At 37.1% G+C, this 62,901-nt stretch overlaps 1 protein-coding gene across 1 annotated transcript; it reads left to right on the forward strand.

Moving 5' to 3' along the window:
* Window positions 1-5,667: 5,667 nt before the first annotated feature.
* Window positions 5,668-60,677, forward strand: ZDHHC13 (zinc finger DHHC-type containing 13). The gene is made up of 17 exons (XM_003781169.2): window positions 5,668-5,805; window positions 19,864-20,009; window positions 24,023-24,145; window positions 25,232-25,309; window positions 26,390-26,534; window positions 28,291-28,355; window positions 29,741-29,903; window positions 30,148-30,273; window positions 33,395-33,528; window positions 37,624-37,724; window positions 47,424-47,548; window positions 48,463-48,525; window positions 49,213-49,306; window positions 50,178-50,261; window positions 54,182-54,339; window positions 57,473-57,570; window positions 60,291-60,677. Exons 1-17 carry the CDS (start codon window positions 5,779-5,781, stop codon window positions 60,427-60,429), a joined length of 1,869 nt encoding a protein of 622 aa, XP_003781217.1. The 5' UTR covers window positions 5,668-5,778; the 3' UTR covers window positions 60,430-60,677.
* Window positions 60,678-62,901: the final 2,224 nt, after the last annotated feature.

A 62,901-nucleotide genomic window follows, 5' to 3' on the forward strand; every position in this document is an offset into this window, starting at 1 on the left:
AGGTGAAGCTTTTTCATGGCTAGAAGACAAAAGATTGAGCATGACTCCTCAGCAATTCCTTCCCTGGCTCCTAAGCTCCCCAGCTACGAGAGTCTATGAGTTTGGTGATAGTTAGAAAGCCAACACTGCCCAAGGCTGGTGAGGTATCCATAGATGGGTAGAGCAAGTCTTCCTAACCATGTCTTTACCACTTCTTTGCAAGGGGCTTTGGTCAAGGCATCTTCCTCCCTAAGACTCAGTTTCCCCTTTTGTGAATAGAAGTTAGTGCAGTCCTTTTGAGCTTGTTTTATGACTTTCTGAAGAGGACTCCCTACCCCCGCCATCCCCAGATGCTAAAGGGATACCTATGTTTATATTCTAGGCACTTTTCCTTTTTTTTTTTTTTTCTTTGCAGTTTTTGGCCAAAGCCAGGCTTGAATCCACCAACCCTGGTATATGCGGCCAGCGCCCTACTCCTTGATCCACAGGCACTGCCCCACTTTTCCTTTTTAATGCTTATCATCACCTTGACTCCTTTTTATCTATTTCTCCATATCCATCAATATTTGCCTCCCTCACACTGAACTCCAGAACAGCAGAGGCTGTGTTGTCCACCAGTTTACTAGTATGTTTAGCCTGGACCTGGCACCATGTTAGGTGTTCAACAAACACTGGCTTGATGGACAGCAAGCACTCACCCCATCCAGCCCCTCTGGCTTGGTACTCCAGAGGATCAGGATGGGATTTGTGACAAGCCTTCTGCTGACAGATGTGTGGGGTTTTCTTTGACATTCCAAAGGATTATTTTGGTGTCACTATCTTTTTTTTTTTTGAGACAGAGTCTCAATTTGTCACCCTTGGTAGAGTGCCGTGGCATCATAACTCACAGCAACCTCAACTCTTGGGCTCAAGTGATTCTCTTGCCTTAGCCTTCCAAGTAGTGGGGCTATAGGCGTCTGCCACAATGCCCAGCTATTTTTTTTTAGAGACAAGTTCTCATTCTGGCTCAGACAGGTCTCGAACTTGTAAGCTCAGGCAATCCACCTACCTCGGCCTCCCAGAGTGCTAGGATTACAGGCGTGAGCCACTGCGCCCAGCTGGTGTCACTATTGAAATTATTACAATGACATGCCCCTTAAAAAACACACCAGTCTTTTCCAAGGGGGTAGAAGAAAAGAAACCAGAATCGAAAGTTCAGTCAGAACAAAGTCAGTTGCCACCTATATTGTGACAGCGGAGACTAGCAAACCCAACATGGAATTTTTTATTTTTATTTTATTTTATTAATTAAATCATAGCTGTGTACATTAATGCAGTCATGGGGTACAGTGTGCTGGTTCTATATACAATCTGAAATATTTTCATCCAACTGGTTAACATAGCATCATGTCATTTTCTTAGTTATTGTGTTAAGACATTTATATTCTACATTTAGAAAGATTCACATGTACCCTTGTAAGATGAACCATAGATGTGGTCCCACCAATCACCCTCCCTCCACACTTCCTCCCCCCCTCCTCCTCTCCCTCTCCCCTTTCCCCATATTCTTGGGCAAGAATTGGGTTATAGCTTTCCTATGAAAGCTATAAATTAGTTTCATAGTAGGGCTGAGTACATTGGATACTTTTTCTTCCATTTTTGAGATACTTTGCTAAGAAGAATATGTTCCAGCTCCATCCATGTAAACATGAAGGAGGTAAAGTCTCCATCTTTCTTTAAGGCTGCTTAATATTCCATGGTGTACATATACCACAATTTATTGATCCATTCATGGGTCCATGGGCACTATGACCTAGCAATTATGAATTGGGCTGCAATGAACATTCTAGTACAAATATCTTTGTTGTAGTGTGATTTTTGGTCTTCTGGATATATACCTAGTAGAGGTATTGTAGGATCAAATGGCTGGTCTATTTTTAGTTCTCTAAGTGTTCTCCAGACGTCTTTCCAAAAGGAATGTATTAGTTTACATTCCCACCAGCAGTGTAGAAGTGTTCCCTTTTCTCCACATCCATGCCAACATCTACAGTTTGGGGATTTTGTGATGTGGGCTAATCTTGCTGGAGTTAGATGATATCTCAAAGTAGTTTTGATTTGTATTTCTCTGATGATTAAACATGGAATTTTTTAATCCAAGAATTGTTAAACATTGTGAAATCAGCACGTCTTAGAGTGATTTATGGAATTGAGCTGTTTTTGATGTCATCTTACAAACCAGTTTTCTAGTTGTACACATTTATTTGTTCATTTGTTTCAACAACAATTCTTTTTCAGCTTCATCATGCCTGTATCAGACCTCGTACAAAGTATGATGAGGACACAAGTTGGATGTACACAAGTAGCTAATGACCAAGTGGAAGAAAGAGGATCTACAACAAGGCTGATGATGAGAGGTTTTTGTGAGCCTGTTTAATCAAAATCTGTCTCTTGCTGCTACACAGGAAGCCTTATAAAGCAGGAAAGAGGTTTACCTGGCTTGCTCAATCCTGAATCTTCAGTGCTGAACAGTGCCTGGTACACAGCAGGAGCTCATTACATGTTTGTAGAATGAAGGGAACAGTGCCACCTAAAATAAATCTAAAAGTGTTGGGGGGACTAGAAAGATAGAGTATGGTCCCAGCTTGGGAAATTATATGATCAAAGCTGAGAGGGACCACAGATGTCAGTGATTCCAGCCTCTGCTCTCATGTCTATTGTACAAATGAAGGCACTGTCATGGAGAAGGGAAGTGATTTTCCCAGGGTCACATAGCATTATGGGCTAAATTTTGTCCCCCTGAAATTCATATATTGAAGTCTTAGCCCTGAGTACCTCAAAATGTGACTATATTTGGGGATAGTCTTTAAAGAGGTAACAGTGTTAAAATGAGGTCATTCAGGTGGGCCATTAACAAATATAACTAATGTTTTTTTTTGTTTGTTTGTTTTTAGAGACAGAGTCTCAAGCTGTCACCCTGGGTAGAGTGCCATGGCATCATAGCTCACAGCAACCTCCAACTCAGGCTCTAGTGATCCTCTTGCCTCAGGTTTTCTATATTTAGTAGAGACAGGGGTCTCACTTTTTGCTCAGACCGGTTTCGAACTCATGAGCTCATGCTATCCACCCACTTCGACCTCCCAGAGTGCTAGGATTACAGGAGTGAGCCACCACGCCCGGCAACTAATGTTTTTATAAGAAGAAATTAAGACACAGGTACATACAAAGAGGGAGACCATGTGAAGATGCAGGGAGAAGACAGTCATCTATAAGCCAAAGAGAGAGGCCTCAAAGAAACCAAGCTTGCCAACACCTTGACTTCCAGTCTCTTGGACTGTGAGATAAATTTCTGTTGTTTAAGCCACCCAATCTGAGGTACTTTGTTATGACAGGTCTAGTAGACGAATATACACAGAAAGTGAAGGCAAGGCTTGAGCTAGAAGCCAAGCCTGCTGAATTTCTATCCTTGGCTTTTGGATGATAGCACCAGTTGATGCACTCAAGTGCTCTCCCCAACACCCCTTCTTAGGAGGACAATGATAATGCTAAAAGCTAACTCATTTATAGTGTCCAGTATTTACCAAGCACTCTTCCAACTATTGATGCTTTACATACATTAGTTCATTTCATTTTCTCAATAGCACTGTGTAGTAAGAACTGTTCTGTTATCTCATTTTTACAGGGAAGGAAACTGAAGCACAAAGACATTTAGCAACTTGCCCAAGGGCACACAGATTCCAGGTGCAGGAGCTGGGATGCAAGCTCAGGCAGTCAGCTCCAGGAATATGCTTCTACCATCAGGCTCCTTTATTGGTTATTGGGGTTTCTCTACAAGCCAAAGACATTTTCAAAGGTGAGAGATAATGGCACTGAGAGGCATCACTGGGTTGGCCTTCATATAGCCATTAGATATGGATACACTTATCCCAGTCTGAACTAGCTCATTGGAGGTACAAAACAAATGAGTGGAGGGGAACAGCCTGGCTAAAGAGTGGGGTGTTAGCATTTATTTCCTCCAGAATCTTTTGTTTGTTAGCTATCAGTGCAGACCCACTGAAGTAGCAGATTTCAAGCTTCCCTTAGGTTCAACATTTTCTAAACCAGTCTTTGAAAATGTAAGAGCTAACCTGCTTTGGGCAAAGCACTTTTCAGTAAGAGACATGGGTTTGAATCCTCCTTCCCCCACTTACCAATTGGTGAGTTGGGGTTTATGAAACCAGTCTGAACTTCAGTTTCTTCTTCCGGAAGATGGAGAAAATAACAACCACCTCATGGATTAAACATAATGTATGCAAAACACCAGCATAGGTGCCAACACATAGTGAGTGATCAATAGCAAGAACTCTGATTAGTTAAGAAAAACGACCACAGCCAAAATTTCTCTCCTCTGGAAGGCTTCATGCTAACCTGTCTGAATTAATTTCTTTTTCTTCCAGCTTTTGATGGAAATTGCTTGCCCTTATGCTTGTCATGCCATTTGTCCTTCTTTGTATCATAGAAGGGCCAGGGAAGCGGGAGCTTACCAACACTGAGAATGATGATGGGGATTCTTTCCCAGGTGGCAACCTGTATATCCATTCATCCATTCAATGAAGTTGTGATGAGCACTTACCATGTCCCAGTGCTATGTTGGGCACTGGAAGTTCCAAGATGAATACTACATGGTTCCTGCCCTCGAAGGGCTTGGACTCTCGGGGTAACCTAGGGTTGGTATGCCCAATAGGCAGAGACACTACACTAATATTAATAACGAATCTACAATTTTGTCGTATCATGGTAGTACTTTTCATGGCAAAACTCAGCACTTTGGATTTCTAGACTCTTTAAGGGAGTCAGTGTTGTCGCTTCTTTTACAAATTAGCTTCCGAAGCTCAATGCTCTGGTTCAGCTTAGCAACAGATACATTACAAAGAATAATTGCAAAGAACTGTCTTAAATACTGGACTAGAAAAGCCCCAGAATTTCCTGGGGGCTGCAGTAGGAGAGCCCACTGCCCCACTGGAGTGCCCCAAGGGCAGGAACCACACTCATCTTTGCTTAGTAGACCTTCAAGCTGGACAGGGCTTAAATGCCAGCTTCTCTAGTATGGTCCTCAAAAGGGCATGCGGGAGTGTGTGTATGTGGGGGGATGTCTTGCCCAGTCTTCCTCTAAGCTGCGCGTTATCTGTTTCGTGTGAGGAATCAGAACTCCAAATGGTAGAAGTAACTTGCCCAAGATAACACGAATGCAGAGTGGCAAATATTTTAACAGCCAGCATCTACTGATTCCTTTGTATTAAGTATAAGCAGTGACTGAGGGGATTTACATGCTTTTTCTAATTTCAGCCTTCTGGCAATTCTATGAAGTAGGTACCCTTATCTTCCCAATTTCACATATAAGGAAATGGAGATAAAAGATTTTTACAAAGTCATCTAGCCATTAAGTAGCCAAGTCCTTATTTGCTCTCAGTAGATGGTGGTTTATGTTGGAATAACAGCCTGAACATACCTGTGTGAACGTAGGGCAGGTGGACACCAGGTGGAGGGTGGGATCTGCGGCTAGGGCCTGGGGAGCGCAAACTGAGGGGCGGGCCAGGGGCGGAGCCTCCCCCGGGTCTTTCACAACTGGCCTCAGGGCTGTTGGAAAGTCCCGCCTCCAGCAGACGCTAGACGGGGATTGGTTCTCGTGGTTGATTGACAACAGAGGGCGCGAGCGCCTACCTCCGCGGCAGAGGCGGGAGCGCCAGCAGGAAGTGTGAGAAGAGGTGGCCCAGGGCGGGCTGGCAAGCGGGCTACCGACGGCTCTTTGCTACTTTTCCGCCGCCGCTGTGGGTGCCTGAGGAGATGGAGGGGCCGGGGCTGGGCTCGCAGGTGAGTGCTCCTGGGCAGTGACTGTCAGTGGGGACCGGAGAGCGGGTGCGGCTGTGGAAAGAAAGAGGGTTATGCATGTGAAGCAGCTCGATGAGGGGATTTCGGGGGCGGCGAGGCCTGGGCTGGGGAAGCGGGAGCCTGAATACACCAAGAATGAAGCTGGGGATTCTTTCCCAAGCGACCGAGGACGGATGGGTGAGGGCCCTAGCCAGCCTCTTCAGTCTCCATCCCGGGACCAGGGCGCCCCCTAGGGCCGGCGCTCCGAGCCGGGCTGGGACCGCTGTGGGGCCTAGAGAGGACAGGGTGGCGGTTCCCGGGAGAGGTGTCAGGTGACACACCTGAGTTGGACCGGCCCTGCTTGACCTTGGCCGGGAGTCTGAGCGGTTCTATTGATTTCTTTTTCATCCCAAGCGCCCTGGCACCCGCCTTCGCCCCACCCAACCCTGTCCTTAGCTCCTGTTACTTTATTTCTTGCTTACTCCTTGAAAGAATTAAGGCTGCTTGTTATGATGGAGGAAAGGGCATGGCTCCGTGATAGCGACCTGCAAAATCCCAAAGGACTATATTCTGTGGAGAAGGTATATAAAAGTCATATGTAGTTCTAGAGACCAGGAGCGGCCCAGTTGTAGGTAAATGTTGGCTCCAAGAGAACAAGGTTTTTGTCCTTTCTGCTTATAGCCCTTTCCCGGTGCCTAGATACTGACTGACATATTGTAGACGTTCATTTATTTGTTGAAGAAAGGAAGAATTTCCAGATTCATCCACTTTTAATGAGTGCTTTGCCATTAGTTGTATATTTCTCAGTTGCTTTTATATGCATTATTTTATTTTATAATTGAAGCATATATTATCCCCATTTACAGATGAGAAAACTGAAGAACGAGTTAGGTGGTAGATTTTCAAGCCACTTGAGATCATCAGATTATTTGATCCCTGAAAAGGCCTTTCTAATCCTGAAAATTCCTTATGCTCCCACCTTTCCTTTCTTTCAACAGTCCCGTGTAGGTTTAACTGAGGAACCAGACATCTGGAGAAGTGTCAGGGTGTTCTTATTGGGTAGTCTCGCATTTTGACAGGAAAAAAATGGCTTGCAGACATACCTAATTTTACAAAAGGGTGTTGAATCCTCACGTGGAAACTATGCCTCATTCTTTTTCTCAGAGGGTCTGAAAGAAAAGTTGGTAGGAATAGCTATCCTGTCTTAATCACTGACACTTATTTAGCAAAACCTTCAAGTGCTTAAAGTTCACTCTCTTATGCTGAAGATCAGACAGCCCTGCCTTGGTTTCCTGACTTATGGATGGAGAGAATAATTCAGAGATAGAAATTAGTGAAGCAAGGCAGAGAGATCATTGATGTTGTTAATCATTAATATATGAGTAATAATTAAAGAAGTTGTTCACTTTTTCGATAATAATGTTAAGACTTTACCTGTCTATGTTGCTTTACAGTTTGCAAAATACTTCTATGATCCTGTGATGTGGGGGAAAATGATTATTCTAGTTTTAGATTTGAGAACTGACGATCAAAAAGTTGGAGTAATTTAGTACAAGCCAACTAGCTGCTAAGTGATACAGCTAAGACCAAGACTTTATTTGTTCATTCAGCAATATGTTGTGAAAGTCTATTAGGTATTAGACACTGTTCTAGGTGCTGGTGTTAAATTATCAAACAAAATAGATAAAAATATTACTGCTGTCATTGAGCTCGGTTCTCTCTCTCTCTTTTTTTTTTTTTTTTTTTGAGACAGAGCCTCAAGCTGAGCCTCTGGGTAGAGTACTATGGCTTCACTGCTCATAGCAACCTCCAACTCCGGGCTCAAGCGAGTCTCCTGCCTCAGCCTCCCAAGTAGCTGGGACCACAGGCGCCCGCCACAACACCCGGCCATTTTTTGGTTGCAGCCATTATTGTTTGGCGGGCCCGGGCTGGATTCGAACCTGCCATCTTAGGTGTATGTGGCTGGCGCCTTAGCTGCTTGAGCCACAGGGGCCAAGCCAAGCTTGGTTCTCTTGGTTCCAAGTTCAGAGCTAATGAGTTCATGCCAGAATTTGCCTATATGATCTGGTGCTGGGTTTCCTTTTGACCTCATCTTTTACTATCTTGGTTACTCAGTCAACTCCAGCCACATAGGCCTCAGGGCCTTCATATTTGCTCTGCCTGGAATACTCTTATGTTGTGTAGCCATTTAGCTTATTCTACCTCTTTAAAATCTTGACACAGTGTCACCTCAGTATGGCATTCTGTTACCCTCATATTTGAAATTGCCATCATCAGTCCTGTCAGCAACACTCCTTAGCTTCCTTCCTTGCTTTACATTTCTTCTCAGTGTCTAATACCATTTAGCATATTTATTAGTCCTATTTATTGTTTCTTTACCTTCCACTGAATATAAGTGCTATAAGGGCAGTGATTTTTATCTGTTATGTTCACTGTATAGGCCTGGCATCTAGAATAGTACCTGGTACTAGTGAGTACTCTGTAAATACTTGTCCAATGGATGAACTTGGAAATTTAACTCTGATTCCATTAACATAAGGGGTTTTTTTTTTTTTTTTGAGATGGAGCCTCAAGCTATCCCCCTGGGTAGAGTGCCATGGCATCACGCTCACAGCAACCTCCAACTTTTGGGCTCAAGTGAGTCTCCTGCCTCTGCCTCCCAAGTAGCTGGGACTACAGGCGCCCGCCACAACGCCTGGCCATTTTTTGGTTGCAGCCATCATTGTTGTTTGGCGGGCCCGGGCTGAGGATTCGAACCTGCCACCTTAGGTGTATGTGGCTGGCGCCTTAGCCGCTTGAGCCACAGGCGCCGAGCAACATAAGGGGTTTTAATAACTGTCAGATCTCTCTTCCTCTCTCTCTCTCTCTTTCTTTCTTTTTGCTTATATATCTGTCAGGATAGTGACCCTCATCAGAGTTTTGAGTTTGATTTTCTAGATCTTGGTTTTCTCTTAAACTAATGCCCACTGTAGCATCAACAATACTTAAATACTATTTAGATAAATAATTGGATTCATGATATCTTTGTGTGAGAAATACTATATGATCCCCCTTATAGCTTAAAGATGCCCCAGTTATCTATTGTGGTATAAATTGCCCCAGATTATGGGAGTATAAAACAGTCACTATCATGCCCTTGAGTTCTTTGTGTCAAGAATTTGGACAGGCTTGCAGGAGAGTAGGTTATACAAGGGTAAATGGGCATTAAAGAACATCTTGAAATTATATTCAGAAGTTAGGTTTATATGTGTAGTTGTATATTTCTCTGAGACTTAAAGATTGACATTATCTTGGTAACGGTTTCCAAAAGAGTCATGACATTAGGAATATCTGAGAACCATTGGTCTAACCTTTTTACTTCTCCCACTGAGACTTAGAAATAATAACTTATTTTCCAAAGATCTACAGCAAGTGAGGGGCAGACCCCAGATCTTGGGGCTCCTGAAGCAGTGCCTTTTCATTGCCATTTTAGTAATCTAGTCATGATGGTGATTTTGATTGATTATTTGCTGTCACCTGGAGTCTACCCATTCTTCTGTTCAAGGCTTGAGGAGTCTGTTTTACTACACTCTGAGGATGGGGAAGAGAATATCTTCCTAACTAGGATGTAAGCTCCTTAAAAATCAGGGATCTTGTCTGTTTTGTTTATTGCCATATCCCTGAATGAATGATTGATGAAGACTCTTGTGACTTTACTGGCGTGGTAAGAATTTGCTTAGTCTATTCTGTTATCTTAACATTGTACACAATCATGTAACAGTCAAGCTTCCACATCCATAAATAGTGTTTGTTCATGAGTGAAAGCTTAACCAGTGCACAAGTCAATAATGATATTACTATTAGGACCATACATCATGGGAGTTAAAAGAACTTTATAGCTATATTTATCTACCCAAAGCTGAAGATAGGGTAAATGATTAGCCACCATCATACAACCAACATGAGAGTAATAGGAATCTGGTTACTTCATTCCTATTATGATCAGGAGAGATTAGGCTGAGCAAATATTGCAGAAGCAGAGACTCAATCCTTTCTTCTGTACTTATGAGACTGAGAGTTGCTTTTCTACTTCTCTGTATGTCTTTACCCTCCTTTTCCTGACAATCCTTCAACTTTACAAACTAGATATTTCAGATCCCCTCTGTTCGAACAGGGAGACAGGAACAGGTTTCAAAGTTTATATTATCATGAGTTGTAACTCCATGGGTTATAATGTGGGTCATATTATAATAAGAATTGACAATATATTTCTAAATTATATTTGTTAATAGCTCAATATATACTAATGGCAAGATTTGAATTAATAGTTGTATCCCAAAGGGAAGGGTCAGGGACCCATTGTTGTTCTACATCAACACATACACAAAATAAAACATTGGTGGGGTCAGTCCCTGAATACCCCTTCCCCTAGAGATATAACTGTTTTAAAAATAGCAGGATATAAATCTGCCTTAAGTTAGCCTTTTTGATAATTTTGAATTTTTTTGGAGAGTGGCTGACTTGTCAAACTGGATTAGATTGTCTTTGTTTATACTTCCTGTTACTGATGAAGAGCTGCTATGAATAGAATTGTCTGCGCTGCCATTTTCTTTTTTGCCTATACTATACTGTCTGTTACCTCAATTCATGGCTTCTTTGTAGAAATGGTTTAAGCCATTTGCTCATTTGGGGAGTGGTAAGTTAGTTAAAATTCAGTAATATAATTTGAAAATTACTTAACCTGATCTATATGTGTACAGTAATTTCCTGAGGGTCTTGCTGTCAACCCCTCTGTTTGTGGAACCTTTACTCTGCCTTCAGCTATCTTATAAGCTGAGTAGGAATGACCTGCTTGATATACACATCAGTGAAATTGCCAATGTTAAAATTAGGAAAGCTTAAAAAACTCAAATTTGTAAATGTTGTTATTTTTCCTTTTTTAGAAAAAGAAAAAGGACTTATAGAATTATATGTGAGTATCTGCACATATGGCCTTAAATATACTTTCCTCACACTGGAGACCATTGACTTCATTGACTTTTTTTTCATTGACTTGTTTTTATGTTATAAAAACATAGGAAGATGTTTTATCTTACAAAAACAAGGAAGATGTAGGCTTTGAATTTATATACTCGTTTTAGGTTTTACTTTGATCTGGATTTAGGTAAAAATTGATTACATGAAGAGAAGTTATCCTCTGTTCTCTTTTCTCTTACTGTTCTCTTCTCTTACTGATATTTAGTCCTATAGAATCATATATTGCCTTTTATCATCATTTTACTTTGATTGCCTCTACTGTATCTTTGCTATTAGACTTAAGCTCCTGGAGGACAGATACCCATGTCTTCTTTGTGCCCCTAGCATAATGCTTTGAATGTCATAAACACACTGTAATTAATTGCTGAATAAATAAATGCTCTGAATTGTGGATATTCTTTACTTTGAAATGTATGATCCTTCTCAACTTCATACATTAAAAATAAAGATGAGACCCTTAACTTCTTAAGACTTTATAAGAAGCAATAAATTTGTATTTGTAGAGTGAGTCAATTTTCCTATTATGAAAAATCTGCATATAAGCAAAGGATTAATCTTCCTAACATATAAATAGGAACAGATGCACATAATTCACTAGAAAAACAAGTGAATTGTGAAAAGGTACTCCACAAAAAAAGAAAATGCTGGAAGGCCAATATATATAATAACAGAAACAAAACACTGACTCATTAGCAACTAGGGAAGTGCAAATGAAAAACAGGATGCCATCTTTTAGCCATTATATGGGCCAGTTTGCAAAAAGATTGACACTATCCAGTTCTGGGAAAGTTTGCAGGGAAAAAGAATACTTATGTACATAGCTGTTGGGATTGAATTGAAAAGGGTATTTGGTCAGTATCTATATTTATGTGTAAGATGCATTTATTTTTTGACCCAACAGTCCTCCTTTGGGGTAATCAATCCTATAGAACTAAAATGTACAGTATATTAATTGTAGGATTGCTTATAGAATTGAAAGGCTTAAATCAGCCTGTACCACTAACAATAGAGGAATGGTTGAATAAATTATGCTCAATTTATACCATGGAATAGTATCCAACTATTACTGACCTGCAGGGCTATAGGCGATACATTGTTAGGTGAGAAAACCAAGTTGAATAATGCGTATAACATGATCTCATTCTTTGTTAAATTATTTAAAATTATGTATATTCAGTATGATACTTATGTTAAAATATAACATAAAAACAAGGAAGGATACAAGGATACACCAAACTGTTACTAATGGTTATTTCTGGCAGTATGGTATTAGAGGTGAAGGTGTCAAGATTGTTAGCACTGTATTGACTTCTGTATTGCTACATCTTTAAAATTAATATATATCATTTTATAATTTTAAAATTTTTGTCTGCGTACAGTGGTTCATGCCTGTAATCCTGGTACTCTGGTAGGCCAAGGCATATGGATTGCCTGAGCTCAGAAGTTGAAGACCAGCAAGAGCAAGACCTCATCTCTAAAAATAAATAAATAAATAAATAAATAATAGCCTGGCATTGTAGCGAGTGCCTGTAGTCCCAGGTACCAGGGAGGCGGAGGCAAGAGAATCGCTTTGAGCCCAAGAGTTTGAGGTTGCTGCGAGCTACGTATGATGCCATGCCACTCAACTGACAAAGTAAAACTGTCTCCAAAAAAAAATTAAGTTAAAAAATTAAGTTTAATAGGCCAGGAGTGGCGGTTCAAGCCTCCAATCCTAGCATTCTGGTAGGCCAAGGCAGGAGGATTGCTTGAGGCTAGAAATTCAACACCAGCTTGGGCAACATAGGGAGATGCCATCTTTTTTAAAAAAAAAAAAAAAAAATTAGGTGCAATGGTACATGTCTGTAGTCCTAGCTTCTCCAGAGGCTAAGTCAAGCGGATCACTTAAGTCCAGGAGTTTGAGGCTGCAGTGAGCTATGATGATACACTTCAGCCTGGGCAACAGGGTGAGACCTTATCTCTAGTTAAAAGAAATAATAATAACTTTCATTTTAAAAATAGACTAATTTCTCCATCAGTATTAGCTATACTTTTTTTATATCTGTTACTAATTGACAAAATTCTTGAGTATAGTACATCTCTTACTCAACTCTTTGTTTTGTAATTGAATATGATAATTACTGTGATATCATGAAAAGAATCCTAAAGTAATGTTCTTATTTACATTTTAATCTAACTGCCTACATATTTATTTTTAGCTATGTGTCACTGTGTATGTGTGTGTGTGTTTATTTACCAAATAAAGCAGAACTTACCTATTAAGAACAGGTAGATTGGAAAAGGAAAACACCAGAATTCAAAAAACCACTGAACCAGTACCACTTTTCTCTCTGGGTTGCCCTCAGCTTAAACTTAAGTCCTGGAAGAAAGCATCAGTGGAGACAGAGAGAGCTCCATGAAAAGCCATCTAGTTCAAGGTCAAGGAGAAGGAAAGTGGTGGTTTGCTGTCAGCATAGACACCAGAAATTCTGGAGGGAGAACTTTCTGAGGAATAGTGATTCCAAGACACTTAGAAGTGACACCACAAGTATAATCCATAAAAGAACAGATTGATAAGTTGGGTTTATTCAAAATTTAAACTTATGCTCATGAAAAGAGGCTTTGAAGAAATGGAAAAGCTACCAAGCAAGAGAAAATATGTACAAATCACATATCCGACAAAGGACTTGTATCTAGAATATACAATATAAACATTTCTCAAAACTTAAAACAAATACTCCAGTTAAAAATTGGACAAAAACACTTGAGCAGTCACTTCATAAAAAGATATACAGTGGCATATAAACACCTGAGAAGATTGTCACTTCCTTAGCCTTAGGCTATTTAAGACCATCATGTAATACCCTTATACAAGTATTAGACTGATGGTACCAAGTGCCAGTGAACATGCAGAGCCATTGGAACTTTTGTGCTTGTTAATGTCAGATGGTACAGCCCTTCTGGAAAAGCTTCTCACAGAGTTAAATATTCCTATCATGGGCAAACAATCTCACTCTTAGAGAAATGAAAACATAGTCATACAAAAGCTTGTACATGAATATCTATAGCAGTTCTATTCATAATTCCAATGTATACCAAAAAGTCGATTTTATATAAATTAACTTGAAAACAAAACAAAACCCTTTGTCCCTGTACAGAACTTGAATGGGCATGAGCTTATTTCAGTAAAATTATCATTTCTTAAACCTTTTTTTTTTGAACTCTTAGTGAATAAACTTTGGCAAAGTATTTCAAATGTCTTCAATTTTTTATTTTTAATGGCATATTTATCCATTAAGATTGATTTTTTAAAAAAATACTGAAAAATTATTCAGAAAGATCTGGTGAATAAGGTAGGTGAAAACTGGGCAATTTTATTTATGATAAATAATAAACTGGGATTAAAAAAATAATAAGCCAGGTTGATTTCTAGGAATGCTTTGCTAGGTATAGTCATGTATTGTGTAATGAGATTTCAGATAATGTTAGATGGCATATGAGATAGCAGTTGGAGTAGTAGACTATACTGTATAGCCTAGGTTTGTAGTAGGCTGTACCATCTAAGTATGTGAAAGTATACTCTATGATGTTCATACAATGACAAAATTGCCTAATGACATATTTCTCAGAATGTATTCCTGTTAAGTGACATGTGACTGTATTTAATATGACCCTCCAATTGAACACACCAAAGGATGCTAAATATAGTCTCAAAGCATTGTATTTTATATTTTTTATGCTATTGTAAAAATTTTTTAAATATTATTTAGGATTTTCTATGTATACGATCATGTTGTCTGCAAATAAAGGTGTTATTTATTTATTTTCTAATCTGTGTATGTTTTTTGTTGTTGTTGTTGTATTTCTTAAAGTAGCCTTTTTTTTGTTTTTATTTATTGTTGGGGATTCATTGATGGTACAAGAAACCAGATTACACTGATTGCATTTGTTAGGTAAAGTCCCTCTTACAGTCGTGTCTCTCTGTATGTTTTTTAATTCTTTTTCTTACTCTATTGTACTGTACTATGTAGAATTTTAATACAGTGTTGATTAGAAGTGGTGATAATAGGCATCCTTGCATTGTTTCCAGTTTTAGAGTAAAAGCAGCTAGTTGTTTGCCATTAAGTTGATGGTAGCTGTAAGTTACTTATAAATCTATTTATCAGATTGGGGAGGTTCCCTTCTTTTCCTTCTGTTGAGAGTTTTTACCATCAGTGGGTATTGAATTTTGTTAAATGTTTTATTCTACTGTGATGAGTTTGTACTTGTTCCTTTATTCTGTTAATATGATGAATTACATTGATTTATTTTGAGATGTTGAAACTTTATGTTCCTGGATTCATTTTGCTGATATTTTGCCAGATCTTTCTTAGCATCTGTTGGTGTGTTCAATTGGAAGGTCATATTAAATGCAGTCACATGTCACTTAACAGGATTTTTGCATCTAGGTTCACAAGGGATATTGGGTCTATAGTTTTCTTTATTTGAAATGTCTTTGTTGGTTTTGGAATGGTATAATGTTACCTCATAAAATGAGCTGGAAAGTTCTGTTTTCTGAAGGAATGTTACTATTTTTTCCTTAAATATTTGATAGAATTTATCAGTTAAGTTATATGCAGCATGCAAAAATATGTAACCAAAAAAAACTTTTATGGGAAAGTTTTTAATTTATGAATCCAGTTTCTTTAATACATATAATGTTATGTATTTGTTTTTAATTTATTTTGATACTGTGTGTCTTTGAAGGTATTTATACATTACATTTAAGTTGCTAATTTAATGACATAAAGTTGTTTAGAATGGTCCCTTATTCTTTCAATACTTATAGGATATTATAATGATATCCCTTTTTAGAAACCTTATAATTGATATTTATAATTGATACCTTCTCATTTTTCTTGATAAATCTGATTAGAAGTATATCAATGTTATGGGTTTATTGTTTGCAAAGAACCAGCTTTCCAAAGAAAATACAATGATTTTCTGTTTTATAATTCATAGATTTCCTTTCTTTTTATTATTTTCTTCATTCTATCTACTTTGAATTTAACTTTCTCTATATTAAGGTAGAAGCATAGATAAATTATTATGCACTCTTCTTAATGTAAGTGCTTAAAGGAATACATTCCCTTTAAATACTGCTCAGGCTGCATCCTACATAATCTGATATGTTTTCATTTTGATTCTGTTCAGAATATTTTCTAATTTTTCTTTGTTTTTTTCTTTGGCTATGGATTATTTAGAATTATGCTTTTTAATTCCTAAATATTTGCTTAGTGTTTTTACATGGCATATCTTTTTCCATTCTGTTACTTTAAACCATGTATATTTTTATATATAAAGTAGGTTTCTTGTAGATAGCATGTAGTTTACTTTTTTTAATCCAGTCTAACGGTCTTTGTCTTCAGGATTTTTAAGACCATTTGCATTTGATGTGATTATCATTATAGTTGGGATAAATATGAGGTCTGACAATTAAGTTTGTCAGTGTATCTTAGAGAAAGTGCTACAACCTTATTGCTGAAGGGTCACTTTGGAAGTATTCTCTTTTGGAAGCTATGTGCTGATAGCAGTGCCTAGTTCACCCTTCAGAGCAATTTTGGAACTCTTTCTGGAATAACCATCAGAGGTGTCATCTTACAGCACGCAAAAATATGTAACCAAAAAAACCCAAAAAAACAAAAAAAACCTTAGCTTTAAAAGAAAAAAAGGGCCATACAACCACACAAAAAATGGTTGATCTTCACAACCAAAATGAACATCACTCAGCAAGACATTGACACAAACACAGCTGCTGATATACTAAGGTTATGAAACCTTACTGAGTTGTTTATACAGTGCTGCCAAGGTAAAGCACACAGTGGCAAGTTCGTGAATTTAACTGTCAGACCTCATATGCTTCTTTGAAAATAACATATCCTTTTTCTTAAGCTTGTTTTTAAAATTATCTTTTTATCTTTATCATTGGTATTTTAGTGATTTGATTATGGTATTTCCTAGTGTAGGATTTTGGAGTTTGTCCTGCTTGGCATTCTTTGAGCTTCTAGTTGCTGTGAGTCTATAATTTTTACCAAATTTGGAAGGTTTTTGGCCAGTAGTTGTTTAGATATTTTTAAAAAGTTCTTCCTCCTCTTCTCCAACTCCAATTGCATATATTCAGCCTTTTCCTTTCTGTGTTTCATTTTGGATACTTTTCATTGTTGTGTCTTCAAATTCAGTGGTCTTCCATACTACTAATCTGTTATTAATCTCATCTAGTATAATTTTTATTTTAGAGATAGTTTTTTATCTGTAGATAATACCTAACTTTTCATCATATCTTCAATTTCTTTGCTCATTTTGTTCATATTTCCCTTTATTTAAATTTTTCTCCATAGTTATATTAGCTGTTTTAATGTCTTTACTGCTAATTTTGTCATCCTTATTTCAAAGTCTGATTGTTCTGGTTATGAGTCACATTTTTACTGCTTTTCTGGTATGTTTAGTGAGTTTTGAATTGATTGTGGACTTTGTAAGTGCATGGTGTTGAGTATCTGGTATTTATTGCCTTCTTAAAAAGAATTGCGTATTGTTTTGGCTGATGGTAAAGTTAATGTTGCTCAGTTTGAGTCATTTGAAGCATGGTTTTAAGACTTATTTAGAGTGGTTCTGGAGTAGCCTTTATATAAAGATTTAAAAATGTAAAACTGAAATGTACTTTTTAGGGTTGATGCATAATGGATAAAATTATAAAGAAAAGCAAAAGATAATTATTACTGAAGTCAGGAAATGGTCCTTTTATTGTGAGAATGTGTTTGAGTATAGCACTTGTCAGGGCAATCTTCTAGGGTGCTGCAAACAGTTTCATTTCTTAACCCAGGTGATGCTCTCATAGAGATTTTTTTCTGTTCTTTACACTTTAAGAAAAAAAAATTCATATGTGTATATAAAAAATGTAATATTTTAAGAGTTTAAAAATGTAATCAGTCTCATTTTTTATATGGCTTTGAGGATCTATGTGTATTTGACTTAATAAAATTTTAAAAAATCATTTCAATGTAAAGTCATTGGAATAATTAATAATATCCCAAGGAGACTGTTTTGAAGATGTAAATTCTGGTGTAATTGTTTTTAAAAAAATAGTTTTTTCAATTTTGGATAGGCACCCATTAATTTGCTTAATAAGTACCATTAAGGAAGGTTGTACTTTAAGGTGTCATTTCTTTAGAGAAAGCAATATAATATGTTTTATTAAAGTTGAATACTTCCACTTGAATCTGTTCTTGCTTGGGATTCTCAGTAGTTTGAGATTAGATTGATTATCATGTAAATGAAAGGTAAGATGTCTCACCATTATTAGGGTCACACTGTAGATCTGGCTTTTTTTTTTTTTGAGACTATTTATTTAAAATATATGTAAACAGTATATACACTTCATATATTTGTGCTTTCGGGAAACTTTGAGAAACGTTCAGCATTCTATCTTTAGCTGAAATAGTCTTCCCAGTAAAAGTAGGTCTTTGTTTTGAAGTGTTTCTGTGAGCCTCATTTATGCTAAATACTTTAACCCCCTCCTTTTGCCTGCTTATCCACCAAATATTTTAGCAAAGTTGTTGACAAGTGTCAAAAATTGCTGATCTAAATTTATTTTCTCTCCAAGAAGTGATAATGAATCCAAAAGGCCGTGGTAGTACAAAGAAGAAACAAAATACATCTTCAGAATGGATACTTGATCTTAACTACTTTGGGGGGATTTTTTCCCCCCTTTTTAATAATGTTAGAGAGTCCTGTATTGGGTTTCTGCTAAGGTCTGAGCTCAGTGTTTGAGATTAGAAATGCTCAATCAGTTCAAATAGCCAATCTAAGATAGATTGTTGAAAGAGAAATGTTTTAGGTTGTCATTGGCTGCTACTTCTAATGGGTTGTCTGAATGTAACATTTGTGGATTAAGTTGATAGGACTGTCTTGGCAGTAATTCCTTTTACCCTCACCAAACCCTGCAGTCACTTCTGCATTAGTTTTCCATTAACTACATAACAAATTACCCCACAATTAGAACACCTGTTTATTAGCACTATCTTCTAATCAACTGAGTTAGTGGCCTCATATCACACCTATTTATTACCTCAGAGTTTCTGTTTGGCTTAGTCCAGGTGTGGCTTAGCTGGGTCCTCTGGTTAGGGTCTCACAAGGATGATGTGAAGACTGAACTGTGTTCCATTCTGGAGCTCAGAGCCCCCTTTCACGCTCATGTGGTTATTGGCAGAATTTGTTGTCACGGTCTCGATTTTCTTTCTGGCTATCAGCCAGAAACTGCTTTCACTTCTAGAAGCTGCCCACAGTTTCTTGCCATGTGACCTATCAGTGCATCTTACTTTTCTGAGGCAAGCAAAAGAATCTCTTTCCTCGTTCGGCTAAGACAGTCTTATATATGTAATATAATCATCGGAGTGATTGTCCTATCACTTTTGTCATATTCCATTACCTAGAAGCAAGTCACAGGTTCTGCCCATACTCAAAGGGAAAGGATTATACAAAAACTTGATTCACTGGATGGGTCTCCTTATGGTGTATTCACCACAACCCCACAAAACAGGGGCTTGGTGGCCTTCCTAGTGTTTCATGAGCCTCTATCCCAGGCATCCTCAAACTACGGCCTGCGGGTCACATGCAGCCTGCCTAGGACATTTATCCTACCCACTGGGTGTTTTTGCTGCTGCTGCCTGTCCTGCCTAGCAGCCGACTCATCCCGGGGCCCACTGTCCAGCCCTCCCAACCATCCGAGGGACAGTGAACTGGCCCCCTATTTAAAAAGTTTGAGGACCCCTGCTCTATCTACTATAAGTAAGAAGGTCCATTTGTGCCTTTTCAGATGACCTTAGTTTCATGGCAAAATGTGTAATTTGGATTTTTCTAATATTAAATATTTTCCCTAGTGAACAGAATTAAGATAATTTTCTCTAGGATATACTTCTAAGACTCAAAAAAAATTCAAATTTATAGGGAGTTTTGACAGTAGCAAATGCTTCATTATGTAACTGAATATGACATTCTTTTCTATGCTTTTGTCAAATTGCTCTTGTTCTTCAGTGCAGGAATCACAGCCATGGCCCCCACCCTCCAGGATTTGGTCGATGTGGCAACTGTACACATGAAAACAAGGAACTTGCCAAGGCAAGAGAAGCTCTTCCTCTTATAGAGGACTCTAGTAACTGTGACATTGTAAAAGCTACTCAGTAAGTCTTCCAAATGCTTTGTTGTATCCTTATGCATATATTAATAATAATGTATGTGCAGTTTATGATACCCCATATGCTTACCTTCCTCACTTGATCATGGTGTTCATTAACACCACCACTAAGTGTGTTTGTCATACCAGCATCAGAGTACTTAGTATAGAGTCCCTTACCTGTTTACATACTAGGCTCTTGCACTAAGATTATGGGCAAACTTGTTAATAAATGCATATTTTCATCTTTGTCTTATATTAGGGATCCAACAAATGTTTGTTGAACGAATAAATGACTTAAATGATGCTAAAACTAGACTCTTAATTTGAAACACAAATCTGAGTCTTTAAAATACACTACAAGCTAAGTATCTGGATATGATGAAAATAACAGCTAACACATTTATAGATATTTTTAAATAGTCATTTGTTTATTGAGTACTTTCTATATGCTTATACTGGGTATGCTAGAAGAAAGATAGTAAGGTAAGGTGGAAATATATGTTCTCTGACCACTTGAAACATACAGTGTGTTGTTTTGCTTACACTAAAAATGGAAGTACATTTTGAAAGTTTTCCCTCAAGATCTCCCTATGTGGGGGTTAACCTTAAGTCAGTTATTTCCAGCATATTCACCCTTATGGATTATCAACATCCACCCTAGCTCTTGCCATTGAACATATTTTGAAATATTTTCTTCATCAAACTACATTAATTAGTAATCTATTTTCTTAGTAATCAAACATAATCTGCTCTTGGGTTGCTCATCATATATATTATAAATCATACCCATCAAAATTAGCATGAAAAGGCCACGCACAATGGTTCATACCTGTAATCCCAGCACTCTGACAGGCTGCGGCCGGTGGATTGCTTGACCTCAGGAGTTTGAGACCAGCCTGAGCAAGAGGCAAGAGTGAGACCCCGTCTGTAAAAAAAAAAATAGCCAGGCTTTGTGGCGGGCACCTGTAGTCCCAGGTACTGGGAAGACTGAGGCAACAGAATCACTTGAGTCCAAGACTTTGAGGTTGCTGTGAGTTATGATCCCATGGCACTCAACCCCAGGGCAACTGAGACTCTGTCTCAAAAAAACTTAGGGTGAAAGGAACTAATGTTACCACACTAATGTGGTATGCTTTCTCTTTGCTAATTAAGAACATATATGAACTCTAGGAGCCCTGGGAACCACTACTATGAAGTGATATTATTTCTACTCATACAAATGAAAGTGTTCTCTCTCATTCTTGAGTAAGAATGGAAACATTCAAATCTTTTTTTTTTTTTTTGGCTACTTCTGATCATATTATGTGAGAAATTAGGCATATTCACAGGAAATCTGTGTTAAAAACTCACGTTTTGTATCTCTCCTTAAATGTTCTTTGGGTCTTGGACTTTCCCAAGTAGTTGTGGGGGGATCTGGAACGTAGTGTTTGGAAAGGACAAAAGAGAGCTGGGATGTGTGTGTGTTTTTGTATATGTTTGTGTGTTTTCTAAACTGCTAAAATCCTAATTAATGCTTATTCTTACTATGCTTCTCAAATAAAGGGATTATTTCTATTCCACTAAAAAGTTAAAGATGACATTTAAAAGATGGAGAGTGAGGCAGCGCCTGTGGCTGAAAGGAGTAGGATGCCAGTCCCATATGCCAGAGGTAGCCGGTTCAAACCCAGCCCCGGCCAAAAACTACAAAATAAATAAATAAATAAAAATAAAAGATGGAGAGTATAAATATATGTATGTGTCATTATCAAAAATTTACTTATTAATAGTTTCCCTTGGTACTGTCAAACAGATGTCTCTGCCTTGTAAAAATGCCAAAAAGACAAACACATACACACACGCACCCCCAGTTTAGTAAGGCTGAAATTATTTTTAATTCAATTAACAGTGTGGGAAACAGGAAATTCTGCCATTTGTTTTGGCTTTTGACTCTTGAAACATTTAAGTCCTTCTAAATAGAAATAAATTTTAGGCTCGGCGCCTATAGCTCAACCGGCTAAGGCGCTAGCCATGTACACCTAAGGTGGCGGGTTCGAATCCCCAGCCCGGACCCGCCAAACAACAATGACGGCTGCAACCAAAAAATAGCCGGGCGTTGTGGCGGGCGCCTGTGGTCCCAGCTACTTGGGAGGCGGAGGCAGGAGACTCGCTTGAGCCCAGGAGTTGGAGGTTGCTGTGAGCGTAATGCCATAGCACTCTACCCAGGGGGACAGCTTGAGGCTCTGTCTCAAAAAAAAAAAAAAAAAAAAAAAAGAAATAAATTTTAAAGCAAGTACTTAATAGTTTGGACTTCACAGTTTTTGTTGAAAAGAAATATTGCTAATGAATGATTTTTTTTTAATTGTATTATTACATAGAGGTATTTGTGGGACTACAAACTAGTACTACCTCTTTGGAAAGTAGTATGACAATACCTCAGAGAACTAAAAATAGTTCTAACCATTTGACCCATCAATCCCACCATGGGGAATTTACTCAAAGAAGAAATGTCATTCTGTAAAAAGGACGCTTGGATTTGAATGTTCATAGCAGCAAAATTTACAATTGCTAAGATGTTGAAACGACTCAGTGTGCCCATCAATATGTGAGTGGATTAATAAAGTATGGTATATTTATACCATGGAGTATTACTCAGCTATTTAAAAAAATGGTGAACTAATACCTTTTGTAACAACCCAGATGGAACTAGATACCACCTAAGTGAAGTATCACAAGAATGGAAAAACAAACACCACACATGCTCACTTCTAAAATGGAACTAAATGTATGTGTACATATGGTAGTAAAATTCAATGAAAATAAAGCAGGTGGAAGTGGAGAAGAGGGCATAGGTAAATTCACACCAACAGACCAAATGACTACTATCAGGGGGATAGACATAATATAACCTTGACTCAAACTATACAAAAGTAATGCATGTAGCCAAAACATTTGTACCCCTATAACATTCTGAAATGCAAATTTATTAATTAAAATGTTTAAAGGAAGTGTTTCTCACCCTAACAGTCAATGTCTCTCAAGTCCATCCTTGCTTTTACATTTCCATTGCCTCTCTTACTTTAGGCTCTCACTGGTATTTATTATTGTAGCCTCTAAAGTGGTCTCTCAGTCTCTGTCCTCACCCTATTTATTCTAAGCCGCTTTCATACTGCCACTAATGTGATCTTTCTTAGAATACAACATCTGAGTGCTTTCCTCTTATAAACCCTTTCTTGGTTTCCCTTTGAACCATAGGTAAAGACAAAACTTCATAGCATGGCATAGAAGACGTATGTGGTCTTTACTGCTTCTAGTGTCATCTCTTACCATTCTCTCTCTTATGCTTTATGCTTCAGCAATGCTAAATTGTGTTTATTTTTCTGAATATCCATGTTGTATCACATCTCTAATTTTTGTGCATGCTATTTCCTCTGCCTGAAATGCCCTCCCCTTCCATCAGCCTATAGGCCAGTAGTGCTCAACCTGTGGGTCGCGACCCCTTTTTATCAATGAAAATACATTGCATTAGGAAGGTTGAGAACCACTGCTATAAACTATATCTTAGTTTATCTCATTCAAGAAGGGCTAATCATTCCTATTTCTGCTATACTTATTTTATATCTATATTTTGTTGAATTTATCCCACTCTGAGTTTCCTTTCAGTCTTTCTTCCTTATTGTGAGTTTATTGCATGGGCTTGGTTTGATTCAGGGATAAAACTACAGTGAGGAATCAGCACTATGTGTTTTGGCACATGCTGGGGGATCAAATAAAACTTACTGGAGGAAGACAATGTGACTGTTAAAGTTTACTTAAGAAGATTAAGTTCAACTCCAAATATATTAATCTGATTAGTAAGTAAACCATGTTATTTGGCTTTGCACCATGTCCTGTTTGTGATCATCTTTGTTGTTAATTATTGCTTTTGTTGGCCAAAAGACAGTTTGACTAAAGTGAAAGCTTTGGTAAAAGGAAGAAATTTTAATATTTGAAATTATTTTAACAATATCAATTATACCTTTTTTTTTTTTCTTATTTGAGATACGGGATTTTTGAACGATGTAAAGAGCTGGTAGAAGCAGGATATGATGTCCGACAACCAGACAAAGAAAATGTGTCACTTCTTCATTGGGCTGCTATTAACAACAGGCTGGAACTTGTAAAGTAAGATGGGATATATGTGTGTTAATTGTGTATTTTTATAATTTTAGACCACTCCTTCATTTATCTTTTTCTTTGAGTGCAAGTATGAGTATTGAGCCATCTATAATCCTTTATTATAAATGAAGTCCTTTCTGCCACATACATCAGTTAATGTTTTTTAAAACTAAATGTGGGATACAGTTATAAGTGGACATGTATTAGATTGTATAAAGTATTTACCTTTTATAAAGCATGACTACTTACTCATTTCTTTCTGTTTTATGCCTTAGCATGTAAAATATATATGTTCATGTGACTATGTGTTTTTGTATTATAGAATTAAATACAGGATGACCATAAAGGCCATAACTTTGAGGCTACCCTCTATTAAAAATATACAAGTTTTAAGAAAATGAAAGTTTATAAAGTTTAAAATATTCTAACACAAATTACACTCACAGGCAAACTTCTTTTCTGTGGAAATAAACTGGTATAATGTTTAGATAATACAATGTATGAAATACAACTTTGAGGTAATGAGACTTTTGTAAACCATAGAAGAAAATCAGTCTGATTAACTTACACATTTACTGTATATAATGTATCACATGCCCCCAGGGAAAGAGCAAAACATTCAAATGTCCAACTTTTCTGAAAGGATTTTAAATTAACTTTTTACTATTTGTAGAATTCATACCCTATTAGTAATTCTAATTTCGAACTGTTGAAAGTGACATAATTTTGCCTTTCTCCTCTCAAGTTAAATAAGAATGTCTGATCCTAAGCCTTTTGCGTATAAACTATTTCAAGAGTGCTGTGGTAGTTAGACTATGCAGAAAGTAGTGGTTATGTGTTTGGTATATAAGTTATAATAGAATGCTAATTACAACAAGAGTTATTACCTATATGCTAAGAATGTTTCACCACGGATATGCCTGATATTGCCAAGTGAATCTTTCAGACTTCTCTAAATCTGGGTGTTTTGGGGAGGGTTATTTTCATAATTTTAATTATCTAACATTTATTACTAAGAAAAATTTAGTGTTTTTTTGTAAATATGTATTTTAAGTTTCAAATCTTATTTTTATTTATGTTTGCTTTTCACAGGTTTTATATTTCAAAAGGTGCTGTTGTAGATCAGTTGGGTGGAGATTTAAATTCAACTCCTCTTCACTGGGCTGTCCGGTAAGGTTTCTATAAAGACTGAAATTAAATAGGGGCATGTAGCTAGTGGTCACCATATTGGAAAACACAGTTTTAGACAATTCAAAGGACTTTGTTTTCTTTTTTTTGTTGTTTTTTTCCTTGTTTATTTAAAAATAAATGACTGCTTTAAAAAGTTTTCAGAAAGAGTGCTTTTGGTATTTGGTCTAGGGTTCCATTGTGATTATTAAACACAAATATGTGTATTGTACTTTTTTATAATTAGAATAAATATTTTTTTCTATTTGTTCACATCAATAAAAGCAGTAGTTCAGCCTATTTGGAAACTTACAGTGGTAATTTTATTTTAAAGAGCTGAATTTTTCTCTCAGGTGAATGTAAAGTATATATCTTTAGGGTCAAATGAGTCAGCTCTTTTGAAAGTTGCTTCAGGATTAATAAGAAATTTTGAGTATGTCGACTTAGACATTTATATTCTTTGGTCACTGTCCTCTTTACTCTGATATGCATTGGCCATCTGAAGCTGAAGTTAATAAGGCTTGATACTTAACAGCTTTTTCTTTTATTTAAACTCTACTTTCTGTGGTTGGTGGGGTTGACATAAACCTGAAACTCAAGTCAATAATTGTTCAGGTAAAGCGAAGAGTTGAATCTTTTCTTCATAGCCAAGAGATTTGTAGAATAATCTATGGGTAACTCAACCTCTTTAAGCTACTGAGGTACAGTGATTTACATGACAAATGAAACATGTTCAAGTATAAGAATATATAGTTCTTAAGAATATCACAGTGTAGCCATAGTTTGTGAATATTATACTTCTGTCTATATATCTGACTCATGATTACATTTTGTTTTTAAAATAGCAACAGTAAAGTCTAAGTGATTTTAAAGTCTTATAAGCATGTTATATAAGATTATTACATAAGGTTTAAGGTAGATAGTGAAGATACCAAGTTTATAATTTACACTAAAGAATGACTATCCATATAGTTCTAAGTTAGGAGTATCTAAGTAGATGTTTGGCTTAGGAATCTGAGTTTCTCACTGAATTTTTTTCTTTTTCTGCATGCTACAGAATAATTTTTTGTCTTTTAATTATAGACAAGGACATTTACCTATGGTCATATTATTACTCCAGCATGGTGCAGACCCCACTCTCATCGATGGAGAGGGATTCAGCAGTATCCACCTGGCAGTATTATTTCAACACATGCCTATTATAGCATATCTCATCTCAAAAGGACAGGTATATTTTAAAATGTGTATTATACTCCCCCTATTATAATTTGAAGAGACTGGGGAGATTATTAGTAATTTGTCCTCATTTTAAAAGTAAAGGCTAATGGCTGTCTAGGTATTCAAATATTAGCCTCAGTAAGGCTAGCTATTGAATACTGCTTTTTCTGCTTCATTGGTATGAAAAGGACAGGTCATTTAGCTCAGTAACATAAAATTGATGTTTCTGAAACTTATAAGCCTATAATAGTTTTTCTCATAAAACCCAGTAATTTGCAGTGTTTTTAAAAAATTTGAGTGGATGCTTCTTATTATTCTCCAAAGTAATTCTATAAAAAATGACTTGCCTTAGAGCAGGCGTTCTCAAACTATGGCCAGTGGGCCACATGCAGCCCGCTGAGAACATTTATCTGGCCCGACAGGTGTTTTTGCCGCTGATGCCTGTCCTGCTTAGCAGCCTACTCGTCCCAGGTCCTGCAGTCTGGCCCTCCAACTGTCTGAGGGACAGTGAACTGGCCCCCTGTTTAAAAAGTTTGAGGACCCCTGCGAGGCACGGGTTAAACTTGAGGTTATTGGCAGCAGGAGTTTTACTGTCAACTCTACTTGCCTGAAGTGTGCTTTCTGGTAGCAAAGTAGTTTACATACTAACAGACTTGTGAAAACATGTTTGCACAAATGGTATTAGAATGATTGTACTCTCTCTAAATAAGCACTTTTTCTCAGACTTAGCCAATTGAAGTAGAATGATTGTAACTCTTGGGCTTCATTTTGGAAAGATGTAAGAGGAGGTGTCTTTCCTGCTTCTCTTGGGACTCCTTCCTAAGTTCTGTTTCTCCAAAGCCTGTAAGAATCTCCTTTTTTATTTGGCTTGGTTGGAACCATTATTGTACACATTTAGCCTGGACTTGTTTTATTAAAAGGAATATATCTTCATGGAAATATGATTTCCTTTTTTTCTCTATTCCAAAAAATAAAAAATATTTTTTTGTGTTTTACTCTTCAAAACTTAATATTTAATTTCAAAAATACAAGTTGCCTTAGAAGACGGAGAGATCACTATTACTGGAAGTATTTGAGTAGAGGCTGGATAGCTTTGTACTATGTATAAGAAATGGTAGCATGAATTAATGTGTCAACTGAGGTCTAAACTAGATGACTTTTAAGGTTTGTATTGTCTTTTATATTTGATGCTGGCTATCAACATCCTACTCTTTTCCTTAGCTGTCCTCTGTTTGCATCATACAATGTTTTACATCATATATCCAAATTTTTCCCTTTAAAAATATTTTATCAAGGCCAGGTGCAGTGGCTCATGCCTATAATCCTAGCACTCTGGGAGGATGAAGTGGGTAGATAGCTTGAGCTCAGAAGTTCCAGACCAGCCTGAGCAACAGCTAAACCCTGTCTCTATTACACATAAAAAAACAAGCTGGTGTATTGGTGGGTGCCTGTAGTCCCAGCTACTTGGGAGGCTGAGGCAAGAGGCTTGCTCAAGCCCAAGAGTTTGAGGTTGCTGTGAGCTATGATGCCACAGCACCTTACCAAGGGCAACAAAGTGAGAATGTCACAAAAAGCATGTATTTTATGGAAATCCATGGATTTTTTTTTTTAACCCTATGGAAGTGAAACAGAACTTTCAAATGATATTTGAACCTTTCATGGAGACACAATAGTAGGGCTAAATGTATTGAAAAGATATTTCTAATGAGAAGAAACAAAATTTTGAGTATGTTTATATTTATGCAAGTTGGTTTCTTTTTGACTAGAGTGTGAATATGACAGATGTAAATGGGCAGACACCTCTCATGTTATCAGCTTATAAAGTAATTGGGTAAGTGAGTTCAAGTGATTGTCTCAATCTGATTCTTGGTTTCAACAATTTCTTTCCTGTATATACAATTTTAAGTATCTCAGTTTATGTGAGATGATAGTACATTCTAAAGTATTAAATTCAAATTCTCTAAAGAATATGAGATTTTCTACACTGTGACAGTAATATGGAATTTTAGGGTAGTTATAATTGGAAAAGTACCATATTTTCTCTTTTCTGGTAGTTTTGGTGAAAAGTTTGAAAGCTACTAACAAGAGAAAAATGTCTTTGTAGAACACGTAGAGTTTCCTTAGCATATACTTGTTAACATGGCTTATATTTCTTCTTTCGCATTTAAAAAAATGGCTACAAGTTTGAACATTCTGATAATTTGAAATCTAGGTTATAAATCTGTTTTTTGGTAAATAATAAATTTTGACATTCTTTGACATTGTTGACTGCTCTAAAAATATTAATTATAACTGATTTATGAAAAGAATGTTTGTATGTTTAGATTTTTGTATTCATTTTTATAAACACATGTGAGTTATGACCACTATCTAGTCCACCTTCTGGTATTCACTGTGCAAATACATGCCAGTTGTCCTTTATCAGTTTGTGTCTATGTTGTACTAAATCTCTGATTCTGCTTTTAACTAGGACTTCTCTTCTGGGAATTGAGTTAACTTTAATACCATTTCCTTTTTGTTCATGGAATGGTGGGATTAGGGGTAGAATTTTCTTAAAAAGTATTTTCTGTTTTTCATTGATAACTCTGAAGTCAGGTATGGTCTCTAAAGAACCTGATGGAATAATTAATTTAGAATATTGTTTTATTAATAAAATCTCCTGGAGTCATGAAGGAAGGGAAGGCATTGATGATAAAGTAAAAGTATTTTATGAATTCTATCTTCTAGTCTATAACTTTCTCAGATATAAAATACTTTATGCCATAATTTATACTTCTTTTATTTAATAATTGATTAGAGAGTATGAAGCTAACTCTTGGTTTATCTCCTCAAATATAACATACATTTAGCCTTTAATTGGATAAATAACATAGTATTTAATATTAGCCAACGTTAAATCCACAATTTTAAAAAATGTTAACCAGTAGAACAATAACATGAAAGTAAACATTTGAAAAATAAAAGCAGTATTCTACAGTATTGATGTTAAACTTATCTAGATAGCAGGCTGTCACTTAATAGATGTCTTTTATGGAGGTGGAAGGATATCTTTTATTAGTACCTAGAATAGAATTTGGCACAAAGAGCCTCCTCAGTTGTTCAGAATATTTACTGATTGGTTAATTGATAATTAGCTTAACAAATTCATTATTTGCATTTATTCCTGAAATCATCATGTCTGTTACTAAACCTTGGTATTTTACTGTTTTGAAACAGGCCAGAACCAACTGGATTTCTTTTAAAGTTTAATCCTTCTCTTAATGTGGTTGATAAAATACATCAAAACACTCCACTTCATTGGGCAGTTGCAGCAGGAAATGTTAATGCAGTTGATAAACTTTTGGAAGCTGGTTGTAGCCTGGATATCCAAAATGTTAAGGTATGACCAGGTATTTATCTCTTTTAAAAGTTTTTTACATCTTCAGGTGGAAGATTGATAAATTAACACAAAGATAAGCTATATTTTCAGTTATCACTATACAACTAGATAATAATAGCTGGCTACGCTTGAAATAAATGTGTTGAATATGATTCTGGTTAGTTTTTTAAAAATTATTTAGCACCCACAGTATATCAAAAATGTCACTAAACTTCTACTCCCTCTTTTTTTTTTTTTTTTTAAGGGAGAAACACCTCTTGATATGGCAGTGCAAAACAAAAATCAGCTCATTATTCACATGCTGAAAACAGAAGCCAAAATGAGAGCTAACCAAAAGTTCAGACTTTGGAGGTGGCTACAGAAATGTGAGGTATTTTCAAATGGGGCCTGTTCTGTGTGATGTAAGAACCTTTTGTTCATTTGTTTTGTTTCCTTTGTTTCTTAAGGCATCAGAGGAAACCAGAGAATTGCATTTTTGCTGCATTATATAGGCTGATTATATCTTTTCCATGTATCCCATGACCCAAAGTTAGAAATTTGGCATTTCCATTGGCTTTTTATTGTTCCTCAGCTAGATGGCTCCAAAACTATAGGTTACCTTGTGAATATTATGGCATACTTCCATATTTATTTAATGAATGAATTGAAATGTAAATAGCTTGATTCTTAGAGAAGCAAAGGAAGCACACCTTTTGACAAGGAATTTTATAGAAGTTTATCTTAAGGAGTTTATTTCTTATTAAATTTTTTTCTCAAAATGAGAGTAATAACATTCAAAAAATTTTATTAGAATCCTAAAGACTGGAAAAATGACAATATTACAAACTTTAAGCATGTGAAGTCACTTTATAAAATAAAACATCTAGAATTTTGAAAGTTGAAACCCAAATTTTATTTATTCTCTTTACTTAGCAATTCTGACTGGTATTCTTTTAAAACTTAAAGTGAATTGAATAATAGAAAAAGTTAGAAAATTCAGCTTGCTCTCATGAATGGCTAGTAAAATCAAAGTCATATTAGTGAATATATGAAGTCTGACCATTAAGTTTGCTAACTCATCCTAGAAAAAGTGCTTCATGTCTCATTGCTGAATATTCCTATGACCTTCAAAGTACTCTCCTTGGCCATCTGGTGACCATAGTGATATTCAGCAATGATATATGTAGCACTTTTTCTAGGATGAGTTCACAAATTTAATGGTTAGACCTCATACCATGATAGCTCTGGTGGCCATTCTAGAAAAAGAGTTGCAAAATTACTGTGAAGTGTGGACAAGAGGCTGGCATCAGTGCATAGCTTTCAAGGGGAATACCTTGAAGGTGACTGTAGTAATACATAACAAGCAATGAGATATGTAGCTCTTTTTCTAGGATGAGTTCACTAACTTAATTGTCTGACCTCATAAGTCTAAATGTTAAAAAGGGATAGTGGATTGATTCTCTGTTTCTAATGTTTTCAAATATGATACCATAATCTTATCCAATAATAATTAGAAATTATACTTTCAGAGTGATTGTAAATTAACATGCACCAGGTTCCTCTTTTCCTAGCTCCTCCACGTCTCCCTCATCTCTTATTGGTAGGGTGCCTTGGGATTGTATGCTTGAACCTCTTTTCTATCTAATCATTCCCTAAATGCTACCTGTATGTTAACAACTCCCTAATTTGGCTCTAGTCCAGACCTTTCCAGACTCATGTAATATTTGATATGTCCATTTACCTACTTGACACATCCAGTTCCATATCCAGTGGGCATCTCTTGATCTCCCCACTTCACTCCAACTAAGCCATCCTCATCTCAGTAAGCGGCAACTCCAGCATTCTAGTCAACTTCCCCTTTCTCTTTCATACCACATATCCAGTCCATTAAAAGGACATGTTGGCTAGTTCTGCCTTCAGTTTATATCCAGAATCTGAGCCCTTCTCATCACTCCACCAATGCTGCATTGGTCCAGGAGATGAATCTTTTAAAATGTAAGTCACATCATATTAGTCATCTCAAATTTCTATGATGTATCCCCATTTTTCCCTAAGTAAAAGCAAAGTCATTACTATGGCCTGCAAGGTATCATGTAATCCAGCTCTTTTATGTGCTATAAAATTTACATAATAAATTTATCTATCTTCCCTAGCTAGAATTAAAATAATAGAAATACTCAAAACTCATTGATGTGTTCTAAGTGCTCAGAACAGTACCTTCCATACAGTATGTCCTTCAATATTTGTTGAATGAATATCACATTTTTATCTTGCTCATCTGTAAGAGTGTTGTATCTTGGATTTAGAATTTTGATGTTCAATCTAATTATCTCTGTTCTGAGATTATGTTGCTTATAGATTCTAAATATTTTTTAAAAATCTATACTTGCTCATTTTATGTCATTATGCCAATTGGAATTGGAAGCATTTTAAAGATTTGATGTCATTTGAAATTATCCTCTCCCAGATATAGCTTAGAGATATGAAAATGGAAGAAGATAGGGCAAAATACATTTTTTTTATCTTTGTTGTTACAAAAACCCTGCTTGCTTTCAAGGTCTGGTATCTTGTAATTAAGGGGCTGCATTGCACAAATGTGGAGTCTGGCATCAGTATGACTGTTGGTTCATAGAAGTTTGATTCCTTTAACTTTGCCAAGATAAACCTGAATCATTAGCATTTGGAAGACTCATTTCAGTCCTTGATCTCTGTGTCACATTTGACACTAAGAACTTTTCCCTTCTTGAAACTCTGTTTCCTGGTTTCTCTGAAACCTTTCTTTCTTATCCTGCCTTTCTGGTCAGTCTTTCTTCATTGCCTTTGGAGACAGCTTTTTTTCCCCTTAGATGTTTGTTTTAGGTAAGATTCTGCACCTTTGTACCTATATATAGTCTTTGGGGTGTTTTTTGCTTATGATTTTACCTATAAACCAGTAAATCTCAGGTCTTCCAGAATGATAGATAGAACTTCCTTTTTTTTATTGCCTTCTAGATATCTCCTAGGTGTCCATAGGCATTAAAATTCTTCATTCCCCAAACAAAACTTTTGCAAACTTATTCTGTCTAATCTTTATTAGGTGGTGGCACCATCTGGTGCTCAGGTTGGAGCTCTTATACTCCCCTCATAGAGGATGTGTTGATTTTTGTGTGGTTTCCCTATCTTGCTTTATGCTTTCCAACACAGAATGCTGTTTACAAGAAATTATTTTTAAATTTTCAGCTTTTATTAGCATTTTCCAAAAGATGACTATATCTTTTAGGGAAGAAAAAGCAAAACAAAATATGTTTAAGCAAAATTTTATAAAATGTAGGGCTTTTAAAAGATTATTTCCAAGTTATATAATTCCTCAAACTTCAGATTCATCAGTTGCAGTTTTGAAGAAAAATTCTGGTAGTTCTGTTATTATATTAATTGTTATATATTTGGGAAGTCATTCTTATATTAAACTGATGATTAGTAGATACTTAAGAGGTAAAATCCATAAAGTTCTAACATTCTGCATCTGTCAATAGCTCTTCCTACTGCTGATGCTTTCTGTGATTACCATGTGGGCTGTTGGATACATATTGGACTTCAATTCCGATTCTTGGCTTTTAAAAGGATGTCTTCTGATAACATTGTTTTTTCTAACATCTCTGTTTCCAAGGTATGTATGTTATCCTTTGCAAGGAAATTTATTGTATTTTCAATTTAATTGCTTATTTCCATTGTTACGTGTAATGGAAATAAATGTCCACTCAATGTTCCTTACCACATAAAAACATTCGATGGTTGGTGAGAGGAAAGTGCTTTAGTAGCATATGATTTGGCAAAAAGCAAATTGTTTAACCCAGTAATTTGATTGAATTGACAATTTGTGAAAAATAAATATCCTAGGTCACTTTTGGAATTATTAGTTTAAGTGAATAATGGGAAGATTTTGTAATCATTTTGCTTCTTAAAGCAAGCAATTTGACTCATTTTTCAGAAATCGTATGGGTTATTTTTTACCTAAATCTAAATTCATTTTAAGCTAGTTATTTTTGCTATAAGGAATTTTTAGTTAAAACAACCTAATTAAATTGTGGGAAATTATAAAAAGGTAAATTTTGGTATGGTTTCATTTTAGGAAAGTACTTATACATGATTTTGTATAGTTCATGATTAAGAGTCAGGTTGCCTGGATTCAAGTCAAGCTTTACCACATAGTGGTCTGGCATTCAACAAGTTGGTTTACTTCTTCATTCCTCAATTTATTCATCTATAAAGTGAGGATAATCATTTTGATAATGCCTGAGTCATGTTAATACTACATGTAAATGCTTACAAAAGTGGCTGACACATAGTACTCAATAATCATATCACACCCCATCTCTTCTCCTTCTCTCTTTCCTTTCTCAGTAAAATTACATCTAGTTCCTCTCATGTATAGGGGTGTCATTCTGGGATTCCTGTCATCCTCTCCCTGCCGCCCACATCCAGCCCATTACCAAGTGCTCTCTGCTCTGCTTCTATCTCTACAACTGGCACTGACCTTAACTCTTATACCTCTTATTATTCACCCCTACTTAGCAATCAAGGTGGTCTTTTAGAAAGGCAAATCAGTTTCTGTCTTTCTCCCTGCTCAAAGCCCTCTAGTAGCTTTCTCTTATACTCAAAGTAAAGTCCAAACTCCTGCCTATGAGGTATTAGGGGATTCGTTCCCTCCCTGCTGACTTAATCTCTCCCCCTACCCTAACTGCACCACATACACATTCTTCTTTTCCTGAAACACATCAGACTCATTCACAACCTAGGAGCTTGGCTCTTGCTCATGTTTTTGTCTGAAGTGTTCTGACACCATAACTTTGCATTGCTGCATATGTTATTCAGGCCTCAATTTAGGTATCACCTCCGTAGTGAGGCTGTCCCTGACTGACTCTACTGCATCACCCTGTTTTACCTTCTTCATAACTCTTAATAACTTTCCTGTAGTGTATGGCCCACACAAACAGAAAACTTGTTTCTGCTGTTAAACATTTTCACTTACTGAGTGAAAAAAAATACATGTAATGATGTTGATCCATAGAAAAGGATCTAAAAGGAAATATAGTGTTACTCTTTGCCAGGTGTTTTTATGAGTACACCTGTGTCTTTCTGTTGCTTACCAGCACTTTCTGGAATAAGCATGCACTGCTTTTGTCATAAGAGAAAACAGTATTAGAGGGATCTTACTACTGGCTTACCCAACCACAGGACAATTGCCTGGAAATGAGTTAGAATTTAAATGTACAATAACGACTCAAATTTCAGAAAAAAATAGCAAAATGCCTTAATTTGTCCATTATTCGTGAAACTTGTCACTTAGCGATATTCATTCATTTTCCACTAATTGGATTGATTCAGTCTCTAAATCAGGTTCAAGCCAAGTCACCAGGAATCACAATCATTACTCTTCTTTTCAGAGAGAAAGCAAGGGATAGTAACATCTATTCATCCAAGATAGGAAGAAGCATTTGAAATTTTGTTTGGCTATTTGTTTATTTTAGTCAATACCTACATTATAGGGAAGACCATGCACAGTGGCACACGCCTGTAATCCCAGCACTCTGGGAGGCCGAGGTGGGCAAATTGCTTGAGCTCAGGAGTTCTAGACCAGCCTGAGCAAGAGTGAGACCCAGTCTTTAAAAAATAGCCAGGCGTTGTGGTGGACACCTGTAGTCCCAGCTACTTGGAAGGCTGAGGCAAGAGAATCACTTGAGCCCAAGAGTTTGGGGTTGCTATGAGCTGTGATGCCACAGAACTCAACCAAGGGTGACTAAGTGAGACTCTGTCTCCCAAGAAAAAGTAAATAAATAAAACCTACATTATAAAAAACCATGTAAAAACTTGTTTTCGATGACAGTGAGTTGAGGGCTTAATATACTATGCTTGGCATATGGATATAATTTAAATGTGACCCAAATGCATGTGGTAACTACCATACTGCTTTTATTTCTCTCATACTCCTCTGTAGGAGTCCCAGTGTCATAGAGGTAAGCACCTGTGAACTTTTATTATCATTATTATTATTACAGGGGCAGTTGTTTATTGATCTAGGCTGTCATATGACACTTGTCAGAAATAGACAAGTAGTAGTAACAGGCTCTTACAAATTAGGAATTTCATTACACTGTAATTAGGTCACATGCATTTTTTACTACAAAATCACAGGCCATACTCTGGAAGTTACATGGGCTCCATTTGGCCTATTTTGGCAGCATATTGGATGTCTGAGGTTTGGGATTTTTAGTTCTTCTCAAATATGAACTTATCATAATTATGGTTATGATCCTGATACCTATTATTAACCATTGCTTTTGCCTGGTATATGTTTTAAAATATATCCAGGTAAGCTATATTCACACATAGGATAACTATTGAATATTTAGTGTAAAAGACATTTTTTTTGTGTGTGTGAGTCTCATTCTCTTGTGCTCGGTAGAGTGCTGTGGCATCACAGCTCACAGCAACCTCAGACTCTTGGGCTTAAGCGATGCTCTTGCTTCAGCCTCCCAAGTAGCTAGGACTACAGGTGCCCACCACAATGCCTGGCTATTTTTGTTGTTCTTGTTGTTGTAGTTGTCATTGTTTTGCAGGCCCTGGGCTGGGTTTGAACCTGCCAGTCCCTATGTAGGTGGCCAGTGCCCTAACCACTGAGCTACAGGTGCCAAGCCAGATTTTTTTTTCTTTTGAAATTATAAAATTATAGAATTAAACATTTTGAGTAGAGTTTTATGTGGACTTCAAGTTGCTTGTTACCCAAGCGAAATTGTTAGTGTTCTGATGACTAGCATCACTTATAGCCTTTATGTATCTTTTCATATAAGGTATCTGCTTCTCAAAGTGGAGTTGCAGGATGAAAGTACATAAGATTGTTTGCACCTGTATGTTTCATAAATACGCTACCAGCCTCTGGAAGAAAGCTTATGAAATATGTCCAAATTTTTGCATTTTGGTGTATTTAAAAATATATGCCCAAAAAGAAATTCAACTATAAGTCTCAGTAGAAGTGTAAAAGATTCATTGAAAATGTATATTAAATTATTGTGAATGACATAATAAGTAAGTTGGTTAGAAGAACTAGAACATATACTTCTTGGGAGTCATTTTGCTTCAGTTTTTTTTTTTTTTCTTTTGAGACAGAGTCTCACTTTGTTGTTCTTGGTAGAGTGCTATGGCATCATAGCTCACAGCAACCTCAAACTCTTGGGCTCAAGCAATTCTCTTGCCTCCTGAATAGCTGGAACTATAGGCATCTACCACAGTGCCCAGCTATTTTTTTTTTTTTTTTTTTTTACTGGGGCCAGGTTTGACCCCACCACCCCCAGTATATGGGGCCAGTGCCCTACTCCTTTGAGCCACAGGAACTGCCCCCAGATATTTTTTCTTTAGAGAAATCTCACTCTTGCTTAGCCTGGTCTTGAACCTTTGAACTCAGGCAGTCCACCTGCTTTGGCCTCCCAGAGTGCTAGGATTACAGACATGAACCACTGTGCCCAGTCTTGCTTCAGTTTTCTTATGGTACAATGGAGTGACAGTGGCACATAATGCCATTACTCCATGAAAAATAACACATAGTAAGTACTCAGTAAGTGAAAGTTATTGCTACTGCTGCTGCTGCTACTTATTATTATTACTGTCATTATTACTTAGGGAAATTTAAAATTAGAATTAAAATGAGCCATACTAATACTTTATTCCACTAATGCCTTATGTTTATCTTTTTTCTTTTTTCTTTTAGGTTCTTGGTTGGGTATAAGAATCTTGTATACTTACCCACAGTCTTTCTGCTAAGTTCCGTTTTTTGGATATTTATGACTTGGTTCATCTTATTCTTTCCTGATATCCTTTAAGCTCAAATTTAGATGGATATCTCATTTTGCCTTTAAAAAATAGTAATGCCATTGCTAGGAATTTAAATATTAGAAAAAATATAGAAATGCAACTTACATTTGCACTTATATATTTAATGATTCTGGTTGATGATGTTTAATATTGAAAATCTGTTCAATTCTCAATGTAATCTTAGAGCACACTATAGAAACAGTATGTGTCCAGCATTTATTACTCATGGGAAGAGAACAGTAGAATGAATTATTGTTTTATTTGGACCCATAAAAATTTGTTGGATTGCTTTGGGATTTCTTCAAGATCAGATGGTTCTTTTAACTGAGTCAGCAATTATTTCTGGGTGCCAAGATGGCCTACGTGGGAGGGATATTGGAAAATGTGGCTTCCTGCATTCATGGTAAGTGGCAATAATATTATCTAAGGCAGTGATTTGCAATCCTAATTAAAAATAAATTTACTTTGTCACAAAATATAAGTGAAACAAAAGTTTCAGAAAATAATACTCCTAATGTGTGCTTTACCCTATTTTGTTGTTTTATCCTATTAACTTTAAAAAAAAATTTTAGTCACAACCCACTTAGTTCCTTAATGACCTGCTGATGAATGGCAGCCTGTAGTTTAAGAAAACTTAAGTAGGAGTTGAGGCAAGATGGCAGACCAAAAGGATCGTTCAGCTGACCTCTTCCTGGGGAAAAAGAGAGAACCCAGCCATATATGGCGCAAGGACCTGAGCACTCCACTGTGCTCAGGAAGCACAGTGAGGAAGTGGTGAGCTGGATATAGCATATGATCCAGAGTGGTGGAAATCTGATGAATTAGGCAAGTGATGGTAACCAGCGAGGGTCAGCTGTGTCCCCACAAAGGTCCAGGATGGGAGGAAGCCTTTCCAGAGTTTTCAGTTTTGGGGAGAAGCTACATATTATGTGGAGTGCTTGGAAGAGTGGACAGACTAGAACAGTACACAGCAACCAGATTTGAATGTAGGTTGGAATGGATTTGTGATAGGTTAAGTGGCTGGCAACGCAGCTATACTGAGAAGGTCTAGGTGGCCAGCTGGTCACCCATTGTGGGAAGGTCATGGGAAGGTCATGAGAAGGTCTTAGCAGGAGCCTAAAGCACGGCCATCTTCATTTCACCTACCAGGATCAGAACTCCACTCTTGGGACAGGCTAAGGGACTCCTGCAGCCCATGGAAACTGGAGTCAGGAAGCAAGTGAAACTGGCCCCTTAAGGATTCTTGTGAGCTTTAAGATTCTAACCTGCAGGGTCTGAATGCTGGAGAAACAATGAGGGGATCACCAAAGGCAACTAAGTTTGGAATAAGGACCACAGAGGTTGCTGGCTGTGCTCTCTGTCTCTTTAAAAAACCACAGCACCACCAGGTGTCCTGGCGACATATTGCAACATACTGTCATTAAGAGCAAGGACTTCTGTTTGCAACAAAGGAAGCAGTGAGAAGGAAAAAGGAGGATCGGCCCAGCACTGTAATCCTTGTACTCTAGGAGGCTGAGGCAGGTGAATTGCTTGAGCTCATGGGTTCAAGACCATCCTGAGCAAGATTCCATCTCTACTAAAAATAGAAAAAACTGAGGCAAGAGTATCACTTGAGTCCAAGAGTTGGAAGTTGCTGTGAGCTATGATAATGCCATGGCACTCTACCCAGGATGACAGCTTGAGACTTTGTCTAAAAAAAAAAGGAAAAGGAGAAAAAGGACAAAGAGGTAAATAAGAAGAAAGAACACATGAGGAAGAACCAACAGAAACATTTGGGCAACATGGAAAACTGAAACAGAGGAATCCCCCCAAGGGACCATGATGCAGCTACTGCAGAGGACTCCACCATAAAGAATTAATGGACTTGACAGAAAGGGAATTTGAAATATGGTTGATAAAGACAATAAAAGGAATAGACGAGAAAATGGAAAGAACCCAAAGTTGGGCGAGATATATGTAGAATATAGAAAGAATATGGTGGTGCTTAAGGAAATGAAGGAGACAATCAGGGAATGCAAAGATGCAGTGGAAAGTATCAAAAATAGGTTAGACCATGGAGAAGAAAGAACCTAAGAGCTAGCAGATAAAATTTTTTAGTTAACCCAGGTAGTTAAAAAGGTAGAAAAGGAGAGAGAAAAAGCAGAACAGGCCCTTAAGAGAACTTTGAGACTCCATGAAACATTCAAACATATGAATAATAGGGATTCCTGAAGGGAAAGAAGATTATCCCAGGGAATGGAAGCCCTACTTAAGACTATCATAAGTCAAAACTTCCCAAGTTTTACTAAAGACCCAGATACACCCCTTTCAGATGGATATTGAATCTTGAGTCATCTAAACTCAAGCCTGCCAAGACACATTGTAATGAACTTATTCAAAGTCAAGATGAAAGAAAAAAATTCTGTAAGCACCCAGTAGTAAGCGCTAACTGACCTACAGAGGCAGAATGATTAGGATGACAGCAGGCTTTTCAACTGAAACCTTCCTAGCCAGAAGAACATTATTATCTACCTTCAACATTCTTAAAACAATTTTTACCCCAGAATTGTATATTCTGCTAACCTTCAAAATTGATAGAGAAATCAAATCTTTTGTAGATATACAAGCAATGAGGAAATTTGCCACAACAAGACCAGCTCTACAGAACATGCTTAGACCTATTTTCAACACTGACCACCCCAATGAACCACCAGCAAAGTAAATACCCAGAAGCTAAAGGTCAAAACTTAGCTTCCACAGTGGCACAGAGGATAAAACCACATAATGGACTTTCTCAAAATAAGATGAATAGAACTCCACCACACTTATCAGTTCTCTAAATGAATGTCACTGGACTGAATTCACCACTGAAGAGGCACAAGCTGGCTGATTGGATAAAAAAAAGTACAGCCATCCATATGCTATCTCCAGGAGACATACCTAGCCTTGAAATCAAGACTCAGGGTTAAGGGATGGAAAACAGTATTTTGAGCAAATGGAATTCAGAAGAAAGGAATGGTTGCAATCTTATTTTCAGATACAATCAGATTTAAAGCAATTAAAGTTAAGAAAGACAAAATGGACACTGTATACTATAGGCAAAATACCTATATGCCTCTGGCCAAAAAAGCCATATGAGAGAGAGCAGTGAAAAGACTTTGTGCAGGCATACTTGTAAGAAACTGAGGCAGAATCCCATGTGGCCAGGTTGGTTGTGAGCCTAACATGACCAAGGCTTCGGCTGGAATAGCATTTACTGCGTTAAGGAACTAAAGTTGACTTTATAAAGCCAGTAAGAAAGCCCTTTGGAAAACTGGCCAGATATCCATCAGTAACTTTTCTGATTTGTGGTAAGTGATGGAGGTCATTTGCTGATGGGTCCGAGAATGGAAATGTGCTCGGGGACCTCAAGAGAAGAGGAATCTACCCAATGCATGATCTAATGGCACAGATGAAACTTGGGCTTGTGAAACGCTTTTGAGAAGTCCAGCCTGAAAATTTCTTATGAAAGCTTCCAGCAAAAAAGGCCTACACGGGAGCAGAGGTTTGCACACAAATTTCTGTATGCCCAAGAAGTTTCTTTATGCCTTGTTTAAAGATCCAAAGTAACAGCCTCCAAACGTCAAGGCAGCAAGGGCAGGTATTCAATCTACCTCCATAGCCTTAGGCATCATCAGATAAGAACAAAAAAGTAATGGCTAACAGCATGTTCTCCATTAAGTTATGTTAAATTGGATTATGTTGAAAGGATTATGTCAAAAGATGTATGTTGAGTGGATTATCAGAAGCTAATCACAAGGTGGTCACATGATATTTAAATGGATCAATGAGGTCATTGCTGTTTGGTGTGCATGTACAAAATTCCCTATATAAACCAATCGCAAATAAAGAAGTTTGCCATTTTGTCTGAGCGAGCAGATGGTCACCTTTATTTAAAACACCATTTCAATAAGTGTGCTTATTCTCCGTGACATTGCTTTTCCGCGAGACCCTTAGGGCAACAGTATACTGGTCAAAGGAACAATACAACAAGATAACATTTCAATTTTAAATATTTATGCACCCAACTTAAATGCTTTCAGATTTATGAAACAGACTTTGATGAGTCTAAGCAATATGATATCCTATAGCACCATAATAGCTAGGGACTTTAATACCCCTCTGATGGAACTGGACAGAGCCTCTAAACAGAATGTAAACAAAGATACAAAGAACTTAAATGTCACCCTAAAACAAATGGGATTAATAGACATACAGAACACACCATCCCAAAGCTAAAGGAATATACATTTTTCTCATCAGCCTATGGTATGCACTCCAAATGGACCACATCCTAGGATACAAATCAAACCTCAGCAAAATTAAAAGAATAGAAGTTACACCTTGTATCGTCTCAGACCACAAGCAATAAAGGTGGAACTCAACTCCAACAAAAATGATCATTCCCACACAAAGACTTGGAAATTAAACAACCTTATGCTGAATGATAGTTAGGTTCAGTAAGAGATAAAAGGAAATTGTGAAATTCCTCAAACATAACAATGAAAACGCAAGTTACTAAAACCTGTGGGATACAGGTTTATTGCATTAGATGCCTACATTAGAAAAACAGAAAAAGAGCAGATCAACAAACTCATGAACCATCTTATGGAATTGGAAAAAGAAGAACAATCTAATCCCAAACCCAGCAGAAGAAAAGAAATAACCAAAATTAAATCAGAGATGAATGAAATTGAAAACAAAAGAATCATTCAGAAAACAAACAAAACAAAAAGTTGATTTTTCAAAAAAATAAATAAAATCAATAAACCTTTGGCCAGATTAACTAGAAACAGAAAAGTAAAATCTCTAATAACCTCAATCAGAAACAATAAAGGGGAAATAATAACAGAAGCCACAGAGATACAAGAGATTATTTCTGAGTACTATACGAAACTCTATGCCCAGAAATTTGACAATTGGAGGATATAGATCAATATTTGGCTATAACCATTTATAACTCCAATTAAGGCATTTTCAATTTTCCCATTTCTTTCCAGACTCCCTCTCCCCTTCCACGGACCTCAGAAAGCCATATAGCCTTGCTTTGTTTACAGCAGGGGTCCTCAAACTTTTTAAACAGGGGGCCAGTTCATTGTCCCTCAGACCATTGGAGCGCCAGACTGCGGGCCCTGGGACAAGTCAGCTGCTAAGCAGCATAGGCACTGGTGGCAAAAACACCTGGTGGGCAGGATAAATGTCTTCAGCTGGCCACATGTGGCCTGTGGGCCAGATTTTGAGGACGCCTGGTTTACAGAGTAGGGGAAGAAGGAATGTTGTAGATTGAAATGTAGCATTTAGCATATTTCTTTAACTTCTATGTTATTTATCTTTCTGGTAGTGGTATTTCTGAAAATAAAGAACTGTGTTTATGGGACAGATGCACAAACTCAGTACAAGAATATTTTATTCCACAGGAATAAATGTGAAATGTGATGGGTATATGAGTTCTCAAGAGTGTTTACAATCTACATCTACATCCATTATACCATGTTTTTGCTTTAATGCTGCTTTTTATTTCTTAGCATTTTCTCTAATATTTTTCAGATTTTTAAAAATGAATGGCATAACACGGATGCTATTTGGTTTTTTAAAAAATATTTTATTACATCTGCTCTTTGTCTCATGATTACTGATTGGGGGCAGCTTTTTATTAAACACTAAACTTATTACCACCACTTAATGAAGACCTGGATGATATTATTATATGATATAAAAATATTTTGTAAATAACCATAAATGTACCAGGTAACAACACAGTATACATTGTCACTTGCAAAAGACACAAGGCTCATAAATTTTATGGTAATTGACATGAATCTAGGGACAGATGGCTGATATTTTTGTTTGCCAATCCATGTGGTAGTTTTAAAAATTTTGTTTTTGATTATTTTATTAATTTGAGCAGCCAAAATTATTTCAGGTTTTCCACAAACTTTTTATATTGAATTATTTCAAATTTCCAAAATCAAAATTAATAAAAATGTATCTACTGTAGTTTGAAAACCTCAATTAGAGAAAATAATAGTTACATTTACCTAGAAATTGTTCAATATTTATGAAGATGTTATTATATTAGAAGAATTTATTTCCATAGCTAGACAGACTGTCAAGATGTTGGAATTGTGACAAGATGGAATATTTTACTTGTTTGCACAGTTTTAAGCCATTTGATCTAGGTGTCCATCCAAACCTGTTACTTATAAGGGCCTGTGAGTCAGTAGGTGGCATACTTCACCATCAGATCAATGTTTTGCAAGCTAAACATGTGAAATGCTGTTGGAACTGCCCTGTGGGTGAACTGAGGTGCTGCCCTATAAAGACCAATCCTAAGTACTTAGGCTAGTCTTGTCTCGGGTTACCAAGTCTGGGTTGAATAAAGGCTTCTGCTCCTACAGATACTGGTCTATTATGGGAAGACATTCTTGCACCCTGTGTGAAAGAGTATGGTTTTTGGTATCAGACAAAATGATTTTGAGGTTTAGCCTTTTCTCTTTCTAATTATGTACCATTGGGCAAGATACTTAATTTCCCTAAGCCTTAGTTTTTCTGTAAATTGGGGGTAATAGTACCAAGCCGAGGGTGTCACTCCAAGAACAACTATAAAGTGCTCACCATAGTCCCCATTGCAAAACTGGCATTCTATAATAATGCCTACTATTTTATTCATAGATACTCTTATGAATAAAGTCTGTGTGGTAGGCTGCATGTTGAAACTAATTTTAAGGGCAATTCTAGCTTAACTCCAGTGGTTCTCAACCTTTCTAATGCCATGAACATTTAATATAGTTAAAAGGGGTCACAACCCACAGGTTGAGAAATGCTGCCTTAGATGATCAATTTCTTTTGGTACCTTTTATATGTTTGGCGATGTATTTGGCTTTCATGAGGGGGGTTGAATGAGAGAATAGGACCTTACTGATGAGTTTGAAGCTAAAATTAAGACACAGGAAAGAAGTAGTGAACTGCTGAATATTATATTTGTGATGCTGGCTGTAACTAACTGAGTTAAGTTTAAGAGGGATAAATACATGTAAAATCCTGTACTTATTTTCAGAGAATCAGCTGTACACATGCATGTTATGGTTGACATATGACATAGCTCTGGTCAAGTGAAAAGAAAACAGGAGCTATGACTGAATGCCCAGTAGGGGTGGTGATTCAGCTGCAAGGAAACTAGCATATTCTGAAATTGTATTACAAGGATTTCAGTGTGCAAGCCAAGGACAATATCAGTCTCATTGTCACCTGTACTGGTGTTTACTCTGTTTTGAATTCTGTTCTTTTAAAAGAGATAATGACAAATAGGAGCACCAAGAGAGAAACAACCAGGATACTGTAGTATAAGGGATAGTGTTGCTATTTATCTTTGAGGTATGAGGCCTTCCAGTTTCAGTGTTTGGAAGTCTGTCATTGGGAACCCAATGCACTATCTAGAATGGGTGCTCAGTGAAAAGGTATTGAACAAATGAGAGGATAAGCTATGTAGAGTAGATCTAAAAGATATAAAAAATGAAAACTGTTTTGGTCAAAGTTATGCAGAGAATGATCATGGTTTACTGGGGAGGCTGATGTGTCCATACATAACCATAGTCTAAGGACTATAGAAACGCATTTTTCAGGGCAGCGCCTGCAGCTCAGTGGGTAGGGCGCCAGCCCCATATACTGAGGGTGGCGGATTCGAACCCAACCCCGGCCAAACTGCAACAAGAAAAAGCATTTTTCAGTTCAGGGAAGAAGGCGGGAGTGGGGAAGGGAATCCTTCTCTCTAGGGAATCAGAAAAGACCTACAAAAGGGAGGAAACTAAAAGTTAGTCCTTGAAGACATTTAAAACGTGGACATCCAGAAAGTATGATTTTAGAAGTAAATAAGAGGACATGGAAACATTTGAAGTCAGTGAACCACACAGGCAAGGGCTCAGAGGCAAGGAATATGTTCGGCTTTTCTATGAAGGAATAGAGTGCAGTTCACTTGGAGAGTAGGGAAAAATCCAATGATTCTCCTGCAATTTGTTTTGTAAGTTATTCAGAACAGCAGCCCAAAATTCAGTTAGCTCAATATGCAGGATCGTTGTATGATTAAGTGAATGTTTTAGAGAACATGTCATACAAGTTGACCAGGATTTTATGGAAAAAAATAGGGTATGTTTCTTTAACAAAAGGTCTTGCCTTGTGTATAGTTTAATAGTGTTTTTAATTCATTCTTAGGTAAACTTCATTAAAATTGAATTTCACGCAGGGTGTGGTGGCTCAGGCCCATAATCCTAGCACTCTGGGAGACTGAGGCAGGTGGATTGCCTGAGCTCAAGAGTTTAAGACCAGCCTGAGCTAGAGCAAGACCCCATCTCTTAAAAAGAAAAAAAAGGTAGTAGGCATTGTGGTGGGTGCCTGTAGTCCTGACTACTTAGGAGGCTGAGGCAAGAGGATCACTCAAGCCTGAGAGTTTGAGGTTGCTATGAGCTATGATGCCATAGCACTCAACCCCAGGCTGACAAAGTGAGACTCTGTCTCAAAGTAATAAAAAATAAAGATAAATAATAAAATAAAATATAAAATAATTTCCCTCAGCCCCATCTCTTTCTTAAAGCTCAGCCCACCTTTAGATAAACAGTGACCAATTAAGCCAACATGATGTGTTCCTGCCTGTCTAAACCAGATATGGTTGTGCTGGTCTTCATGGGTTAGAATGGTGCTTCTCAGATTTTAATATGCATGTGAAACCTCTGGAGATCTTATTAAAATTCAGAGTCTGGGTCAGAGATCTTAGGGTGGAGCCTGAAGTTGTTCTTTTCTAACAAGCTTACAGGTGAAGCTTTTGCTGCAGGTGTGTGGACCAGCCTTTGAATAGCAAGGGTTTAGAGACTATTTTATGGCCACTTTTTTCATTCTGAAGTTTGGCGCAAGATAGCTTGGCAACCCCTTGGAAGGTGGTACAGTTTGTTTGCCAACAATGATTTTAATTAGGCAAGGACATTTGGTTTATTGATTTATTACTGCACTTTCATTTATCTTTCAGTGGAGCAAAATTTTACTTTTTATACAAAGAATTTGTATCACTTTGAAAACATTTCAAAGGAAGTAATGTTTATTTTTGTAACACTTTTTATCGTAACTTCTCCATAATATCTGACTTTCCCAAATAGTGTGTGATTTGTAATCATTTTATAAGAACAATTTTTAATTTAATTTGGCTTGATACAATTATAGGGATTAGTTACTAAACTTTCCAGAAGGAAATTTTTGCAATCATTTATCTAATACATAAGGAAATACTTTATGTTGGAATCTCTAAAATAAGTGGTTTGTTTCTTTGAATGATTTTGTTAAAATGTCCAGAGAATGTTTTTCTAGATGGTCGCAGGAAAGCTACAGTTAACCCATTAGAGGTTACTTTATTTGGTCTTGAATATTTTTCAGTCTTCAGGATGTTCCTCATAAGTTGTAACTATTCCTATCAGTATTTAATATGCATTTCAATGAATGAGGAAGCATTAATTATTGCCATCTAGGAGCAAATTCCTTTAGGATTAGAACATAGTATGGGAACAGGTTTGGGAGTGGAGATGTATAGATGTAAGGGAAGATAGGGATGGAACACAGACAACAATGAAATTTACCTCCATAGTAATGATGCTTTTCTAAATGGAAGTTTGATATATTCCTTAACTTGGCTTTAACATTTAGCGGGAAGCTTTTTCTATTTTTCTTTCATTTTCAGCATTATAGCCTTTCTCTATTTTTTCTACAAGACTTGGGCAACTGATCCAGGCTTCACAAAGGCTTCTGAAGAAGAAAAGAAAGTGGTGAGCTTCTTTTGTTACTGATATTTTTCATAGAAGATCATATAAACTTCAGAAAGTCATAGGCTTATTATTTTTTGTCATAACTGCATGACATGTAGGATAATTAAATGAGCAAAGTTGAGATTTCTCCACTGTTACAATTTTTCATTTATGTATATGACAATTTTTGAAACTATTTTTATTTTCTATTAAAGTTATAAACCCATCAAGATTTTCTCAGATGTGATTCTGATTGGGAGATGATCTTCTACTTTCTTTTAACAACATTTAGATAATGATTCATTTAGCTTAAATTTCCCCACTTAATACTACACATGGAGGGTAACTAAGCAGGGACTTCTTGGGGAATTGGGTTTCTTCTCCTGATTAACTGAGGAGATGCCCCTTCTCTTCCTCAAACATGAAGTTGTCAGATGACAGAACATGTCTTCCTTTGCTTTTGAATGTTTAGAAGTTGGAAAGAGTGTTGTCTTTGTTACCTAAAGCCAGTGTTCCTGGAAGACCTAGCACTTTCAGCCCCTGGTGCTTGTAACCTTCAGTTTTGATGTATACTAGTGAATTTTGTTTCTTTTTTAAGGGGTGTGTGTGTATGTGTGTGTATACATATATATGCATATGTATTTCTCTCTAGTGGATTATAACTAGGAGATGATTGCCATTATGGAGAGAAAGTGGTATGCAGGACTGGTTGGGGTGGTGTAATTTCTATGCATTTTAATTTATTGGCTATTGGTTGAAAATACAGGCTTGAAGAGTCACATTATTTCATGCACAGAATGATTTGGTGGCAGGTATTCCAAATTGCTTTTCTAGCTTCTTCAGTTTACAGCAAGAACTGTGAGAATGGTTCATAACCATGCATAATACATTGCCCAATAAAATGCAATTATAAGGTCAAACTTCATGTCTTTCAGAATATCATCACCCTCGCAGAGACTGGCTGTCTGGACTTCAGAACATTTTGTACATCATGTCTTGTGAGTCTTTTCTATATATAGGTTTTTTTGTCCATAGTAAAAACAAATTCTTATAATACTACTCACGTCAGTACTTGTCAAATCTTCAGAGTGTATTTATACATCTTTGTTTTAACCAGTTCTTATTTTGTGTTACTGTTAGAATGGGTTTTTTGTTTTAAACATATGGAGAAATGATGTTTATAATCTCTCGGAGTTGCCTGTGGTTACATCTCTCTGTGAATTATCCTTAGTGTGTTTTGCTTGCTTTTCCCTGTCATGAAGCACATATTAGAACTCTCTTCAAGTCATAGGCTCATAATGACCCTAGAAGCCACTTAGTAAAACCTCTCATTCTCAATTGAGGAATTAAGGGAGAAATTAAATCCATCCAAAGTTATCATGGAGCTGGAAATGGAGCTTGGGTTACCTTTTTCTTATTATTTTGCTCTGTGGTATGGCCTTATTTCCCCTTAGCCACTGTAAATGGCCTCTAGAATTCAGATCACCCTTAAAGATGGCCTAATCAAGGTAGACATATGGAAGTAAATATGAATAAGGCACTCCCGAGCCTCTGTGTGAATTGATCGTCTATTTAGGATGGTTTGTGCTGATGTCGTTGTAACCTCAGGTTAAAATTTTGCTTGTGATTTGTTACTTCTTTGATACACTCGTTTTTGCTGAGGCCTTTTTAAATTGTCCACTTAGATAAGGAAGCCATTACGGTCACTTCACTGCCATGTGTGCAATGCCTGTGTGGCTCGGTATGATCAACACTGCCTGTGGACTGGACGGTGCGTAGGTGAGAGGTTTAGTTTTTAAGTTACTACTATGAAGCTAAGCATATGTTTAATTTTATGTGTGACTCCTAGAAAAAGTAGAAGAGCATCCAAGAGCTCCATTTTCAGTATTCCAATAACAATGAACCCATATATCTTTATCTCACTGCATTTAACATCGTGTTTTCACATACATTATCCTCTTTGGGTGCCACAGGCTTGTGATGTAGACAGGAGAGGTATTATCTCCATATTACAAGACACAACTAGTAATCTGTAAACATAGGTCTCCTGATTCCAGTGGGTATTGCTCCTTCTGTTGGGCTTTGCTGCTTCAAGAGAAGATGAAACCATGAGCATTTGCATTGAAACTCTCCCATCTTCAGTATCAAGAAAGAAGCATGTATAAGAGAAGGGCTTGGCTGCCTGGCCCTGTCTCCCTTTCTTCCCTTCTATACACTGTTCACAGGCTGCAGGTCATTGTTCTTTGCTGTGTCCAGTGTTCTGCAATATATATTGCTACTCCTCAGATATTCAGAGGTTGAACTTTTTTATAAACACAATACATAGAGGAAAGAAAGAGATAGGGTAGGATTTGTCCAAAATCCTGCCTGTTCCCCTCCCTTCATCACAGGATAGGCCAGCCTCGAGCTATGTTTGCTTAATTATTTTTTTTCCTTTCGAAAAAAAAAAGTATCTTAAAAGATAAGTAAGTAATGAATGAATGGACAGTTAACTATTACATATCAGAACTGTTTGATTTGGTTTAATGGCATTTAAAAGCAAAGTAAGCATTATCCCCATTTTATTGAAGGCTTTTAACAGTCAGGAGGTCTTATCTGAAAAATCATAATAAAAGAAAGTATTAAGTATTTTTTTTCCTTTTTGATTTAGGTTTTGGAAACCATCGCTATTACATACTCTTTTTGTTTTTCCTTTCTATGGTATGTGTCTGGATTATATATGGATCTTTCATCTGTAAGTATAATTTTTTTCTTACAACACACCCACTTTACTCTTTCCTTGTGAACCCTTGTGTATGACATTTAAGCCAGGTGACAATATACCATACCCCCAATAAAAATTAAGTGGTTTCCTCTTAGATTGTCTCTCTCAGCAATGGGAAGCTGTAAGCCATGCTAGATGACGTTATTTCTCAGTACTTTGTGAGGGAACCTTGATAAATTTGAGAAGTGGTCAAAAATAGAAATGCATTTAAGGCAAGTGCAGATTTCTACCCCAGTGAAGAGAAAAAGTCAGCTGCTCAAGTTTAAAGTAGGAGGTGTTAGGTAAACAAAACGGCGAAGTCGTTGGCAGAGAGCTTGGGCAGTGATGGTCACAAAAGCTTAGCAAAAAAGCTCTGAAAGCACATGCCATGTGATAAGTATCAAGTTACAACTAAGAACTGATTGGAAAACTAACAGTTGAAAGGTTGGAAATAATAGCTTGAAAGAGAACATTAGATCACTTATTCTTCAGTTCTGAAAAAGGATAGCAGTTTAAAAGAGTCTCTTGTAGGTAGTGACAGCCAGCTGCTCAGATGTGATTGACTAAGAAGAGCAGGGTTTAAATTAAAATAAGAAAAGATTTTGGTTAACTCTTAAAAATTGCATGATTGCTTTTCAGGCCTTGAAAGAGGTTACCAAACTGGAAAAACCTATAGTGCTTGTAGTTTAGTATTTATTTGGACTTTGTTTAATGTTTATTATTTATCTTGAAGGCTTTGGGAGAATTTGGCTGTGGATGCAGAGGCTTCACTTTTAATGTGTTTCCATCCATCTTCCTATTTTATTTACATTCAAGTCTTAGGCTTTACAAGTAGAGCTCCAATTTGTTGGTTGAGCTAAAATCTGTAGTAATTCAGAAAGATGTTAAGAAAGATTATTCTTTTAGCATCCCAATCCCCACCACTCACACGTTCTCGCTCTTTCTCTCTTTCTTGCTTTCTTTATTTTAAATTTTGTTTAGTTTTTGAAAGATAATTTTTCTACACTTATCTCCCAGCCTCCCAGTTGCCCTACCTAGAAACATGCAGTACTATAAATTTTGTTTTGTTTGATGTTTCATTTCTAGAGATTATTAGTATTTATGTGTAATAGGTTATTTTTTGCCTTGTTGTAGGGATGGCTAGGACATCAGTTATCTTGTCAGAGCCTTTCCCTCCTGACACTTTGGGTGTCTCTGCTCACTAGGGATTACTTTTTAACAAAATATATTTACCTTCACCAACTTGAATAGGTCTAATAGTGAAACGACTGTGATCCCTAAGTTCAATTCTTATCAAAGGCTACCAGTAACCTTGAGCATTAGACTTGTAAAACAGCTCTTAGATTATGCCTTGTGGTATAAGAAATAGAAGATTTTTTTTGATAGTGCTTTTTTGTTTTGAGAAAGCTGCCTTTTTAAGGCCTGACAGTGAAGCATATTCCTGGAAAACCTTTCTAGGTTAGCCCATGGACCAACTTGTCTCTTGGCCTAGATCCTCGGGGAGTGGAGCCAGACTTTACTGTTCTTGTTTCTCTTCTCTCTACTCACTAAAAATAGTCACCTTTGTTTGGTGTCTGTGTCTAGCATAAGACCATATTGATAAGGACAGAAACAATTTTCCATCACAGTATTTCTAACTTAGTTTTTTATCACACCAATTGATTCTTCTCTGTTGTCTTTTTTTTTCGGATTGCAAACCAATTTTAGTTATATTTTGTTTCTTTGGAACAGCCCCACATTACCTTCACTTACAACTGTGTAAACTAGCTGAGCATATTTTGTTACTTTTATTCAACTTATATTCTAGCACTATTTCTCTCTCTCTTTTTTTTTTTTTTTTTTGGAGACAGAGTCTCAAGCTATCACTCTAGGTAGAGTGCTGTGGCATCACAGCCCACAGCAACCTCAAACACTTGGACTTACGTGATTCTCTTGCCTCAGCCTCCAAAGTAGCTGGGACTACAGGCACCCACCACAATGCCCGGGTATTTTATTCTTGTTGCAGTTGTCATTGTTGTTTTAGCTGGCCCAGACCAGGTTTGAACCCACCATCCTTGGTGTATGTGGTGGACGTCCTACTCACTGAGCTATGGGTACTGCTCCTAGCAATATTTCTTTATATTGAGTGAGGGCATTCTGTCATTTATCATTATTTCATAGACAAGAAACATGAACTTGTCCTCCCTATCTCTAATGAGGCGTCATTCTCATCCCACCTCCTTCGTTTACCATTAACACTTCTATTGCTAGAGCTCTGCTGTATACCCTCCTCATTGATCAGTTAGCTTCTACTTCTATATTGCCTCCATCCATTTCATCTTTTGTGAGGTCTGTTTTCAAGGTGGATAGTAAGTGACTCAAAAACTGTCAATATCCTACAGGTTACAGGAAGAAAGATTTTAGATCAATATCAGGAAGAACTTTGTCAGAGCTATCTAAAGATGAAAACAATTGACTGGAGACCACATGAGTTCCCTGTCTTTAGCCATTGGTGGCCTGATAAGAATGTATTATTAGCACAAATTAAAGTGTTATGCATAAAATAATGTGCATGACAATTTGCAGTCATATCTCTGATGTTAAATCTGTAGTTAGCACTATGAAAACTTGAGTGTAAGATCTTATTGTGTGATCATAAGAATTCCCAGAAAGGAGTAGTATAAATCCATAAGCTGAAAGAAAGTAGGGTTGTTGTTGTTGTTTTCCTCTCAAAAGCTGTTTTCTCCACCAGCTGTTGGAAAATATATTATGTTTTGTGATAGTGTATCAAGTGCATGGGATGTGTCTTTCTTTGCTGTCCTAATGAGAAACTCTACAGAGAGAGTAATTTGCCTTAACTTGTTACCTTGATAGTTACTTTAAAATGATTGCTCTTAGCTTGTATCTGGCATATGTTCATGAAAGATGGTTAGGAATCAAATAAGACTCAAAGAGGAAAAAAATAGAATTGTAGGGCTTAAATGGACAGACAGTTGACAGTAAAGTTATGGACTCATTTTCTTACTGTCCCAGTAGCTCTTCAGAGCTACTTTGAGAGAATGTCTAAAACTACTTATCAAATTGTCAGAGGCATTTATGAAATCTCAAGATGCAAATCTACAGCATTCACATTTCAAAAATAATTCCCTCTTTATGCACAGTCACAGTGCCTAAAAAAGTCATTTAACTAGGAAACCTGGAAGATGTCTTTGCTTGTTTCTGCTGCGGCCTGCCCCCATATTTCCTTTTATTGCTGCTTTTAGCTACATGCATTAGAGGGTGATATCATGAAGGCTGTGTCGAAGTCCTCTCTTTTAATTGGCATATAGATGTTCCTGAGGGAGAAACTGAGTTGTGACCATCTTTGAATCTTGCTCTGTATTCTTTCTTTGGAATTACCGGTCTCATGAAGTTCTTTACCTGGACTTTCTTCCTCCGCAGGATTAATTGTTGTGCCAATGCAGAACTACACTCATGCCCAGCTGCCTGCATGCTATTAGGTTATGTTCTCATGGTATCTAGGTGTTCACAGCAATGGCCTGTTTATCTAAACCCTTATACGAATTTATATTCAATCCTGTAACATACCCATAACTTGCTATAACCTGGATAAGATAGAGAATTTTCTATACAAATATTTATTAGATCTCAACTGTCAAGTCCTTGAAAAATTAACTCCTAGCTGAGGCATTTAATGCTACATATGCTGATGTAGTATTATAACAGCCTTAATTAACATGGAGGCATGATTTTTTTCACCTTTGGTAGTTGAGTTGGCATTAGGAAGTTAAGATATTAAAGTTGCATTCTAATCTATGCTGTTATGTCCTGCTTTCTCTTCTCCCTAAATAGAACTACAGTGATTTTATCTTCTTGGAGAATGATCACTAATTTGTTGCCTTTTCTAATGAGCTCCCTTTTTTTATTCACAGATTGGTCAAATCATTGTACCACAACATTCAAAAAAGATGGACTATGGACTTACCTCACTCAGATCGTGGCCTGTTCCCCTTGGGTTTTGTATATCTTCATGCTAGCTGTTTTCCATTTCTCCTGGTCAACATTTTTATTATTAAATCAACTCTTTCAGGTATTTTATTTCTCTTATAATGCCTTTGAGTAACTATAGTGACACAGAAAGATTTAATTAAAAATCAGAAGATGTAGATTATAGTTTCATATCTGTCACTTTCATGTCTGTTGATCTAGACGTGTCATTTTAACACTCTTATATTTCAGTTTCCTTGCATATAAAATGAAGAGAGTAATGCCTGTGGACTTTCACAAAATAGTTTAAAAGTTAGAATAATAAATCATTAGAGCCAGACCTAGGTGTTATCTTATCTAACCCCTTTATTTATTTATTTTTTTATTGAATGGTAACTGTGTACATTAATGCACTTCTGGGGTACAGTGTGGTGTTTTCACACACAATCTGAAACACTTCCATCAAGCTGGTTAACATAGCCTTCATGTCATTTTCTTAGTTATTGTGTTAAAACGTTCATATTCTACTCTTAGAAAGATTCACTTGTACCCTTGTAAGATAAACCACAGAAGTGATCCCTCCAGTCCCCCTCCCTCCCCCCATTCCTCCCTCCCCCCTCCCTGACCCCTTTATTTTGCAAATAAAAATACAGAGAGGTGAATTAAATTATTGAAGGTCACCTAGTACATGTGAGAATCAGAACTAGAAACTTAGGTCCTCTGACAGTTCCATTTAAGGTTTTTTTTCCATCATACAAATAAATTATATGGTGTGTACAAGCATGGTATAACTATAAAGTATGTGTAGATATGAGATGATTGTTTCCCCAGGTTTTTACATCCCTTACTTGTTATTATGCAGTGCTTAGTGAATAGGAGTGGGAAGAAATGAAAGATAAAGCATTACTCGATGGACATGGTAATTACATTTTCAGAGACAGCAATGGCTATTAGTAAGTTCAAGCTCAGGCGGCACCTGTGGCTCAGTGAGTAGGGCGCCAGCCCCATATGCTGAGGGTGGCAGGTTCAAACCCGGCCCTAGCCTGACCTGCAACAACAACAAAAAAAATAGCCAGGCGTTATGGCAGGCGCCTGTAGTCTCAGCTATTCGGGAGGCTGAGGTAAGAGAAAGCCCTAAGCCCAAGAGCTGGAGGTTGCTGTGAACAGTGTGATGCCACAGCACTCTACTGAGGGCAATAAAGTGAGACTCTGTCTCTACAAAAAAACATAAATAAATGTTTATGAAGCTTTGAAGAAAGCGGAAGGTGACTATTGCCCTGGAACTTGAACTTTATTAATAAATAAAAGCAAGTTCAAGATCCAGGCAATAGTCACCTCCGCTTTCTCCAAAGCTTCTGTCCCTTCCCTGCTACCTTCCTTTCCTTATGAGCCTAACCTGATTTTCATGGTTGCCATCCCCTGCTCATAAGGAACGGAAAGGCAGGTGGTGATCATCTGTCTGAGTCAATTACTACAGGACCTCAGATAATTAGAGCATTATTCAACCAAAGCAAAATGTATTCTACTTTTATGGGGAAGTAGCCAATTTCAAAATAATAATGATAATAATAAAAGAGAAAGAGGGGAGGAAAAAGAAAAAAATGTTAAGGAAATGAATTGAATTAATAATATCGACTAAACTGAGATTTTTGAACATTCATCTTAATCTCCTATCCCCCTGACATCAATAGACTTAGGCAGCAAAAAAATGGATATTACCATTAGTGATAATTAATGTTATCATTTATAATGCTTATTATTTATTTATGTTTTATTTATTGTTCAAAGCATTTCTCCTTATATTTACTTACAAGCATTTGAGGTCTAGACCATGCTAAAGTAGTGTTCCTATTTTATGGAAGAGAAAACTAAACCTAAGAGATGTTGAATGCCTTGCTTATAATTGTAGGCTGAATAAGAGATGGAGTAAAAATTACACATGAAGATTTGAGATATCAATCCTAATTCTCTTTTTTCTGGACTCTTAGGGCAATATCCTTGATTTTTGTTGATATATTTTTCTGTACTTTCTAAGTATAAAAAGAAGAAGAGGACTTAAAGTTTCAAATAATATTCAAACACAAGAATTTAGAATAAAATTGTTTCTTCATGAACAAAACAGTTCAGTTCCTTGAAAACCTCCATCTCCTGAGTGCTCTGGTTAGTCGTGGGTTAGACCTCAAGAAGTCAGTAGCACAGGTTGCTTCTCACACTGACCAGGGTGTCAGTCCCAGCTCTGCTGTGTGGCCTTGAGCTGGTTACTTCTCCTCTAAGCCTCTGCATAACGTATTGTAAATATATTTTCTAAAGTCCTTCAAACAATAGGATGAGGATAGTGTGGTAAACTCGATTTGACAGATAAGGGACTTGTTATTTCAGTTGTTTTAAGGATTAAATGAGAAAGTACTCATGAATAGTACTTCAATGATTCAGGAAGTTTTAAATCACCTTAATTCATACTCTTCCCCAAATTTATGGATTTAAATGTTTTTCACTTCTGGTTATTAACTTTTTTTTTGGCCCTTTTCAAAAAGATACTAACAAGATAATAGGGTGAAGTAATTTGCACTGATACTTAGATTGTTTTATTCATCTAAAAGTTCCACACTGAATATGTTGAGGATATAAATGTGACCATAAGCCATGACTTAAATTAATGAAACAATTATTTCATAACTCTAACTCAGTGCACAATGCTTTTTTTTTCAATTAAATCATAGCAGTATACATTAATACCATTATGGGGTACAGTGTACTATTTCCACATACAATTTGAAAGACCTTCATCCAACTGGTTAACATAGCCTTCATGTCTTTTTCTTAGTTATTGTGTTAAGACATTTATATTTTACATTTAGAGAGATTCACATGTACCCTTATAGGATGAACCATAGGCGTGATCCCACCAATCACCCTCCCTCCACCCACCCTCCCTCTCCCCTCCCCTCCCTCTCCCCTCTCCCAATATTCCTGGGCTAAAATTGGGTTATAAAAGTATCCAATGTATACAATGCTTTTTTTGAAGTAAATTAGAGACAATAAAAAAATGCCCTGCTATTAGATTTGCATAGGAGAGTATAGTTTAAGGTTGTTGAGTCTCTGCCCTCACCATGGTCATGCTCCTTGGTGAGAAGGCTAGAGGGTGTTATCCTTGGGGGAGTACTAATGTCTGCCTACGTCCTGTGATGGAGTCATTATGTAGTATTTTTCATGTATCTTCCAACCTTCTTTTTCAGATTGCTTTTCTGGGCCTGACCTCCCATGAGAGAATCAGTTTGCTGAAACAGAGCAGGCACATGAAACAGACACTGTCCCTCAGAAAGACACCATACAAGTAAGCAAGATCTATTCTGGCCCCAAGTCCTGTGGAAGAATCTTAGCCACTAGTTTCCCAACCTTGTGCCACTCCTGTGGCCATGCTGCTATTCTCTAACTTGATACCTGGTGGAGTTGAACCCCTCTCTCTTAGAAGCCTCACTGATGGCATGAGCAGGGTGGTCTTGAGCCCCAAGGTGATAAGAATTTGAGATTTAGTTGACTGGACTCAGCATGAGTAATAAGTGACTTTGAAGTTTTGCCAAGATGGGGAATCTCTCCACTTAAGCCCCATGGTCACAAGGTTTCATATTGCTGGCATGGAGTCACTGTGAGATAATTAAGCACGTGGCTGAGAAAGTCAGCCACAGGGCTCTCTGTAGAAAGTGTTGGATTATGTGCTTTGCCAAGATTTTCACCCCCGGCCTTCTTTCACCAGTAATTCTTTTAGCTCTGTGTTTATTGTGCCACCTGTGTCAGTGAAAAGCCAATTTTTTAGGTTTGAGACATGTTTCCCCTGGAACATTAGTTGTAAAAAACGTGTTCTTTTGAAAATGAGGGTGTTTGTAGGAAGGTCATCATCTTATGATATGAAAGATCAGTCTTTGAAGCTTATCTCCCTGCCACCTATATCAAGGTCTTGGAGGCTGAGAGTGCTGCAGAGGTGACCCAGAGCCCTCTAGGGATTTGAATGTTCACTGCATATCTCACAAGTAGTCTATTTTAAAGCATACTCCTGGTACAAGATGAAACTGTTAGGCTGTTAGACAAGGGAGTTAGAGACTGGACTATGATTACAGTGTGTATTTGGAGGAAAGAAATTTACTTACTTGGGAAGAGATAGCTAAAGCAATGGGAGTGGTGAGCAGTGTAAAGCCTGTGATAATTGTTTCACACTGGCAGTGATAATAAAGTCCCCTTCTCATCTGCTCAACAAGAAGAATAAATATTTACCCTATAATATATAGAAGCTTTGGGGTGGAGGTGAAATTTGAAGCTGAGCAATGAGAGATGTTGGGCAGGACATGATGGAGAAGAGGGAAAAGACATTCAAAGCCCTGGAGAAGAGTCTGATAGAGGGATAGGTGTGAGAGCTGGAGCACATATTTGCTCAGTAATGGGAACATAAAGTAGAAAAACTGAAAGTAAAATCCTAGAGCTGCTTTGAATCTAGTTTCCAAAATCCTATCCAAACTAAAGATTTCATTTGTTTGTCCTCTTCTTAAGTTACTTCCACTCACTATAGTGGTCTCCCTTTATCCATGGGAGATGTATATCAAGTCCCCCAGCAGATGAAACCATAGGTAGTATTAAACCATATACACACCCGTATGCTATGTTTTTCAGTCTCATAACTGAAATGGTTACTGGGTTGGTAGCACAGACTGTGTGGCTATACTGGACAAAGGGATAATTCATGTCCTGAGCAGATAGAGCTGGATGGCTTGAGATTTCATTATGCCACTCACAATGGCATGCACTTTTAAAGTTTATGAATTTATTTATTTCTGGAATTTTTCATTTAATATTTTCAGACCACAGTTGACCATAGGTAGTTGAAACTGAAACCTTGGATAATGGGTGATCACTATAGCTCTTGAGCCGAACCCTATATATTCCCAGGGCATCTATGACTGCCACCCCATCAATTCCGTATAGTCAGTACTCTTCCTGAGAAAGCTGCTTCTGAGTAGCATTGGTCTTTTACTGACAACAATACCATTATCCTCCATGCATAACACAGTCATCCAAATAGCAGCACAGTCATCCCCGTGCACATTTGTGTTTTGGTGTGTGCTAAACACTTAAAAGACAGGGAATGTGTGTAAAAATTGGTATTTCCCCTAAGAGGAATAGATGGCAATACTTCAGCAATTTAATGGAGAAAAATATGATACTGAAGACAGTTATGATCAGGGAGGGTCCAGTGGGAATGTGGACATTGACCTGGGCCTTAAGAACTGGTAAGACTTAAATTGCTAAGAGTGTTACTTGAGGTAGGGGTGGAGGTTCCCCCCAGGTGGGTTCCAGACACATGCACTTATGATCATGGGAAAATAGAGCCAGAATAGCTGGAACTAGAGGTTTATAAGGATGAGTTTGGGGAGCTAGAATGTGAGTAGTACATTGTATAGTAGGGCATTGAATACAAAGATGTGGAATTTGGATTTAAGCCTCTGGGGAGAGAAGGAGCTTTAACGGGTTTTGACTGGAAGGTGACAAGCTATGAAAGGATCAGGGTTTTAGGAGGACAAGACAGTCTGCAATATGTAAGATGAGTTAGGAGGTATTGAGACAGGGATGTCATTTAGAGAGCTACTTAGAAAGTTAAGGGGCAAAAAACCATCTTGTTGAGTTTATGTGTTCTGACTTTTGTGACCTTTAAGATAATCAATGTCTAAATAAGGGCAGTGAGAATTAAAAGAAATAAATTATTTGAGGTAAGTAAAACCAGTGAGTGGGGGACCCAAAATGAAGTGCTGAAGAAAAACCCAATTAATTTGCTATACAGATTCCACGGAATCTCAAGACAGGGATATAGGCTCACAAAAGAAATTAGGCTTCAGTTTTTAAGTCTCAGAAACCCAGGAACTATAATATTTACTTCTGGATTTTTTCTACAGAATCTTCAAAGGACATTGTATATTATAGCTCCTCAACAAATGTGTGTGATATGAGTGAACATTTGTCAAGAACTACACAGGAAATGTAGTAAGATACGTTCTCTTTTCTTGGCAGCCTCGGATTCATCCAGAACCTGGCAGATTTCTTTCACTGTGGCTGCTTTGGCCTGGTGAAGCCCTGTGTGGTAGATTGGACATCACAGTACACCATGGTCTTTCACCCAGCCAAGGAGAAAGTTCTTCGCTCAGTATGAAGAAAAGTAACCCAAAACTCTCAATCTGATTTGTTTTTGTTCATGTTGATGCCCTGTGATCTGACAGTGAAGATTTAGAGTTCACCTAAGCCCAAAAGAAAACATCAGTGGTTTCTAAAGCCATTTGGTAAAAACAAAAGTTCTCAATAAAGGCATTACAGTTTTTTAGATTTAGAAGATGGACTATTCCTGTATAACTTGGCAGACATCTTAGAAAAAAAAACAAAAAATTTATATTTTTCATGGGAAAATGAAAGTTACCCTTTTTGGGAGATATGATTCACTAATTATGGATAAAATGGAGTATTTTCAGATATATTATTGGCTATTTCAAAATAGTGCTATTCTTTAAACTTGTAATTTTTGCTAAGTTATTTGTCTGTTTTATCTATAAATATGTAAAAAAAATTGAGTAACTGTACCTGTTTTACTTTCACACTTAATAAAATTTTTTTTTTATAGTTGAGATTTACTTTGTGATGCTTAACACCTCTAGAATTTTAAATTGAGAAAAGATATACCTAGGACATAGAGAAACTAGTTTATAATTATAGGAATGAATTGAGATTACTATTAGCAGTAATAAGCAAGATTTAACTTAATTTTCCATCTTACTTAAAAAATTAAACATAGAAATTCTTGAAGATTGGCTCAGCACCCATACCACAGTAGTTACGGTGCCAGCCACATACACTGAGGCTGGCAGGTTCAATCCCAGCCTGGGCCAGCTAAACAACAATGATAACTGCAACAAAAAATAGCTGGGCATTGTGGCAGGCACCTGTAGTTCCAGTTACCTGGGAGGCTGAGGCAAGAGAATTGCTTAAGTTTAAGAGTTGGAGGTTGCTGTGAGCTATAACACCATGGCACTCAGTGGTGACAAAAGTGAGACTGTCTCAAAAAAAGAAAAAAAAAGGAACTCTTGAAGATTAATATTTTTAATGCCCTCAAAGTAAACTGGTGTTCTGGAGAAAAATGTGTATAATATGTATATGCCCTTAGGCATGGCACCATTCTGCTAAAAAACCTTCAGTAGGTTCCCATTGCTTTGGGGGTAAAAGCTAAAATTCTTATCATGACCTACAAGGCCCTGAATAATATAACTCTGTTTTACTACCATCATGCTGGACCATGCTTAGTACTCTAATCACATTGACCTTTCAGTTCTTTAAGGATCCATTCTCCTTTCTCTGCAAAGCTTCTGCATATAAGGAGACTAAAGTCAAAAGAAGTTTGTACCTTCTCCAAGGTCACATAGATTCTAAGTGGGGTTGCTGCTCTAGAGTCTCAGCCACCTAAAATATTACCTGACACATGGTGTACACTCAGTAAGTACTTGAATTAATTTTTTAACAAATTAAAGTGTTTTTAAGCAAAATATGATGTGATCAAAATCATGTTTGAAGCTGATTCTGAATTGAGGAGCAAAAGGACTTTTTTAGGCTATGTCCTTTCTCAGTAACTCCTACCAAGTAAGTATTGTGGTCCAAATTGTCCAAACGTCATTTAGATTAAAAACACAAGGGCATGGTGGGGGTCCCGGGCTCACTTGTTAAAAAATTCATTCACTTTCCCTCTAGGCATTGGAATTATGATATCCCATCTTTTCTCTTTGTTTCCCCAGCCCCAGGAGTGGAGCTGCTTCCAGCAGTTACTATCTTTGTTAGGTCAGTGTGTTTCCTCTTTACTTTTCCAAAAATATCAGCATCCATTTAGCCAATTTCCTCTATTAAAGTATCTCTGTTAAAATAATTTGGTTTTTGTGTTTCTCACTGGACCTGACAGAAATTGAATGTTTAGAGATAAGCTGTTGCTGAGGGTCTAGGTAAGAAGTAATGAAGGCTTGAAACAGTGACACAGGAGAAACTCTGCAGGCCCTTATCACTGGCTGGATATGGGGGGAAAAGAGGACAAAGATGGGCTTTGTCCCTGGAGGTGGGGTTGGACCCAGTGAATGAGAGGGCAGCAATCCTATTCTGAAAAATAAGGAAAACATTGGGGGAGACTAGGTAAATGCATTTGGTGGTTGGAGCCTACTGAGTTTGAGATACTTGCAGTCTATCTAGTGGGAATGTCTGGAAGGCAGTTGCAAAGAGAGCAAGGCATGGATAGGAGTCATCTGAATAGATGACATGATTGTCACCAGAATCTAGTGACTCTGAGAGGAAGGGAGAAGGCATATCTTGGGACATAATGGTAAGCTTTAGTTTTTGTTTCATTTTAAGGCCAAGGTAAACCCAGTTGTCAGGGCCAGGGGAATGTGACTATTAAGCTAACTGCCGTAGCTTGATTCTTTTCTTCAAAGATCTTTATAGTCACAAAGTTGAAACAACAAATTTGAACATTCACAAATATTAAGCAAAATCTTGATGATACCCCCTGGGCCTTAGACAGGATGACACTGTCCCATAGCTGGTATATAATTAACATGATAACAATGACACTGAAGCTGTGAGAAGTAGAATGATTTGA

The sequence above is a fragment of the Otolemur garnettii genome, unplaced genomic scaffold (assembly GCF_000181295.1).
Source record: "Otolemur garnettii isolate 467f Iridium unplaced genomic scaffold, OtoGar3 scaffold00001, whole genome shotgun sequence".
Lineage (NCBI taxonomy): Eukaryota > Metazoa > Chordata > Mammalia > Primates > Galagidae > Otolemur > Otolemur garnettii.

Bases quoted from the DNA above. Each gene is read 5' to 3' on its own strand.
- ZDHHC13 (XM_003781169.2), top strand. From the start codon at position 5,779: ATGGAGGGGCCGGGGCTGGGCTCGCAG. The intron at 28,356-29,740 runs GTAAGTGAGTTC...GTTTTGAAACAG, and splicing joins TCAGCTTATAAAGTAATTGG to GCCAGAACCAACTGGATTTC. The intron at 54,340-57,472 runs GTATTTTATTTC...CTTCTTTTTCAG, and splicing joins TATTAAATCAACTCTTTCAG to ATTGCTTTTCTGGGCCTGAC.